Below are 72,089 nucleotides of genomic sequence, written 5' to 3'. Positions count from 1 at the left end.
ACGAATGTGCCGCTCTGGCTTGGGCAAGTGCGCGTGCCTAAGGCATGCACCACTGCCTTACCCACCACCCTGCAATGCTCAGCGTTGCCAGAGCAGCCAGAGAGCAACAGGGCACACAGGCAAGGGGCCGACGGGGCACTGGGTGCCTAGGTTTGGAGCCCTGGTGGGAGGGGAGCCAGTAATGCTATTTTCCACATGACAGAGGCAAAATATTGGGACAGAGCATTTCTGTGACGGCCAGATGTGACGACAGCAAGAGCAGCAACTGTGAGACCCACAGCGCATCTGGACAAGGGAATGTTACATCTTTCTTTTGGCTACTTTTAATATCTTCCAGTTATTAACAATGATCCTGCTGAATGCCCCTTCCAATATGCAAACAGGCTGCTTGACCGCAGGCATGCCAGCGTAGTCCGTCACGTAGCTGGTGACATGCAAGGAGCCCAGCCCGTGGCCCTGTGCGTCTGTGAATACCTCTGTGCCCCTGAGGAGTCCGCTGTATCTCGTACGCCTACCCAGGCGAGTAAAGTGAAGGTTCGTATGGCCACCAGGTCAGAGTGGGGGCATTTTGATTTAACTACGTCTCATATATGGCAAGGGGTATCATTGTATTTTTCAGCTTTGCTTTTTCTAACAGTTTTAGATACCTCATGTGGGGAAAGTAGTATTTTTTAAAGAATACATTCTATATTTGGTAATGATTTGAGGCACAAACGTGTCTGAAGGAGAAAGGCTTTTCAAGCGGCATGCTGCCGGCTCAAAGGTTCCTCAACAAATTCTGCTGGGCTCTGCCTCTGAGCTGTGCTGCCCTCTCACCAGCCCGAGCCTTGAGGGATCCATTCGGGAACTGCTTGAGACTCTATACCATATTCTTCAATGGTCCCTTTCTTCTCTGGAAGAAAGATACAGGGAAATGTCACAGAGAATTAACAACTTAGATGGGCGGGTGGCAAGGCTTGAAAACCGTACAGACATGATTGAGAGGAGCACTGTCCCACAAGGAACTAATACTGCACAGGTGGACTTGGAAAAATTGGTTTTGTTTTCTCTTTTTTAAGTACAGCACAACCTTAAAAAAAAAAAAAAAGTGGAAAACCAGACCTAAATAATCTCCAGTCAGTATCTTGGCAATAGCACTAGTTGACAAAATGTTGGGAATGGCTTCTATTAACATCCAGGCTGAAAAGCTCAAGTTGGCTATAACGCCCAGGGGCCGTAATGATAAGCTTCCTATGCACAAGCGTGTGTGAAATGGTCCAAACCGGAGAGTGTGGGCCAGGCGCCGGCAGGCTCTCTGTGGGCTTTGCAGGATTCCCCACTCGGATGCTGAAGTGCCCGAGAGGACACTGAGTTGTTGATGAATTCAGAGCCGCTCCCACCATTAACGCCTTGAGTTGCTTTTCTGCTGCGTCACTACAGATGCGTGGTGCAGGCACAACCTGGGCTGGTGCTGCTTGGGAGCTGCATTCCTAGCTGGCCTGCTGCTTCCCAGGACGTTAACTGGTGCTGTGTGGCACCAATTTGCAAGTTGTGAAGGCACGTGTATGTGGAAAATCTACAACAGGACAGAAAAACATCTTCCAAAGAACAGAATGGAGCAGTAGCCAAATAATTAGGCTCTTACTCAAAACAGAGGACAAGGAAGAACGTTGTTCCATTTTTCTTCTTTGAGGTGGAAAGACGGTGAAAGGGAGGATGGACTGGGATCCAAAAAATGGGAGCTTAGTGCTTGGTTCTGCCGTGACCTCTGGCCAGGCTCTCGATCCTCCTGCACATCTCATTCATGGCTGTGAAATGGGGATAATTTCTTCCATGATCAACAGAGATTTTCTGAGAACATCCTCAATGGACCGAGTCCTCAGACAGAGGCGCAGAGCAGTATCGGAGGGAGTTCTCTGATTTCTATAATGGGCACCACTGAATTAGATAAGCAACAAGCCAGGATTTCAAACAGTTTTGGAGTTGAACAGTGTTGGTATCCAACAAAGAGCAAATGTTTTATATCGGGAGATAAGGGTATCTTGTTTCTCACAGTGTAAACAGGAAAATATTTGTCTTTGCAGATTAGCTGCAGCAATGAAAACACTTCACATAGTCACTGGTTGGAGTTCTCAGACTCTGTTAATGCATCCCAAACAGTCTGGTACAGACTGGAAGGGGGAGTTGAATTAAATACGAGATACTGGGCAGGTTGAGGCCTTTTCGCTCGGGACACAGGAGGTTGTGTTCTCTGTAAAGTCTCTTCTCTGCTTATAATCATCATACTGATGACCTGCGTATCAATGTGGGCCAACGGTAGACAAACCGATGAGGAAACGGGAGAAAGGAGCATTACCTCACCGTCGTGTCGGCTGCCACTCATTTTTGATGCGCGAGTGGCTGCCTCTCTGACCCCATGGGAAATCATTAACATACTTTAATTCCTATTGATTTCTATGTGACAAAAGTAATATCTAACTCACACTTTTCGCAGAAGCCAAATTGGGGGTCTTTATGCTGACTTTCCCCATGGAAAGCCCAGAGGCATATTACAAAGTTTCATGGATCATTTGGAAACCCCTAAAATTGTTGTTTTTTTTTTTCTGTGGCCTTAGAAATCTGCTTCCCAGCCTGCCTCCTTCATTGTCTGAAAATCACGGGAATAAGGAAACATTTTCTGACTACAGCCCTTCCAACTAGGAGCATTATCGTGAATTACAGAACGTGAGTGTCTGGATCCCAGAAACTCCGAAATCAAGTGCATGTTTAACTTCTAGTCCATGCAGAGTCGTACGGCCCTGGGGTCTTAATTCCTTAGGGAACAGTAAATAAGAGTAAGGCAGCTTTTTCTCCCTCTGGCCTAGGATTACCTTGCAGATTTAATTGACCTGTTTTATTGCAGAGGTTTTTGTTGAATTGTCCTACTACAGGAATTATCATTCATCCAGGAAATAAAATGGCTTCACTGACTAACTTGAGTGTCACATAAAAAAAGATGAGAGTACTGCCAAATTTCTAAGTTTTATGATACTGTTCTCTTATACTGTTAAAATGAAAGTCAATTTGTTAAATATTTACTTACTTGACAAACATGCTGTTCTAACTTCCTCTCTATATCCTTAAGTAATGAATGACAGAGCACAAAAAGAAGGCTACTTGTCTAATTTATTTTAGATTAGTGCAGGAAAAAGACAGACTGACAAGTATAACGTACTGAAGAGCATGGGTATTTATTTTCCCATAAAATTGCAAAATGTAACTAGTTTAGAAGACTGTAACTTGATTTTATTGCTCCAAGCCTTGGAGATTCCTATTGCTGTGCCAGGTCATTATTATGACAAAAAAGATTAAAAAAATTTAAAAGTTCATTAAAAATATCTCAGGCTAACCCTACACACAGGTAGCAGCAAGAATAATAACGCCACACACATCCCTTTGTCACCCTATGACAAGAATGGGCACCTCTGTTTTTCTTGGAGTTAACCTTTTGGGGAAGAAGAGGGGAATAGCAGGATTTGGCTGCTGAATTCTTCCATGCTCTCTCCTTCCCCTGTGTGGGGTACGAAGGACTGTGAATCAGAGCACTGCTAGACACGGCTACAGGCATCCAAGGCAGCCTAGGTGCATTGATTGCCTCAGCACCTGCGAGCAAGGTTGCTGAGCCCGAGAGCCAAGTTTCCTTGCTACACAACACGAAGAAGAATAAAAAGTTCCTGGATGATATTTTTAGAGACGTGAATGTGCCTAGCAAAGGAGGGTCTGAAGCGTACAGCGCAGAAGAGAGGTGTAGATGAAAGATGAATTACTGTGATAGGACGTAAAAAGGCAGGCAGTCGTCCAGAGGGGGTTGCGAATGCTGGAGTACCAGAGTTTGCCCCGGGTGTGTGACTGACAGGTGACGAACATGCAACTCTGGGGTGAAGTAAACAAACCTTGTCGAATGCAAAGCTATGAGCGGGGAGGAAATGTGACCGAGAGCGGCACTACAGTGGGTCAGTGTCGTGAAGACGGGGTGTTTATTGGTACGTTGTGCAGTACCCGGTCTGAACCCTCTCTCGCTTTCAGTTTTCCTTCGGCATCCAAGCGAGATGCCAAGACGCGTGGCACTGGCGTGCGTGTCTCCTGCAGACCAGCAGAGCCGAGGGCCCCCCGCTGCACCAGCAAGGGACAACAGTGCCGAGAAGCCCGACTTACTCCTTCCTCCAGCTGCGACTTCTGCATGGATACCCCACCTCTATTACGGAAAAATCAGGAAAGTCGATAGGCCTAAGACGTGTATCCCTCACCAAACTTCTGAGAATGGTTAGGCCCTTGGACATCAGTGATGTGACAGGTTAGAAAGTGGGATGAAAAGCTTTTTAACAGCACTGGCTCTTGCTAAATTAACAAGACCAAAGTCCTAGCTGCCAGGGCATGAATTTTTTCTCCAGTCTCCAGGGTTCGAGAACGTGAAGATGCTGTTTTCTCTTTGTCTAGTGTGCTGCATGCGGATCACAGAGACTCTGGTGAGAATATCCCGTGGGGTCTTTAAGAACACATTCTGGTCCCTCCTTTCATCTTGAGTTTCAGCTGATCAGGTTTGTATGAAAAAAAAAAATCTTTTCTTCCCTAGAGTCAAAGGGCAAACATTGAGTATGTCATCTTCAGAGCTGGACAGCAAAGGAACAGAAATCCAGCATAAACCAGTAGTCCCGTGAGCTACAGATCTGATGGGGCTCGGTCTCCTTTGGGCGATCTCGTTTGGAGTCTCCTAGGTCTACGTAGCTGGAAGCTCCGACTGCAGCTTTTCCTGTGGGTGAGTATTCAGAACATCTTTCATCTTTGCAGCTTTCTTGGTGTTTAAGAAGGGTTTAACTCAAGCCACAGTGGGTCTCTCTTCTTTTACTTAGCAGCCTGTTTTCATGAAACGTATAGGAATGTAACATTTTTAGCTTTTTATTGCTCTGTCAGATAAGGTTAAAATTGGCTACTGTTTGTTCTTGTTCCCTCTTTCTCTTGCACAATGTGCAAGTATGTACCTGCACATACGTGTGCACACATGCGCACACACACGGAGATTTATTATACACATGAAGAGACAATGATCTCAAAACCCTTTTAATTTCTGTACGAATTCCAAGCTATAAAAAAAAGTACTGTAATGCTTTTTCTTTGGGAGAGGAAAAGGAGGATGAACTAGTTCTTTTTTCTACGCAGCAGACAGAATATTCAGTTACCACTCTGTTTAAACATAACATGTGTTGCTGAAAATCTGGCACTACTATTGTAAAGTAAAAGATGTAGTGGGATCCTTGTCCTGGAACTGCACACTCGTGCTTATGCACGGCACGCATGCTTTGCCTCCAGTGCCTGAGTGCTCCTGCTGAGACTGGAGGAATGCGTAGGGAATGTAGGCTTGCCGTTGAGATCCTGTCTCCATTACATCTTTTGGAGTTTTGCCACAGAAAGGAAGGCATTTTACCCTTCATTTGTAAGTAATTAAGACGATAGTGGAGTTTCTGAGTTTTCCAACTTTGTGAAAACAAACTAATAGCAATGTTCCACTTCAATAATTCAGATTCCACTTCAATAATTCAGATATTAATTGACACGAGAGAGAGAAACAATACATTAAAAATAATTAACTTTCGTTAATTAATTTTTAGAAATAGGAAGGACACCTGCAGCAAGTGCAGATGTTTGCAAGTCTCATTAGACTGGGAAGGCTGTGCAGTAATTCTGAAATGAAAACAGGTCAAAAGGACCAAGAGTGATCTGCAGCATGGTCTGAGAAGTAGCGTGAACTATGTGATTGCTAGTGCGCTGCAAAAAAGGTGATGAAGATGTACATTTTTAAAAGATGTCTATAGAAGCCAGAGGTTAATTAGCAGTTAAAAAATGTCTATTGGCGTTTTATGTCAGCACCATCAGTGTGTTAATTATTGTCATTTTCAAGCCTCAAATGTGCCTTTTTCAGACAAGCTGAAATAGATTGATGATTCTTTTACTGAGGCATTTCTTAGATAATTTTTAATTAGTATCTTTTTTTTCCCTGAAAACAGTTTTTTCTATGACCAGAACTGGAATTTCAAATCCCAATCAGCTTTTTCTTCCTTGGTATTTGTGATGCAACTCCACTTGTCTGTGGTATTGCAGGAAAGTAAGGTGAACATATCTGTTACCATGGTCTTGTCCAAATTTTAAATTTTGACTTCTCTGCAACGTAGACACAGAAAAACCTGAAATGAACCCTAGAACTTTCCACCTCCTCTTTCAAAGTTAGTAAGTAGAAAGGCACAAACCTAATTTGTTCTGTTGCTCTTAATGCTTATGACTACTTTAATGAAATTATGCTTGTAGGAAAAACCACAGAGGCTTTATATGCCACTGTGGACATGCCAGAACTCTGTTCAACAACTGGGGTTCCTCACGGGGAAGCAAGAGCAGATCAGGCACCTCGGGGGCATCCGAGCCAGCCAGTCTAGAGATGGCGTGGGCTGCGTGCAGTCCCCTAGTGCCAGCTAAAACAAAATGCTGAGAGCCGCTGCGAGGTCAGGTCGTTCCTGTATCAGACGCCTCCCAGGGAGGGTTCTCCTGCCATACATGGCCCCCAGCCCTCTTCTGGAAGCCGCTGCCCACAACTCCTCTTTCAAAGATCCTGTCACGGATTGCTGTGGGTTTTTTTTTTTTTAAGAAACAAAAACAACTCCCTCACCTAAAGATATGGAAGAGCTTGGAACCGTTACCCAGGTTTATGGATCTCCTTTACGTACAAAAATGGACACTCACTTGATCCCTCTCTGTTCAGACCACCTTAACCCTCTGCCGTTAGGCTGCTGGAATCGGGGCTGCTCACCAACAACCCCGAGACTTGCCCGAGCGAGCACGGGATGCGGTTTGGACTGCAGCCCCAGACTTCCTTCTCCTAGAGGGAGCCACAGAGTCCTGCTCGCTCTTGCTCTGGGAATGGGAATTCAGACTGAGATTCCTAAAAAATGTTACTTCATCCCTCTAAAAATATTTCCTTTCAGAGTACATAACTCCTGCTATTAAGTTTTCAATTTGTCAGTAAACATATGTGCATGTACATAATTTGCCAGTCTCCTTCATTTCCACAATGGCCTACTTTTCTATATCAGTACTATTAAAAGTAAAATGCCAAATTGGGAGAAAAAACAGGATTACGCTAGACAAGAAGTACATAACACCACACTTTTTTTTCTTACAGGTGAATCTATCTATGTATCTATCTATCTATTTCCATTCCGATTTTGTGACGGGCTATGGAGAAGGATCCTTAGATGCCATACTACTGATTCTGCAGTCATGGTTATGGACTTCTCCCTCTGAACAATTTTTCTAACCTTACCTGAAGGATCTATGATTTTTTTTCAATTATTTCTATAATTAAATTGTATCTGTTGTTATGACCTCGAAGGGTAGGAATTAAGCATAAACAAACAGGATAATGATGGGGCTCAAAGGCAGTAACTTTTAGGAAGCTTGAAAAAGGAGAGATGTATTTCTCATTTCAGCGAGGTGAAATGAAGAAGTTGTCTACAGTGATTTACCTGCTAAGGGGCAAGTTTTCAGCTATGTACCTATCTGCTCTTTCCTGCCACCTCTCTGCAAACGGGAGCGAGATTAGATGAATTTGTTTCCTCTTTGTAAGAAACAAATTTTGATAACGAAAAAAGTTCTTACTTAGGTGGAATAAGCTGCCAATTGAATAAAAACCACCCAAATTTACAGAGGAGATATAACTAATATACTCTTTATTTATTTGTGTACACAACTAGAAACAAGACAATACAATTAATGGGAAAAAACACCTCATGCAAGTACATTGAAATTCTTCTGTCTTAGTCACATAGTTTAACACAAGAAAGAAAAAACAGCAGAATTAGTTTTCTCTAACATGTTATTAAGGGCAGAGCCTGTTTACCAGTCAAATATTAGATGTCCCCATGGAATTTGACAATTTGCAAAATATACAAAAATATATCACCCAGGGAGAGTTGCAGCTTAACAAACGAGGAAGAATTTCTGACTAAAAGGGAACATGACTTATTTTGTCCTAATTGCTTAAAAAAATTCATAAATACAATGACTACGCCAGAAACAATGTTCCAGAGGACTGTCCTCACACATTGGCATGCGTAGAGCTTGGACAGACTTTCTGTTGGCCCCATTCTTTGAAGATCTGTCATCTGTGTTGGCAAAGAGTCACAGCCTTTAGATTTGTGCACAGACTGGGTAGTTAGGCTACTTATTCACAGGTTCTTCCTCTTACTGTGGCTAGGTTGCATGTCTCAGACCTCCAATCAAGCACAGAAAGTGTCTGGAGCTGGCGCGTCCCTGCTGTGAATGCTGTGCTGTCCATTAGTTTGCCAGGCCTTTCTTTATCCCATCAACAGCTTCCACTGGACATGAGCAAATCAGTGGAATCAAATGTCTCCTGCTAACAGCTGGATCCAGGTACCAAAGATTTCTCTTTCACCTCTCTTTAATGGAGTTGTTTCAGGCAGCAACTAGTATTTTTGGAATTGCTTTCCCATTTAAAACAGAAAAATTGCCCTTCTAAAATCCAAATTCACTTTTAACAAATATTATTTGTCTTTTATATGGTTACACTTGGATACCATCACACTTGTGCAGTGGACTATACAAATGCATTGATATTTCAGATGCTCTCGAGTACTGTTTGTGCTCCTCCAGAGGCTAGAAATCCTGCGCTACTGACAGGCACTTTACACAAACATAGCCAAAAGCAAGTTCCTGTGCAGTCTAGCAAGCTTGACAGCCTGAATTTATCTACTTGCTGCTGCTGAAGGGAGTCCTACCTCTCCTCATCTGCTCCCACCCGTGGAGGCCTGTCCCCCACTCTAGTCTGACTCAATTTAGCTTGCAACGTGGGGAGCAGTATTTTTGCAGGGCTTGTTTTCTGGCAGTTGTGTAAGTTGATTAAATTATGGCGAGGTCAATGAGCTATTAGGTAGGCTCAGCTGCTTCTGGTCAAACCACACCTACTGCTCAGGCCTGCTCCCACCTTGCAAAATTTGTGCTCTCATAGCCACTCATCTCAGGATAGGGAGGTGCTTTCTGGGGGATGACGACACGATCCCAGCCAACGCCTTTCTCTGACCACTGCTTCTTCCCTGCCGATATTATGCCAAGCAAGGAATCATTTCTCTGTTGATTTCTAAGAGGATGGACTCAAGTCATGCAACGATCTCCAACTACCACGTGCTAACTTAAGAAACCTCACAAGTCAACCTCTCAGTCCTTCCTGCAGCCCTATGTAAAGATCTCCCAGTATTCTTAAGCAAATGGGCCCATACGTGACGCAGAAATTAAGAGTGCGATGTTAGGACTAGTAGCTAGATTCTTTCTCCTGTTTGCTAAGACTTAAATAAATTGGAAGGGAAGGCCGAAATTCAGAATGAAGTTGAATTCTAGTGAGTTTAATAGGTCTGACTCAGAACCTTGTAATTTATCTTGGTTTTTGTAGTACCAAGTAAACGTTTGGCACTTAGAAACCAAAACATATGGCCCTCCAGATTCTACTGAAATTTTAAACAGATGATTAAAGCAAAGGAAAGTACCTCAAATTCAAAAGGATACCTCCTCTGAATTGTTATTTTTTGTGTCCTAGTTACTTTTTCAGGCATGAGATTTACAGATAATTCTGCTTGTTGCCCCTTCAGTAAAAGCTGTGTTTTAAGGTAGCTTGTTGAATTGAATCTGATTTTTCAATGTCATTTTAAACCCAGCTCTATTAAAGCGATCCGAGTCTGATTTTTTCCCCGTGGTACAGAACACACCACAGCAGAATGCGTTCCTGCCCGTCTTGTCCAGTTGCATTCTAGGCTTCAGCATGGCAAAACCACCACTTTACAGAGGAACAGAGTAACACGGATGTGAAAACCGAACTGGACCACATACCAACGACCCTTAAATAATACGTTCCTTTAAATAAATGCAGGGTCACCAATAGAAGGGGCTACCAAAGACAGAAAGTTTCAAAGGAGTATACAGACAGAAAAGACATTTCCAAATATAGCCGGCACTGTACTGGATGGAAGATGTGTTAGGTGGTGCAGCACTTCCTTCTGAACCTGTACTGAGCTGATACTCTCACAGAGACTGCGCTCCAAGACTTAAACCAATGCAATATAAGTTACAGTGGCCAAATGCAGCATTGAGCTTACAACTGAGCTACAGGACAGGTGTTAGTTTTAGCGTTCTTTCCAATTTGCATCTTATTTGATCTTTCAAAACCTTCCCTGGAGTGTCATCAGAAGCTGGCAGGCATCACTTCCTCTCCTGAACTCTACTGCTGCTTACTGCAAAGACTGCATCTCAGTTCTGAAATAGCTGCATTTTGGTATCTGGTGGAGGTATTCTCATTATATACAGACCAGCGCTGCTTTCTCTGCACCTACATAGCTCAAATTACAACACACCATTTTCAGCAAATGGATTGAGAATTCATCCCAGGACCTGCAGTTTACCACAAGCGGCCTAGAAGCAGGAGGCAAGGCTCTTTAATAACAAACTGGTCATGGTTAGTTTATTCAGATCACATACTGATACAGTACATCTGGTGGGCAATCTCAAGAAAGAGGAAACAATGGCTCCTCTAATTGGGCATGTAGCTCAAACTCTGTGGGGATACCGGCACAGTGCTAACTCAGCAGAAAGACCACCACCTAACAGAACTTCCATCCAGTACGGATACAATAATCTCCCCGATACATCTAGGATTTTTCTAGTGAACGTCTTGATGCTAGTATATTGAAAAGCAAAAAGCTACAAATAATGTCTTTCCTCATTTCCTTTTTTCCTTGAATTTTTTTTGCTTCTCATGTGTTCTTAATCTCCACTGGGAAGTGGTAAATAAAAACACTTTATTTTTATTACCAATCAGTTTCTACGTAACATTTCTGAGTCTCTTCTTTACACCCCTTTTTCATAATAGCATACCATTTTCGCAACTTTCTTGTAATTTATCTTATTTTTTAATAGTCTATTAATATTCTATTATGTTTCGCTTCTTTTTTATTTGAATGGAATATTATCATCACAGTGACCCCCTAATTTTAGGTACTTGACTAGAAAAAGTTGGTCCTTGACTAATATGAAGCCTATTTACATCTGAGTTTTATTACACTGAGAAACCCCTTAATATATAAAAACAATCCCATTATTATTTCAAGTCATTCTGTCCTAAAGCATTGCAGTTATGTCCCAAGCCTGCAATCAGATCCATACAGGTACATTACTCCATTGACAACATTTCACTGAAGTCATACAGCTCTCAGCGTACATCCAATTGTAGAAGACAGACCAACATTCATGTTTAGTTAAAGTCCTAAACAACATAATCTTCCTAAAGCAAAGTGCCACCGATAATGTTTAGCAATACCCTGCTAATTAGCAAGGGCCGGTTTTTAGTATCATTCCCACCTTCCCAGCGTATGAACAGGAATTACTTCTCTTACAGATCAATCTTTAAATTAACCTCTTCCTAGGTTATCGGAAGTCCAAAGTCACCTGTAATAGTTCTGGTTCCAGGATGACAGGTTATCATCCATTTCACCAACAACTTCTAATATTGCAAAACAAATTGCAGATTTTTATACCAGCTGTAGAAGACTATTTTTTAGGTAGTACAATAATCTTGTGGATCATGTAATCTTACATTTTCATTTTTCTTCTAAAATTTGCTTATGTATATATACTGACTCTAACTTTTACTGGCTAAAAATTATTTCTGATAATATTATATTATTGTGTCAAAATAAATGTGACTTCTGTTCTTAGTTACAACTTTTGCTTCTCAGGTTGTTATTACAATAAAAATAATGAATTGAAAAAAAAGCTGCTTCTCTTCTATCAATATGTTATTTAACTTGTCAACAACTAATTCTGAAGTAGAATCACAAGAGGCTATGTAAACAAATACAGACATTTTAAAAACAGAAGTGGGGTTTGTTTTTTTTTACTACCCTGGAAAAAATTAATTGTGACGAACAGCTTTGGGATTAATTTACAATTTACTATTAAAAGTCACCTGAAGGGACTTTCAACATACCAGCAAAAGTAAATGGGCTTAAAATGAGACTATACATCACACAGTAAGAGCAACTGTCCGCTGACAGGGAAGATACTACAGTCTTCCTCCATCATAACTTCCTGATACTAAATTCACATTTTCTCAGTGCATTTTTTCCTGTTCTGTAACAGTTTCTAGGCTAAGCCTGGGCAGTTACTGCAAGGTCACAATGCTGGACTGATTAAAAAGCACTGTTTATTCTCTGCTCAGAGAGGCTGTTGAAAATCCCGACTGTATTTCTGGGTTTCCTACTTACTAGCTTCTCCATGGGTTTATCTGGCTGGCCTGTGGCTTCAAATACTCCGCACAACTATAGACATATGACACTATGCTCACTGTAGCTCCTAGGTAATTCTCAGTGATAATTACATTAAATATTGTAACAGGAAAGTAGGTTTGAGTTCTTCAATCCAATGCTTTTCAGCCTCATTCACAGACTCCCTGGAACACCACATGAAAGGTAACTAAGGAAAATTCATTCATCGGTGGACTTTACAAGCTAAGGGTCAAAATCACTGTCTCAGCCTACGCACTGTCCTATCATCCTGCACGTGCGTTAGGACGTGAGGAAAGGCCAAGCTGAAGTTGTTCCCCTTTACAGGAACCCTTCTCAAGCTACACAGCGCAGCAGGGAAACAGGCCCCACCAATAATCATTTCTGTATCATCATATACTTATATAATGCTTTAAACATATTTCCTGCCTTAGTTTAGCAATCCGAGCGCTCCCGATTTCCTTTGTGTTGCGTAACATGAAGGACAGAGCAGCAAACTGCTGCTGAGATCTTATTAATTCCCCTTAATATGACTAAAACAAAATCTGCTGGCACAAATACTCCGTTTGTGCTAAGGCTTGGCTCCCTAGCTCAGAGCAGAGCACGTTGTTACCGCCGACACTCCTGTTGGAAGGATGCGTCGCGGTAAAATCTTACTCGCGGCCTTATCCTCGATGGGTTTTATTTTACAGAAGAGGCAAAGGAGCTGTTTAGATTTAGCCCGCCCGGGCCGGCCAGGTGCGAGCCCGCCGCGGCCAGCAAGCTTATGCAACGGCCCGCGGGTCGCCATTGAGGTGTGGCTCCCGGAGCCGCGCCGCCGCCAGCCCGAGGCCGGCGCTGACCGGGATCCCCGTCCCGCAGGAGGGGGCGGCCTGCCCTGCTGGCTCCGGCACCGGCGCGGGGCAGCCGCCAGGCAGGGCCTGCCCGGGCGGGCCGGCTCCCCTGGGGACGGCGCGCCGACATCTTAGCGCCAGCGGGGACAAAGCGCGGCGGCAGCAGCGGCAGCGCTGGCTGCTGGCAGGGCGCAGCTCGGCCGCCGCCCCGGAGCCGCGGCTGTCGCCAGCCGTGAGTGACACCCCCGCCAGGGAGATTTCAAACGAGCGCGGCTCCAGCCCGGCGCCTCCCGGGCACACGCGCACCGCGCCGCCTGCGCGGCGGGGGAACGGGGCGGGGGGGGGGGGGGGGGCGAAGAACGCTGCCGCCGCCGCCGCGCAGCTGTGCCTCTGCGCTGACCCCTGCGGCGCGGGCGGGCGGCCAGGTCCCGCGGGCCGCGTCGTCCCGGCGCGGCGGCAGGGGAGCGCGGCGGCCGGGCCGCCTCCCCGTGGCGCGGGGGCCGCGCGGGCCCGGGCCGGAGCAGGCCGCGGGCTCTCGGCGGGTCCCGCTCATTGTTCCTCGCACAAGCCCTGGCAAACAGGAAGCCGCCTCGGCATGGGGCGCACCCCCCGCCCCTGGCGGGTGACTGGCAGGCCGGGCTGCCAGTGCGAGCGGCGGCGGCGGCGAGGCGCAGCCAATGAGCGCGCGCGCACGGGCGTAGGCGGGAGTTCCGGGCTGGCAGGCGGGCGGGCGGGCGGCGGTGTCGGCCGGGCCCCCTCTCCCGCTGCAAGCCCCACCTTTCGGCTTTCCCGCACCGTCAATCAAAATAGGAAAAAAAACCCCGGAGTAGGCTCGGGCCGCCGCCGCCGCTTCAGCCCGTGAGCACAATAAGCATGTCCCCGGCGGCAGCCGCCTAGCCCCAGCCAGCAGGGCCTGTGTGCGAGCCAGCCAGCCTGCCTGCCTGCCTCCCGCCCAGCCAGCCAGCCAGCCGGCCGCTCGCACTCACACCATGACCGGTACGTACGCACCGACCGAGCCGCCCCGCGGGGCTCCCTGCTCCTGCTCCGGCCCTGCGCTTCCCCGCTCCGGCCCCGGAGCGTCCGTGTGCGAGCGAGGCGAGAGCGGCACTGAGAGCAGCAGCAGGAGGAGCAGGGGGAGGAGGGAGAAGAGGGGCAGGGGCAGCAGCACGGGGAGGAGGAGGAGGAGGAGGAGGAGGGCTCCGTGCGGGAGGGCGGGGGGAGCGCTGGGGTTAGGGGGGGGGAGAGGGAGGGAGAGGGAGGGAGGGAGGGGGGTGATCGCTCCCGTCAGTGACTCTCCCCTCCCCCTCCCCGCTGTGCCCGCAGCTCCCGAGAAGCCCGTGAAACAAGAGGAAATGGCTGCCTTAGACGTGGACAGCAGCAGCCACAGCGAGTATCTCCAGCACGGCAACGGCGCCGCCTCGGCCTCCGCCGGGGCGGCCGCCCCCCAGGTAAGCGCAGGCCCGGCCGGGCCCCTTCCCCCCCTCCCCCGGGTGACACGTTGTGAGCGGGTGCGGGAGCCGGTGCCGCCGCCGCCGCTTCCTGTGTGCGCGTCTGCGAGGAGCCCGGTCGCTGTCCCGCACTAACCGCCACCCACTTTCTCTCCCTGAACCCGCCCATTGTGGGTAGGACGCTCAGCCGTCACCGCTCGCTCTGCTGGCGGCCACCTGCAGCAAGATCGGCCCGCCGTCGCCGGAGGAGGATGAGGCCGCCGCCGCCGCCGCTGCCTCTCACTCTGCCGGAGCGGTGAGTGCCCGCCCCGCCGCTCTCGCACGGCCTGCCGGGGGGAGAGACAGCACAGCCAGCCAGCCCGCCCGCCCGGGGGGAGGGACGGGACACACGGCACTGCCCGCCCGGGGGGAGGGACGATAGCAGGGCCGACCTGCCAGGAGAGGGGTCCCCGGGCTCCCCTGCCTCTCCAGGAGGAGCCGGGCTCCCGGGAGGAGGAGGGAGCCTAGCACCCCCCTCCCCCGCCATTGTGAGCGGCGCCTTCATTTACTTTCAAAAACGGGGGGAGGCGGGGGAAATCTCCCTCCCCCGGCCCTGGCACCGGAGCGGCTCGCTCGGCACCCGGTGAGGCTGGGAGGCATCTCACCTCCACCTGAGCGCACCCCCGGTGTCCTGTCCTTAGCTGTCAGCCTGGAACCGCGCGCCCAGGCAGGCACACAAAATGAAGGCTGGCTGTAGGGAAGGATGTAGTTAGAAGTAAAATGGCTGTTTAGAAGCGAACGCGGTGGTGGAAAGCTGCTTCCTGTATCGACGCTGTTCTTTCTAGGTGCAGTTATCATGCAGTCCCTCGTATTGCAGACTGAATTTCTGTCCTTATCTCTCATGCGCTGTCGGCTCTGAAAGGAGCCTTGATGACCTTGGGACCTTGTGTGATGAGATGGATCTTGCAGACTAGAAATGTATTCTTGTTGAAGCTAGTTTAATCATCTCCATAACAAAAGCCTAATGGAAACTCGTATATTCCTTAATTGATCTAGCTAAACTCTCTTGTTGACATATGCTCATAAAATTTAAAGAGATGGGGCATTTCTAAATAACTGATACCTAAAATCTTGGTATATTAAAAGGGAGTTCTAAAAGACCTTTTAAAATGGCATGATGAAGTATTTTTTGGCCTTAGTCCTTGGGAAATCGCATATATTACCTCTGATTTTTTTTTTTTTACAAAAAGGGTTTTAAAACAAGCAAAACCCCCTCCTTTTTTGCTTTTAAAGCAAGTCTTGTTTTTTGGACTTGCTGTACAACAGCCTTGTATGTTTTTAGGATTCTGCAAATAGGAAAAAAAACTGCAAAGCGTTGTACTGGTGGATGAAGTGGCTTTGGCAAGCTTTTAACAAATGTCAAAATGTTAATGATAATGTTATGTTTACTAAATACTTGAATGCTATACTTTAAAACACTTTTCATCTGTACATTTCGGCTTACTTTACATGAAGGGAAGCTGCAGCAAAAGAGTTGTCTGAGGTCATGCAGCAAGTTGTAGACTAATGACAGAGCTCAAAAATATATTAAGACTCTGACCCCCTTTCAAGTGGCCTTTCTGGTGAACCTATTTATTTTCTTAAGCAGTACACTTTTAAAAATCCTTCTAGACATTGTTAAGTGCCTGATACCTCTAAAATTGTTTCATAATACCAGGTGCATACAGTGCTGAAAAGTAGAATGTTGGATCTGTCTCTTGCATAAACATACACATTGAAAAATGAGTGGTGCTTAAATGATAGTTTACTTTCCTATATGCACCTTAAGGTTGTTCTCATTTTAAAGCTGGAGTTGTGCATCTCGAGGATGGGTTGATCGCTTAGCATGAGCAGTGTTAGGTCTGACAAGGTACTAGAGTGCTAGTACAGGACAAATGGTTCCCAATGGTTCAAAATGGGCAAAGCGGTTTTGAAATAGTACTTCTTTATGCCTGTTAAATTCATCTGTTGTTATGTTTATGTATAAGGGGCTTTTCAGGGCAAGGCGGAAGCAATTCAAGAGAAGCCAAAATCTTAGTTAAAACTAAATATGAATATAAACTCACTCACTACTTTTCATACGTGCAGATAGGCCCCTCCTACATATCTTCTGTGAGTTAGGTTATAGCATTCTGGTAATTTTTACACTCCTACAACATAGCTCTTGAATGATTCGGAATATTTTGGGTGGAAACTAAATATAAACTGGAGGAGATACCTACAGTAGCTGAAATAGACACTGGAGTTAATTCAGACGACCTTAATAAAGGAGGGGAGGGACTAAAGTCCCTGAAATATATTCCTTGTGAAAAACAGAATGCCGAAAGGGATTTAGTGCAATAAAGTTTTTTTTTTTTTCCTGGTCCCCTGAGTGTATCTTATTGGGGGGTGGAAGAAGGAGGGAGGAGCTAAAAAGGCTTAAATTGTAGGTACCTCATAACTCATATGGAAAATGAAATCTATATGCATGGACACAGACATATTGTCTTCCTGGGGTTTGTGATGCTCATCCCTTTCCCAGGAGTATAGATGAATCAGTTTGGTATGTGTGTATGAGTGATGGAGCCTAATGAGGAGGCAGTCCTTTCCCAATATCTTCTATACCTGGACTGCAGTTCTGATGGCTGAACGTCTGGTAGAACTCTCAAGTCGTATAAATGGATGATAGAAGTTAAACTAGGCATTTCCTTTTAGAAGCATTTGAAGAGCTTGCATGTATAAGAAGAGCGGTGCTGTGTTTTTGAGGTTATTTTGTTAATGCTTTACTGACATTCGCTTGGTAGGAGCTGGCAGGGCTGGAGCCAGTATGCTAGGCTAGCCAGTTACTGCACACCGCTTTCCTGGCTGGAATAGTATGCTGCAGCTGCTCCCCAAGAGACCAGGAGTATGATTTAAAAGCAACAGCAACAAAAAAACTCCCATAGGAACGCAGGGAATATTGTGTGTCTGGGATTTGGGGAAGAGCTGGAGCAAATGCGATTGTGTTTGCTGTGATCTAGTTGGCCCCACTTTGAGCCCAGGGGTTGGACCAGGTGACCTTCAGAAGTCCTTTCCAACTGAAATTATGCTGTGATTCTATGTTGGTATCTGAATGCAAGCCTGCTGTTTGAGTGGATGCAGCTTTTATGCCACTGAAAGGATTAGTGTGGAAATAAAAACACTAATGAACATGGCAACTGCTTGGTATGGAAAGCAAGTGAAGACGACAGTTGACAGAACTAAACACAAGCCTCTTCTCCCTTCCATCCTGTCAATGAGCTGGGCAGGCTGTCTCTAGTCCACAAGGTTTTCAGCTCGGCCCAGGATTCTAGTTAGAGCTATATTTACTTTTGGATGACAAAATACTAGCAGGCATTACTGCTGATCTCGTCTTTGTGCATTGATGGAGATTGCAGTCTTTCAGCTTAGGCTTTGACACCGTGATTTATTCTGCCTACGATCATCTGACACCAGCGCGTTTGTGTTTTGCCTGCTGGTGTTTGGTTTTAATGTAGATAGCCTTGAGTTTGGCTTGCTTACATGAGAATCTTTTCCTTGGTTGCCATACTGCTGCACCCATGGTTGGTTCAAATGCTTGCCATGGAGACTTCCCCTTGAATATTGCTGCCTGCTGGTATGTATGAAAGCCTTGCTGGGATGTTATGCGCTAGCGCCTGACCTAGAATGACAGCTCGTATGTTTTGACCTCTCTGGATGTCTTTGCCTCTCTTGGGAATTTAAAGTCTGAGAAGTTTTAGTTTGGGTCTTGCTTTTTTACTGTTTGTCGTTGACTAATAATTCTACTTTAAACTTTCATATTTAGGATTCTTTTTCATTTAGGTACAAATACTCTAAGTTTCATTCCAGTTTAAACATCTGCAAAGATTTTAGCATTAGGTGAAAAGGAGAAGCAAAGCAGAAGGTGGCACAGCCATGCATAGAGGAGAAAACAAAAGAGGAAACAAATGCTAAAATTTAGGTCCAACAAAGTCTTTATGGTCAGTTGTATGGTTGTGACATGATCAGATGATTGCTTAAGAAGCTACAAAGTTGAGATGATAACCAGTTGTTTATGTTCTCTTACTTCATTGCACCGCACAGCTGAAGACACTCTCTTGAACTATGATGCTCCCAAGGGCCATTCTTATGGTTGTGCTGGGCATGACTGGGATAGGTGAGGATACAGTGCAAGACTGATGGGAGTGTGGGGTGGGAGGACTGGAAGGCGGGTGAATTGAAAAGAGTGGCAGGCTGGTTGAGAAAACTGCTGGCTCTGACAGCCGCCAAAGAATGGGAGCTGTCAGAGATGACTGCCCCAATTGTGGTATGTAGTTGCATCTAGTGTGCTGCAGGCTGCACTGATTCTGTAGTCTTTAAAAAAAAAAAAAAAAAAGCAGGGGGGAATGATTTATTTGTGTTGTTGCTTACCAACAATATGTGGAAAACATTTGGAGAGGTTAGTAATTAGCAATGTGAGGAAGATGAGTATCGTTTCTCTGCTGTAGACAAAGCATTTTTTTGGTATCTTTTACAAATGAGAGTTGGAGTGTTATAAGACTGCTTTGGCATATCTTGAGCTTTAGAATTGAGTATCAATGCTTCCCAGAACTTAATGAAAATCTGGAATTCCAGTTTGTTTATGCCTCAGAACATTACTTAAACCATCTGAGATGCAATTAGCTTAACCTCAGTTTAGGTGGAAATAGTAATAGTGCTGATAGGATAGGGAAATATGAAGGCATTTTAAATTTCATGTTTTCGACTAGGCAAAAATATGGATGAATGCCATGTGTCAGAATTATCCATACTTCTCAGTTCTTTGGCCTGTATGACAGTTTTGAGGAAGCTCAAAGTTATTCTGACATCCATTTTCTCCTTTATGGGTGATAATATAGCTTCCTGATGCACCAGATGCACCAGAATCTGTTCAGCCACCGTAGAAAAGTCTGCATGGGATTGTCTTGCTTCTTTCTGTTTTATACTTTTGGAAAACAGTGAAGTTTCGGGTAGAATGTACTGCGTAACAGTATGTTTCCCCTGCTGCTGTCCAGAAGCTCATCTTTTAAATTGTTCTTTGATTTTCGCATTCCAGTTATGTCTTCCTAGTGCTGGATCAGAACCAAGTGTAGAAGTTCTTTTACAGGTGCTTTAAGGATGTTCTTAAAAAATTTTGTTTTATTTCTCTTTACAGTTTTAGAGAAAGTAAGAAAATATATGTTTTAAAGCATTTCCATATTTAAAGACAGCATAAAACAAGAAGTTCTCTCTCTGATATTTAAACATTAGTAAGAAGTGTAAGATTTCATAGAACAATTGAGGCTGGTAAGGATCTCTGGAGATTGTCTGGTCCAATCCTCTTGCTCAAAGCATGGTCAACGAGAGCAGGTTGCTCAGGACTGTGTCCAGTAGGTTTTGAATATCTCCAAGGATGGAGACTCCACAACCTCTCTGGGCAGCCTGTGCCAGTATTTGATCACCCTTACAGTAAAAAAAAAAAAAAAAAAAAGTTTTTTCTTATGTTATGGGGGACAGAATCAAAGAATCAAAAGCCTGACTGAAGTAGTGATAAATAATATCCCCTGCCCAACCCCATCTACCAAGCCAGTCGTCTCATCATAGAAGGTTGTCAGGTTAGTTAATTAAGGATCATTTCCCCTTCCTAAGTCTAGGCTGACTATTTTTGATCGCCTTCTTTCCCCCCCCCCCAAGGTTATTTGAAGGTTATTTTTTTTGGTCAAGGTTATTTTCAAGGTTATTTACTCCATTGCCTTCCCAAGATCAAGTTGAGGCTGACTGGCCCCAGGTCCTCTTTCTTGCCTTTCTTGATGATTTGGTAGAGCCTTCAGCACCTGAGTTGAAGGCACGAGGAAAACGATCCATTTCACACAAACTTCTATGCAAAATTCTAGTTTGGCATGCAGTTATATAGAAATTAATACACATATATAGATTAATAATTAATAAATGAATCATACAATCTAGTTAAAAATGCCTCTTTGTTGCCATGTCATTCCTTAATACTGCAGCTTTCTTGTTTCTACTAATGTCAGGGGCGTTGTATTGTCTTAATTTAGACAGGTTCTGAACTTCTGATGATTAAAAACAAGCTATTGAAGTTTTGAGTCCAGTTGTCCAAAAAGATGTAGACGTTCCTTAAATGAGACACAATTAAATGTCAGATATGTTTCACCAGATTGGAATTGTCTTTCAAAATAACATTTTAAGCAGCCCCAGATAATACTTTTTCCCTGAAACATTCTTTAATTCTCTAAACTTTTGATTTGGGCAAATGTATTTCTCTGAATTGAGTGGCTTCATTGGCAGAGGGCTGAAACATGCAACAGAATTAATTTGCCTTAACAAGCAGCTTTGTGTCAGGTAAACCACAGTTGAACATGTTTTTAACCTATGGCAAATACAAGATAGAATGTATTAGCTCATACCTTAATGAAAGAGTTGAAGCAAGTGCATTTTATCTTATATTTGTAATGACCTAAGAATGCGCAGATAGTTTACTGTAGCTTGGTAAACACATGGTATTAAACTAATGCATTAGAGCCCTAAAACAACAATTTGGATGAGGCAGTGGCCAATCTTCTTCATTAGGTATGTGATTTTTAAACGTTTAGGAGCTCGTGACTCACTATCTGTCCACCTCTGCTCGTTTTGCTGATGCTTTTGCTCCAGGACTAAATGGGGCAAAAGTGACTCTCTGAAAAGTGCAGTAAAAAGCAGTCCACAATAGACCGGCATAGATAAACGTTTGGTAGTTCTTTAGCAATAAAATACTGATGGCTAATGGCATGTGTCCAGTTGATCACATTTGACATGTTGAAATGCAGGTGCCTACAACATCTACCAGTTCTTACAGGGATGTTTCTCCCCTTTCCAATTTTACTTTGGTGAAGGTTGTTTTATTTTTTTTCAACCCAAGTCCCATCCCTCAACATGGTTTAGATCACTTTTTAAAGGTATTTTATCTTCTGTATGTGTTTCTCTTGTCTCCTTCCACATTTGACTTAATGTTGCTTTAATTTTCTCTAAACAAATTGAACAAGACAATTATGAGATTTTTATTTATCATGACCCCTCATTCTTCAGGGATGAGAATTTTGGCTGAGAGAGATCTCTTTATTTTACCCGCTGGAAATTATACAATGCTTGTTAAAGAATCAAAAGACAGGCTGAACAGCGGTTGTTGCTTCCGCTCTTTGGTGGTACTTGACCTTTCTTCAGGTGGACGTATCATTTGATTTTAATTCTTCCCGTGCCTTGTGCCAGCTACTCTCTTTGCTCTGTTCCTGTCTCTTTCTCTTGTTTCCTGATACTGCTTCCAGTGAACTCCCTGTTGCTTCCTGTTCTCTCCTCCTTGGCTAAGTAGTGCTAATGCTGAACTTTCCTCAGATCTTTGTCCCTTCCTCTTGACACAGAGCCTTTGGATTGCAACCATACAGCCTTCTCTTAAAGGAGCAGCTTCCAAATAACTGCTGTCTGAGTATCAGTTGATAAGGAAAAGAACTGTTGCTTTACCTCTGCCCTCTAAGTATTTTTCACAGATGGCTGAGAGACAGCAAACAAACTCGATTAGGTCTATTAGGACTGCGCTGTAAAGATCAGTAAGCAAGTGGGCTGTAGATGTTGCTGCTCATACATCAGTGGTAGAACTTTGAATTACTACAACAATGCTTAATTGCTTGAGGATGCAGTGAAAGATTACTACTCTTTAGTAGGAAAAGGAGTCCAAGAAATGTCCTACTAGCTCAGCAGACTTTGAGAAACGGTATAACAGTCAAGCTTGTTATGACATGTTGATGACCAGTTGAGGTTAGACATCATCCTAAAATACTCTTTACCATACGGGGTTTTTTCATGCTTTAATACTAGTAATTTTGATAGCTGCCAGATAGCTTCTTGAAAGCCTCACCCTCTTTTTGCCCCTCCCTCCTCATGATTCATCTGGTAGTGTCTGATATAGCCAGCTTTAAGAGCAACATGTGAATAACAGGCATTTCATGTGCAGTGTGTATGGCTACCCTGAACTTCTCCAGGGACTGACAAGTGCATCTGCTAAAAGAGTGGCTCTGTTGAGCTAAAACCCTTACAGAGCAGGATTTGAGGGAAGATTTCACTAGATCATGAAAAGGTGAGGAGAGATGTGTGCCCAACATGAAAAGGGCAAAGGCCATTGAATGGCGATACGGAAATCGACATATATTTGGGGAGGAGAAGAATAACCATATCACAAAGGAGACAGGTTCCCTTTGAACTATTTCTGTGGAGGATACTCATATGTATTACGTATGAGTAGACATAGACATACTATTGCATATTAGGTCAGTGCAGTTATAGCCTAAACATTCAACATTTGCTTGTACATAGTCTTAAATTAGTGAGAAATTATATCAGACTTGTAATGGTTCCCTTTACTTCTTCTTTCTCTCTTGTTCTAACAGATACCATCAGCACATTATATTATACGCTTATTTTATAATGACACACATTAAACATATAAATCATATTTTTGCTTTTCATGTCTTTTGATACTTTATAAAACCTTCAGTTAGTAAGTATTTATATACTAGTGAATTGAGTAGTTACAAACTTTCTTAGCAGCATTTCAGCAGCTGGTACCTATGTGTAAACAATATTAAACAGAAGAGTATAAAGCTAATGTGGTAGCACAGGAAAATGGAATTCTTTGCCTTTTTCTAGATAAGATGGTGTGATACGGAATATTGCATAATTTTTTTTCAGCTTGATAAAATTATAAGCTTGAAAGACTAAAGGATTTAAATATGTTCTTTAAATGAAAGGCTAATCAGTGTAAGAGGAAAAGAAAATAATAAAATGGAATTACCATTACTCCTTTTTCTCGTTCTGGTCCTTCAAGCATTAAGGCCATAAAATTAGTTTTGTTCTGGTGATGCTGTATCTATTTACTAATAAACTACCTGAAAGATTGTATATATCTCTGAGGGCAAAAGAAGGCTAGCATTCTTTTTTTATTCGCAATTATTATTTGTACAGCTCTTGAGAGGAATTTAGAACCAAGATGTGTGTTTCCATATTGGAAATGAAGCTTGCCAAGCCCAGTAGAACTATTTTTTTAATAAGTACTCAGACTTAAATAGAGTATTTTTCTTGTACATGTAAACATTTTAGTGTCACAGCTCAGAATAGGATAAGAAAATGAAACTAGCAAAGTCCCAGCCTACACTGTGGACTAAATTTGCTCGGATGCATGCCACAGGATTCATTCAGGCTGGCTAATGCCATGTTAGAGAAGAGTAAGCTGTGTGCTGTATTTTGCATATCCAGGTTTTATTCTAAAGGAAGTCAAGAGTGCAGCATCAGAAGGAAGCTGCGATACGCTCTGGTAACTTCCGTACCAGGAGTGATCACAGGATCAGTGCAGAAGGACAACTACAGCTTTTCTTTCTATGTCCTGTGGACTCTGCCAAAGAGACAAAATTTGTTTCACAGAGCTCAATGAGTTGTAAGACAAGTTAGTTACTTGTTGCTAAATATTAAATTATTCCATTGGTTTACTGTAGTGCCATAAAACAGATAAGTAGAAACTTAACTACATCTATTTTAGATTGATGGTTATTTACAATACCAAGTTGGTTGACTACACAAATCTGTGCTAAGCATTGCAGGATGTTAAATCTAATTCTTAATACTCTATTCTGAAAACGCTTGCTTTGGTAAAGAAAGGTAAGTGCAATTTACCTTTTCTTTACTGAATAAGAAATAAAAGCATACTATATCAGTCCTTAGGTTCTTTAATGTTTAACCATCTGGGGGTCTGTTCTGAAACACTGGCCTTTTCTATTGTTCCAACTTAATGAAGATAGATTTCCCGCCCCCCCCCAACGGATACATATGACTAATCCAAAGTGATTTCAGTGTAAAAGTCCTTAGTTTAGAGGCTTTCTTCCCTAGTGAAACAGTAACTCATACAAGCTTATAAATACTAGGACTTTGTATTATGTGTAACTTAAACTGAGGCTATCCAATCTTTCCAATCGTGTGACTAAGTCACCTCTTAACACTCTCCATACTGCTGAGGGTTACAACATGCACATCTGTACCGTATATAACATAGAGTCAAAAGGCAGTGGAGCTCCAGGAGAGACAGGTGACACTGGCTTCACGGCGATTCCTCCACTTCTGTGTGATAGGTGCCGGGCTAGGTAAAGAGCGTAGCTGAGTTGCAGGGTAACCTGGTGATGACAGCTCCAGCAGCCCCTGCCAGCTCCCTTCTTCCCACAGCCAGGGATTTGGATTACCCAGCAGCCCCCACACCAGAATAACCCTGCTGCTGGTCACCTGACGTAGCCATGGCACAGGAGCTGCATTTGACCTGCTCGCGAGCAACATGCAGCTCACGACCCACAGGTTGGTTACCCTGACTTAGGCATTAGCTCACTTAAAAACCCTCTATTTCATAGTTCTAATCCAGTTGCTGTTGTTCATATGGGCTGCATTGCATGTTTTCCAGTAGTGTATCAATCTCTAGTGTTGAATTGCATGACTGTTCTAGCATATAGTCTGTACGTCTCTTGTTTTAATTTTGTCTTTTCTTTTTTTCTTTTTATTCAGACAGGGGATTTGGCTTCTGTGCAATTAACAGGAACTCCAAATAGATGGGAGGTCTTGTCTGCGGCTCCTGCCACTATAAAGGATGAAGCTGGTAATATAGTACAGATTCCAGGTGCTGCCACAGTAACTTCAAGTGGGCAGTATGTCCTTCCTATTCAGAGTTTGCAAAATCAACAAATCTTTTCTGTTGCACCAGGATCAGATTCGTCGAATGGTACAGTGTCTAACGTACAATACCAAGTAATACCCCAGATCCAGACAGCGGATGGTCAGCAGGTTCAACTTGGCTTTGCAGCCTCTTCTGATAATAGCAGTATAAATCAAGAAACTGGTCAAATTCAGATCATTCCTGGCTCTAATCAAACCATCATTGCCTCTGGAACACCTTCAGCTAATATTCAGAATATCTTATCACAGTCTGGTCAAGTCCAGGTTCAGGGAGTTGCAATTGGTGGTTCGTCTTTCCCTGGCCAAGCACAAGTAGTTGCTAACGTCCCTCTTGGACTGCCAGGAAATATTACTTTTGTACCCATCAATAGTGTTGATCTAGATTCTCTGGGACTTGGCAGTGGTTCTCAAACCATGACAGCAGGCATTAATGCAGATGGGCACTTGATAAATGCTGGACAGGCCATGGATAGTTCAGATACTTCTGAAAGGACTGGTGAGCAAGTTTCTCCTGAAATTACAGAAACCGCCACTGATAATGACTTATTTGTGCCAACATCATCTTCATCACAATTGCCCGTTACCATAGACAGTTCAAGTATATTGGAACAAAATGCAAACAACTTGACCACAACTAGTGGTCAAGTTCATAGTTCTGATCTTCAGGGAAATTACATCCAGACATCAGTCTCCGATGACACGCAGGCTCAGAATATTCAGGTCTCCACAGCACAGCCAATTGTACAACACATACAGCTTCAAGAGTCTCAGCAGCCAACCAGTCAAGCCCAGATTGTACAAGGTATTGCGCAACAGACAATCCACGGTGTGCAAGCAAGTCAAAGTATATCTCAACAGGCTCTTCAAAATCTTCAACTGCAGCTGAATCCTGGAACTTTTTTAATTCAGGCACAAACAGTGACCCCTTCTGGGCAGATAACCTGGCAGACATTTCAAGTGCAAGGAGTTCAGAACTTGCAGAACTTGCAAATTCAGAATGCACCTGGTCAACAAATAACTCTAACCCCTGTGCAGACTCTCACTCTTGGTCAAGTTGCAGCAGGTGGGGCGTTGACATCAACTCCAGTTAGTCTAAGCACTGCTCAATTGCCAAATCTACAGACAGTTACAGTAAACTCTATAGATTCTGCTGGTATTCAGCTGCATCAAGGAGAAAATGCTGGCAGTCCTGCAGGTATTTATTTTACTCTTTTTGTAGAAAATTGTTTTTTATTATTGCATGTGGTTGGTTTAAATGGTAATAATTGTAACATTATTGTCTTGCTGAGGAAGCCTACAAAATACAGTGGGTTAAACAGTGATGATACATTTTATTTGAAACTACTGTTCCATTAGAAACCGCTGTAATGGTAGAATACAGTCCCACCTCACTTCTTTTAGTATAAGCTCCTGTAACTCTCAACTGGTCGTAATAGTTAACAGCACTTCTAATACAATGTTTATCGGTGCTTCTAAGTATGCAGAAGATCTGCATGCTAAATTGAGAAGAGGGAAATCTGACTATCAACTTACCACTCTTCTGAGGCAGCAGTGTCATTAGCACACCCCATTCTTCCCAGCGCTGAATAGATGACATTTTAATGGAAAATCCAAATATTTCTGTTGATACAATTTTTTTCCCCTGAAAATTTTCAGACCCCCTGAGGTGCTATTATTCATCCGCTGTTTTGTTAAATTTGTTTCCTACTGATTTAATATCAGTGTAACTATGATGTACAAAACTCATGTAAGCAGAAGTGAAACAAGCATGTAAATATCAAAATGGAGGCTGTGCTTAAGAACATATGTGAATTTCCAGTACTACTTATTTGCATTATGTTTCAGAATGTACAATTGTTAATGATAAACTTCACAGTGTGTTTTATCTCTGTAAGCAGAGAAGAAAGGCTATTTTCTTAAAATAGGTGTTTCTTAATGTGAGAAAAAATAAACATGCGTGTTTATTTTTGGTAAAATTGATACAATACATTCCAAATTTCAGGGCATAGCTACCTAAAAGAAAGAATAAGAGATGACTGAGGTTCAAGACATTTTGCTGTACCAGAAGCCATTTAATCTCATTATTGCAGGGTTGTGCCCAGGCTAGGTATGAGGGGCAGAGTGAGCAGTAGAGGTAATTTGGGAGGGAACTTGTTGCACAAAGTAGCTTGGGAATTGCTGTTTTACTATAATCATGTAATCCAAGGCTCTGGTTCATTAAGATACTGAAGCGTAAATGTTTAAGTAAAACAAAAATGTTTTGTATTGTATGCCTATTTAAGCATGTGAGAAAAATGCAATGTTAAGTGAAAAATGCCTAGAGGAGCTGCTGAAGTGGATTTGTTTCAAAGCCTACTGATTATAATACTTATATGGTTACTGATATTGGTATATTCTATGTCAGGAAGCTTGCTTTCTCTTGGGAATCTAAAATTTGAATTTAAAATAATAAGCTGGGATGGTGTCGTAGTTCATTTTGTTTTGGAAGTGACTTCTGTATTATGGAGTTATGAAGGCAAAGTTACCCAGACCTAGATAAGCCTGCTCTTCATCGGCTTGTAGGCAACAGCACCAAACAGATGAGTGTGCTGCTCACAGCATTTGCTCTGCTGGGTAATCTTGATTCTTAAATTTTCTATTTCCTGTGACCACAGAAAGTCTTGGTTTGTCTCCATCACACCTTGTTACCTATAAGGACATAGGGCATAGACATCAGTAACAAAAAGCATGTATAGTGCATGATAATACAGCTAAACTCAGATGTCAGAATCTAACTCTTGGAAAAAGGGCCCTGTGGCTAATATGAAATACAAGGAGGATGAGAACTTCTTTATTTCTGAGACTTGTATTTCTATAGGATCATGTAGCTAATGTTATTGCTTGTGGAGTAACATAGCAGAAACTTGAGAAGAAAGATAGAAAGGAAAAAGAGAGAGGAACCAAAAGGAAAGACACATGAAAAAGAAGTTGAGCCTGCTGTGTGTATTAGTTTGTCTATTGATGGTCCTTGAGAGTGTTTTAATGGTGGTTCATAATAAAATGCAAGGGAGTTCCATCAAGCATTCCTTAACTGTATTTTCCTGTGAGGAATTTCACATGGGAAGGGAAGAGAATAAATGGGAGATATGAAATGTGATTAAATAGGCAGAAGCAGTAGATGAATAGCAGAAACTATTGCCTGAAGTGAATAGCTATAAACACCTGGTTATATTAAAGATAGGGTGGAGATTTATAGTGACATTTTTCCTACTTGTCTAGGAATAGTAAATGGACTGGAAGGTATTAAAACTGCCATCCCTTAAATTTGGGGAGAATTTAATTGGTCCCTCCTTTATGTTACAAGAAACTCACTTTTCCAAAGTAACGATCAATGTGAAACTGCTTCTAACTAACAGAATCAGACTGAATTGTCTTGATTGACCTTCAGTGTCTTTTCCATGTGCATCTGGTATTTTGCCTATATCGAAGTTGTCTGAGATAATCCTTTTCAGTATGTTCCTCCCCTTCTTATTTATAACCCCTTACAATATGGTATGGCACCCTTTCTTCAGGTTGAAGTGTAAATATGCAATTAAAAGCAGATAGCGAAATTATAAAAAAAAATTTTCAGTCAAAAATATATTGCTTTTCTGATCTACAAATGAGGAAAAACAGTTTAGTTTTAAACTAAAAGAAAGAGGAAGGTATGTGGAAGGGACAGCAGAATGAGGGAAGTTAAAGCTAAAAGGTAAGAGGCTACTTGATTCCTCTTTTCTGCAAGCTACCAACAAGCTTTGAAGCAAGATAAGAAGGGTTTCCCTATATTTTCTCCTCCCAGCCCGGATAATCCACTTCCTTCCATAACAAATACAGTCGATCTGTATTTTCTGTTTTCATTTAGCAAAACTTTTCTACCTGAGGCAAAAATAAAAAGAACATATTCCTAGTCTTGGCTCAGAGATGGTTGGTAATTATCTGAAGTCCAGATAACATAGATTGCTCTGCTAGTGGTGTAGCTGTGAAAACTGTGGGTTAGGTTTTAGATTTTGGTAGCTACAGCCCATTGTGTGAGAGGTGTTCTTCCAAGCCTCGCTTCCCAGGTAATCAGCAGAGGACATCTTTACTGTTCTCAGGAGTGTGTGAGAGGAAAAAATGTCTTTACCTAGGTCCTACGTTTTGTTTACATAATGGAAAGTCATCACAACCCTAATACAAAGCTAATAGCTTTGTCCAGTAAATGTACAGTTTCCTTTAAAAAAACGTCCAGTAATTATGCTTCTACCAAAATGTCCACTTTACCAGGCGTACATATGCAGAGACTTCCATTGCACTGAATTTGTTCTGAAAAGTCTTGGCTGAGCTTGTTTTATCTTAGAATGTTTATTAGAGCTCATATTCCTCCTCATTGTACTTAGTGTGGTCTTGCGGTGGAGAAGGGAAGGGTATTGGTTGGTCAAAGCTGAAACTTTCTTCAGCATTGCTTTTCAAAACAAAAAGCTATATCAAATAGTATCTACGTGTTAAACACTGGCAAAGAGATATCTTTCTCAGCTGTGTTCCGCTTCAGTCTTCTGGTCTTGAGAGGAAGTTAAACCTGAGAAAGCTCTCTAGTAGTCTATGCCTTTTGTTGGCAGTTTGTAATAAAATACTGCATTGTGTGTAACAAAAAGAGCCAGTACGAGCACAGTTCACATTACTCTTTAGCAACTTACCTGTTCAAGAAAGGTATTTATTTTTATTAGCATGTTTATAGATTTCTTCTTCAAACATTTCCTATAAAGTAGCATTCCTTTTGGAAAAATACAGGGTACTGAAATGTATCAACTTGGTTTTCGTGTTTCTGATCCTGTAAGTTTTGTCAATTTGAAAGAATTTTTAAGTTACTGGATTTTTTTTTCCCCTAAAGCCATTGTCCAGACAAAGGAGACTTAACAGTGTTAATCAAAATCTAGTTGTAATAGTGTCTCAGCTAATTTCTTAATGTACTGAATCACAGCTTTGGATTGGTTATTTCCTAAAAAAAGGCGATTTTACCAGATCTTATCTAGGTTGCTTTTATAAGATGCTGGATGCATTTTTTTTGATACTTCTTTTGACTATTCCAGTAGCATCTGAAGAAACTAGCAAGTGACCTGAAAGAAAGTAGCTTTGGCTTGAGAAGGGATTTTGCTGCTTATCAACCCAGACACACTCAGCTGGAAGATTCATTTATTTAAAAATAAAAAAAAAATACAAACAGTTTTCCAGGTTGGTCTACAGTTGGAATAAAGTCAAAGGGATTCCTTTCAAGAGTTGACTCAAAGTGCCACTGCAAAACTGAGGTCTGCATTTCTACGTCTTTCTTCCCAGCTCCTCCTCTGCAGGAGTATACACAGCTACTTAACGGACTCATCTGCCTGCTGCCATTGAAGCTTACAGTCATGCCTATTGATCAACTTATACCAGTTGATAGAGAGTGGGAGTGGTTGGCTATTTGTGGTGGGGACTTCATTCTATTCCTGCCAGAACCTGAAGTCTTTATCATGCTGAAGTAATTTAGCTGTTCTAAAGTTGGCCAAAAAATCGGCTGACAATTTTCAAGGTAAATAGTTGCTCAAGTGACAACTTATCTTTCATCTGCTGATATCTTGTGAGGCTTTGGTCTAACATCTGTTGGGTAAAACAGTCTAAACCCCCAAACAAACAAAAGTAAAAAGGAAGTATTTACAGTTTTACTTGCAGGGATGGTTGTTTCAATGTTTTAATGCTTCTGGTGAAGTACTGCAGAATGCTGCTTAAACCATAGCTTTCTTCTGGCATCTAGAACTTTATAAAAAGTTTTGGCTGGTTTTCAGTATTACACTGAAAGTTTTTTCTCTTTCTTTTTAAGTTCCAGTTTTTAACCTTATTAATTTTACTTTCAGTTATATAGTTTTTCCTTCTAAGGCATTCTTTATACCAAGCTTTTGAGAGAAGGGCATGGTGTTATTATGAAATTGAATCTGATTATTAAAAAAAGTCTTATGAAATGCATGAAGTAACCTGAAACAATGATGTTAAGTATTTTCATCTGACAACATCTGTTTTGGGCTATCCCATTTACATTTGAGGCATTTAGTTTGCATGTTGTAAAATCAAAATAGTTAAAAACAATTCCCCCACTGTTTTATTTTTGATATGAAAATTCAATTGGATACTTGACAAATTTAAGTTATGCAGGAATTAGAGCTATTTATGTACCAATCTTGTGTAAATAGTTTGCTTTCATTATGCTTAAATTACATTCCTTATTTTCTCATCATTTTCAAAGGAAATTAATAAATTGTGGAAGAATTAGATGATCATGCTTGTATGTGTTCCACAAGCTTGCTTTTAACAGCATATAGTAAATTATCTCACTTCAAGTGTAAGAAAGTTTGCATAACTTTAGTTAATCTGATTATTTTTTTAATTCAGTATCTACTGCAGTGGAATAGAATTGCGTTTTTTCTTCAAATTCTTGAAAAGATTGAATTGTCGCATCCTTCCTCTTGTCTGTACTTCATGTGCTTTTCCGCTCTGTGTTCCAAAACAGCTCAGAATCTAATTCATTTTCTTACAGCCCATGGTGGTGAGGTGAAATTTTGTTGTATGTTACTCTGAAGTGAATATTCTGTCATGTACGCTGAGTGTCTGGTAATGCAACTTAGATTCTCAAGGTTAAGGAGGTTAGCCTGAGTTATCTTAGGCTCAGATATCCTCAGGATGTTCACAGAAGAATATATTACCCAGTTTCAGGTACTCGTTCCTTTTTCATTTTTCAAATACTCTTTTTACAAGATACTCCTGAAGCAAAAGGAAAACTCTCTTACACCTGTGGGGATGTATGGCAAGTATCCATGAAGTGAAAGAGGCAAGGGATTTTATTTCCAGTACTGCTTCAACTTAAAAAGAAGGCTGGAAACTCGTCTTCTGTCTTTTTGCAGTCTCAGCACTTTAGGTCCATTGTTTCAGGTTCTGTGCAGTTTATCTTGCCTTTTGAACCTCCTGGCAGGATCACGTACTTTGGTTCTGATCTCTCAAGCTAACTTGTCAGTGCATCTGGCTCATAAAAAGTATCTGAAGTTTCTACCAAGGACAACGGCAGTCTTTTTATAATGCCAGGAATGCTCACCAGGATCCTAGTTGTGGTTGCCCTCTTGAAGATAAGGGTAGGTTGTAGATGGGTTGTCTTTCACTGCTTGTAGAAGACACGTGTTCAAAAGGTAGTAATTTTTAAGGACAAAAGGGGAAAAAATACACATTGTCAGTGACATGTCCTCATTATTTATCATATAGAAATGATAGTTCTCAATCTGCATTTAACCTTCATGCCAGTTTTTAATCGATGTATTCCACATACGTTTTGTACTCCATTTTTCTTAATCAAACTTTTTTACTGTATCCTAGTAAGTCACTTGCTGTGCAGAACTCTCAAGTATATTATATCAACAATGGTGTCATCATTGATTTAAAAAAAAAATTACTTTTGAATCTAATTGTTCCCATAATCCCATTTTGAGTGGCATTAATTCTTTCCCTACTTCCTTAAGTCTTTGTTTACCCTTTCTCAGTATTATCACAGTGCTAGCTTTTTTCTAACCCACTGGAGCATTCACATGGTCAAATCCTTGCAGCATTAAAACTGCAGAGAGCTCTTCAGCCTTCTCTTAAAATTACTGAATGAAAATTATCCTAATCTGTTGATTTATTAAGTGTTTATTTTAGTAGCCGTTTTTACCTCTTTTCATTCTCATCTAGTGATAGGACCATTACTTGGCTTTTACCTTAAAACAGAAGGTTTTAAGGTAACAGAAATACTTACTGATCAGTTCTGCCTTCCTGAATTACTGCTGACAGTCCTGTTGTTTGACCCTAGCAGCAGTCGAATACTCTTTTATGTAGGAGTACTTAACCCCACTGGTCACAGAATTCTCTGTGTCCTCCTGTTTTCCTTACCTATTTCTGCAGTTCTTGGCTTCTATATCGAGCATGATCAACTCTTCTTCCCCCTTTCTAGTTATCCCCTCTTCTATTTTCAACTGTGGGAAAAAAGGAAAAAATAAGGGCATGCTGCAGCAGGTATTACTGTCCATAAGAATCCAAAATCTTGAGAATCTGTAGACAACACATCTCAAAGAACTGCAGTTACTGTAGGGTAAGTAACTGTTCTTTGATACATAATATGTGTTGTGGTAGCACTGGCTTACGTACTTTAGTGATTCAAATTTTTAAATAATCGGCTTAGAATAACGCATAGGATCACTTGGAAATACAGTATGTGGCATTTCTTGCAAGAAAAAAATCTGTAACTCTATTTTTAATCATTTTGCTGATACTGCTTAAATATTCAGTACTGTGAGGTCCTGCTCTTAGACTTGTACACAACAGATGTTTTCCTCAGAAACTTAAAATCTGATTTAGCGCTATTGAAACTAGATGACAATCTTTCTTCTGAGTTGAGGTTCACACGTATTTCAAGATGACATTCTGTTGTGTATCTTCTGTTGCAGTTTATTACATAATAAAAATGCCTAAATTCACACTTAAGTTTTGGGGGGCAAATCAGAGTAGAAATCATTAACCTTGTTGAGTTTCCTGTCTGAAAGACTTGCACAGGTGGCCAACTAGTAGGGAAGTTTAATTTAGATAGTTTAGTTTAGGAAGTTTAGTTTAGATGGGAATGAACAAGGACAGTGTCTAAGAAATTTGAACATCTTTACTAAAGCTTCCTCACATCCAGAGATTAAGGCAAGATGAATCAAGATACTGAGGGAATGTGGGTTGCACTATAGAGAAAAATGAAAACAAAATTAAAAGAGAAGATGGAAAGGAGATGGGAATTCACATCTGTTTTCTTGGGAGGGCTGGGAAGGGAAGCATCTATTTGGAAAAATAAATGAATAGGCATGACTGATTACAAGATGTTGAAACTGCACACAGTCAATTTGTGATGCTGTGAGGAAATTGGTGTGAAGGTATGTGCGGTGCTGCTGCAAATCTGTTTTCAGTTGAAAGACTATATTTCTGCTGCTGAGATTAGGAACATGTAAAGCTTGGCTGAGTAAAAAGGCAGCATGGCTTTCAGTATCTAGGAAAAGCAGCTAAACTAGAAGCCCGCAGTTTGGAGGCAGTTACAGGTAATGCTGAGAGTGCCTTTATGTGACATTCTGCAGAGGCAGATATATCAAAAAATTAAAGTAGTCCTCAAACGAAGCATTTTTGCACTGCATTCTCCTCCCTTCTCAGTTTAAACCTGTTTCTATGGCTGTTGGCTTAACTATTAACTTTTCTCATAGATGAAGAAAACAGCATTTTCTTAAAGTCCTCATTGAAACAGACCAAGATAGAACATGAAGCTTAACTGATGCATTCATCTGATACATGGTGAAGTAGGTAAATGACCTACTGTATGGCTGTATCAGTGGGCAGCAGTAATTCTGTCCACACTAGATTATAGTTGAAATATACTTAAGAATAGTTTAAGCTGGATTTAGATCTGCATAGTTTCATCCTATCAGTTTAGTTATTCTTCTCTGAAGCACTTTAAACAAATCTCTTAGTTATTGTTTTTATTTGCCAAATATACTTAAACTTGCTCCATATTGTAGCCAGCTCTGGGCTTTCTGTGACTATGAAATACTACCTTTGGAATAGAATTGTACACCAAGATCCCAATTTCCATCCTTTAGAGGAAGGCAAAACCTAAAACAAATCTAGCTCACTGGATGCCAAGAAGAACTTGAACAGAACTGTAGGCAGTTTGAAACAGTATCTTTGTTTGAATTTTCCCTTCATACTTACTTAGCACTAGGTCTTGAACTTAATTAAGAAGTAAGCGCATGTAGAAATTTGAAAGCATGGAAATAAAACAGTAGTAAAGAAAATGTAGCCTTCATATAGCCTGTGTTTAATTGGTAGAAAACAAAAGTTGCCTCAAATTTACCATCAACTTGTCATGACTTTAGGGATTATGTAAATTTTTTTAGGCCCAATTTTTTGCAGAGTTGGTGTAAAACCTAGTATTCTGTCAGTTGAGATTGAATTAGAACAGAGCACGTCCAGAGGAACACCAAGGGAGAAATGCAGGGTCGTTGCTATCTATATGAATTTACATAATCTCCAGTTCCATTGCATTGGAGAAGACTTTTATCTTTTGCTCTTCTCCATGGTTTGCCCCTTCTATTCCTTCATTTTCTTACTGTTGTCTAGATTACAGTGGCACACACACGCACACACACACACCCCCCCACACACACCACACCCCCCAAAATAGCAATGGAATTTTCCCTTATCTCTTGCAATAATGTAAAACCTACTTGGAGGGCAACAGACTTACTGGTTCTAAGGACCTTGTTAAGGCAATCAGATTCACTTCGGGATTTGATACAATCCACTCTCTGCTATACTACATCCTGGAGAGGCTAGATAAACACTTCATCTTTTGATATTTCTTCTAATTTTGTTTTATTTAAAGTATAATCTACATAATTAAGTATTAAAAAGTCCTGTCCTGTCTGTACATTGCCAGTTTACATTGTACTTTTCTATGTGCCTGGAGTAGAAGGTGGTCCTTCTGAGGAATACCTAAAGCAATAGCTACACTTTCTGCCTGACCAAGATAACCAGGAAACACAGCACAAAATTGCAAACACATTACTTTGACTTCACTTCAGTTTTGCAGTTTTTTAAATAACACTATAAACTATTTTATGTCTATGCAAATTGTTATTTTCTCCAGTATCCTCAACTCTTAGGAGTGTTTTGTCTGTCCCTCTTTTTTTGTCCAAACAATTTTCTCATTTATGCCTCCACAATTATAAAACTATTATGAGCCTTTGTGCTGGTGATGGTGGTGGTGGTTGGGAGGGACTGGGAATAGAGAGATACTGATGAAAAAAGTGGAAGGAACTCATGATGAAAGTTTGCGAAGTGGAACAAACATTGCATGAGCTGAAGGTAGAAAGTCCTGGATACTGGCATGCAGTAATAGACATTCTGGACGTGCTTCTAGTATTAGAGTGTGACTTTGGGGTGTCAGTATAACAGAATAAATCATATCTTATATGGAATGTTTGACTTCAGTAGTGGAGCTGGGTTTTGGGAGCACAGATCCATACCCTAATTTTATCCATTCATCTTTGCTAGGACATGTTGATATCTCTTTTGAAGTATGTGTATGCAGTGCTAACTGGATTCAGCTACTGACTTTACAAACTCACTATGTGCCAGTGTCTAATGTTAGTAAGATCATAATGAAATCAGCTTCTTAATACTTTGTTTTATTTTATTAACATTACTTAAATTCTTATTTTAAATAAAAACAGAATTTATACAATGTACGTTTTGTGGAAGAATTTTGTGTATGGTGCATAACATATCCAGCCCTGAAGAACTGCTTGGAAGCTTGAATTGGCCTGTGCTGGCAGCCTTGCCACTTTGATGTATTTAAATTCCTATAATGTGCCCTGTTGCGTAAGAGTAAATCAGGCTTTTGCCTTTTTCTAAAGTTGCTGTAAATGAATGTTTTAGTATGCTTAATAGTATCCAATTTGAAAGATCAATTCTATAAACTCTTTGTATGTTGTATAGTGTTTTAATCTTTGCCTATGTAAAATGAATTTTATCTATAACGTATATATAAATTATGGCAGATAATAAAATGATTTCATGGGTGAGTCTCAGAAAATGACTTAACTTGGTAGGAAAGATAGTTTGGTGGCTAATGCAGAAGACTAGAAGTCACCACAGAGGTTTTCTGAGTCTTCTCATGAAAGATACTTGTTATGTTGCTGCCTGAGATTGTGAACTTCTTATGGTAACAGTGAAGCTCAGTGCGCAGGTGGCTTTGGACAGGCTTACCACAGTAGTTCTGCTGGATGTTACCACAGGCGTAAACAGTCAGCGAAAGTTAGTGTGCTAGCTCCTGGATTCCCACAGCTCAGAGCCTGTCATATTCATGCAAACTTAATTTCTAGCATTGACTTTTGCAGCCAAACCAAATAAATATTCTAGACTTCCCTGTCTCTGACGTGGAATTCTCTTCCCCATGGAGTGGTTTCCTAGAGAATTATTTTAACTTTAGTTACATCAGTGATGTAGTTTACAGCACAGTCCTGCAAATGGTTATACATGTGCATGTAAAAGGAAGGCAAACTGGTGTTGGGAAAGACTGGACTGAGACTTTATTAGCACCAAGCAAATTTTTGTATGTTAGAGACATCCTTTGTCTCTAAACAGATGAATGCTGGAGATGATTCAGGAGGTAGATCAGGTAACTGTTACTCTTTGCATGTTTTATCATTAATTTCTTTCCTGATCTCTACTGGGACAGGATGCTGTTTATGATCTGACCCAGCACAGTTTTTCTTATGTTGTATCATGCAATCTGTGCAGCTTTGTCTTTATTATACAGATGATGGCTGATGGACTGACTGCCAGAAAGAATTTAGAGTGGCCACAGTGCTCAGTTAAGTTTTCAGTGCTTGAGTGGGGTTTGAGTTAAGGAAAAAAAGTCTAATGATAACTGAGTTTGTTCTGCAGAGAAAGCAGTCTCTTAAGTACATCCAGAAAGACACACAGCTTTTAGTTTGAAGCTTCAACAAAAGAAAAAAAAAAAAAAAAGATGGTTTGCTTATTGGCTTGTGCTAGTGGCTAATCATTTTCACTGAAAAAAAAACCAAGTAAACTACTCTGCTGAACCAAAGGGGCTAGAGTTCAGCTTTCTAAAATGATACACAGAAACTGTCTTTTTTTTAAATCCAGACTTACAGACTTTCAGCTCATTGGGAATCCAGAATAGTGTCTGAGGAGAAAAATGTTCCTATTAAAATGTAAATTTGTTAAAATAGTTGTTTCACAGTGTACTATGATGCTGTAATTAGTTCTTGGATTAGATTGAATGAATACTCTGTAGGGAGAGGGTACACATACTTGCAAATGTCCATCCTATGAGGATAGCTTAAGAGACTTTTTTGTATTCATGAAACTGCAAAGAGCTATTTTGACTACTAGCTCATCAAAATGTTAAAGTGGTTCGTGTGTTGCTTACCTGTCTCTAATGCTGAATAACGTTCTTCCCTAAATGTTTTCTTCTCTATATGTAGTGGAAAAGGCATAAATTTGAGGTGAAAAGGGGAAAATGGAACAAAGGCATGAATTTTTTTTGTTTTCCTTAGATAACTTGGTCTGTCTTAGGTCAAAACCTTTCATTCAATTGATTTCTCATATTACTTTATATATCACTGTGCATACTGAAAACTTCTGAAGATCATTGAGAAAGGCTGTTTCTACTAGATGTCACAGTAATAGAGAAATCCTTTGGAAACATAAATGGCTGCTCAGGATCATTTGAAACATGCGTTTACATTTTTTTCAACCTCTGTCCAACCTCTTGTTCTTCAGTTTTTCCCAAGTTTCAAGCAAGCAAAATCCTCCTGGTGACAGCATTCCCTACCAAGACAGTTCAAACTTAAACTTCAATACTTTGTTATAGCTTGTCTTCAACTTTGAAATGTATAGTGAGATAAACTTTTTAAATACATTACAGGTTACAAGGGCACAGAGGCAATGTCGGTATGCACTGAAGGATGTTGACTTTTGGCTGACATAGTGCTCTCGACAGTAGAAAGATTTGATCATTATGGTTTCCTTCTCTCTGTTTAATGGGCTACTTATGGATCTGTGTTTGTTCTTTTCCTCAGATATTAGGATTAAAGAAGAGGAGCCTGATCCAGAAGAGTGGCAGCTCAGTGGTGATTCTACACTGAATACCAATGATCTAACACATTTGAGAGTACAGGTGGTAGATGAGGAAGGGGACCAACCACATCAAGAAGGAAAAAGACTGCGACGGGTAGCTTGCACGTGTCCCAACTGCAAAGAAGGTGGTGGAAGGTATGTAACGTTCAGTGTCATATAATGCATGTAATGATGAAAACAAATAATGAGTGAGGAAAAAAGGAACCTTAGTTAATAGCAGTTTTCTGCAGTTAGAGAAAACTAGAGACTTATGCAAAAGAGCTCATGCAATAAAGGACTGCCACCTTTATTTCTGGGTTTGCAGATGGACGGGCAGATTATTCCATTCTCTCTGAGTTACTCCATTGAGATTAATTGGAAAAAAATGGAGTTAGATGCCACATAGTACAAGTGAGGGGGATAGAACATTGCCCTAAATAATACGAAAATGAAATATTTTGGAATATGCACATCTGTGATTGGCTTCCTATCATATGTCAAGGACTTGATTAAATCCTGTGTTCCTGCATTTCCTCACTGATTGAGCATTTTTTTTCCACAGTTTGATTGCTTTAGAGTGTTATAAAAATACAGTTATCCTGGTTTTCTTATTCACTGGTTTCCTAAGAAAAACAAGGTTTGTATAATAACTCTAAATACCTAATTTTGAGTTGACTGATTGTTTTCAGTCAAAGTTAGTGGAGATTTGGCTAACAAAGAGGTACCAAGTTCCAATTCTTATAAAACTTCAGGGCTCCGCAGGAAGCCATGTTTTATTATTCTATATCTCATGAAAGTAATCTTCAGCTTTTTGTTATCTTAAAGATTTTATTCTATTCCAAAACACTCCCTTTTAGATATCTCGATTATGGATATAAGAGAAGAAGTGGGGATAATAGGCTGCCTTTTACAAGTGAAAATATTTAGGTGTGTTTGTGCTTGATATAATTGTGCAGGGGCTTCTTTCCAGTACACTAAAATTTGTCCATTTTGATAATAGTTTCTTCTCTAAAATGGAGGTCTTATTTATGTGAGAACTATAGTGTAAATTACTGAGTTCTCTTTAAAGAACCTGTCAGTGTCCTATGGCTCTAAGAGTTCTAAGAGTACTGACTGAATATGTCTATTGTCAAGTCTCTTGTGGATTTTTGCTGTATGTTCTAGATACTTTCTTTGCAAGCACGGAGAGGTAATATCCTAGGCAACCATGCCAAGTAAATATTAAGTGTTTAAGACAAAAACACTTTCATACATTTACATCATGAATGAAGCTCGTGATAATATCTGCTGTTAAGGTTATATAGCATCTTTGTCCATCAGCTTCCTCTTGTTAAATTCCTATGTGTAGTTCACTGAAACCTGGCACAGATATTTCTAAGTTCTTGGTGAACCTTGCTTCTGCCATGAAGATCTGCCCAAACTACACCCTCGGTTGAGATTTGCTTCAGTCTGGGAGAAAACTCTGAAAATGTGATTTGCACTGTCCGTATTCTTAGGAAACATAGAGATTTCACATGTTGCATCTTCCTCGTGCTCTATTCCAAACTACAGTGGCTTTAATTTAGAGACATCTTTACTTTAAAATCTCTTCCTCCTAAGTGGAGTTGCTATAACACCAAATTTTAAAGTTGAAGCCTAAGAGAGAATCTTTTTGAGAGATGGTTTTGATGAAGTCTGCAAAAGGGTGTAGTCTGACTGAAACTCACATATGGGAATTTGGGAAGGAGTTGGGATAAGAGGTAGAAAAGAGTTTGGGTAGGTGAGAATCTGAAATCCACTGTAAAGGAAGGACTGGACACATCAAATGTACAAAGTAAGTAGGAAAAGTAGGACAGGAAGTCAGGATGTGAGAAGAATTAGGACTGGAATAGAAACAGGATAATGATGGAGACAGCGGTGGGGAAACAGAAGAAGAGTGAAAGTGCCTAGAGTTGCGAGAGCAAATTTCCCACCGAAATGTAGAATTCCTTCGGACTCTAGCAAAAAGGAGTAAGCCCACTTGGAGGAATATTTTCCTTTTCCCTCTGATATATGTTGATCATGTTCCATAGCTGCTTCAGTTACTTGTTTATCTCTAGTGCTGTAATGCTGAGTTTTGATTTGTCTTTCAACTCTGCGATGACTCGCAGAGTTTCAGATAACAGGACGTTTGCGTTTATAAAATTCTTCAGATAGCATTCACAATTTTTTAAATTATGTTAAGGTTGCAAAATTGAAAACTTGGAAGTTGGCAAATGCCAAAGTTAAGATATCCTGGGCAACTTTAAATTTAATCCCTTGTGCTTATACATTATCATTTGGTTTCTAATTACATGACTGCATTCTATTTTATTGATATGACCCCAGTGCCATTCGGTGGATGGGATGGGTGATGCACAGGGAGTGAATCAGGGCTGTGTAGTGATTAGCACCTGCTTCACTTATTGCAGAAATTGGAAGGCATTTAGGGAATGAGATACGGGACTGCAGCAACAGGGCTCTGAAGTTTTGGAGGTGTTTGTCTATCCACCCCACCTTTTCCACTGCAGAAGTACTGAGTTCATTTCTGTAAAGATGTCAGTTGAGCTGAATTGTAAACATCTACAGTACTGTAGGAAAATACGCTTCTGCTATATTGAACTTGACACCTCAAGCTGGTGGGTGTTTGACAATTTTGGCCTTAATCTCTTTCTGCCTCATATTTGGATGTATGAAATGATTGTACTAGTTCAAGTTCACTACACAGGAGTGTTGCAAGATGATAAATTCATTAATGTTTGTGAATGGCTTAGACACTGTGAGTGTTGTGAGTGCCCATGATGAAGAAAAAACAACCCTGGGGGAAATGAATAATTCTGTATTTAAGATAGTACTTAAATAATATGTAACTAGTAAGACAAGAAAAGCGCTTTAAATCAGTATGAAAAAGCTGAATAGCATTTCACTCAATGAATACTATCCCTCCTGTGCACTGAATGGGGTAGGAAAAGGTAGTACATGGCTTCACATATGTAGACTTCTTCATAATTTCATCTTTTGTGTAGCCTTAGTTTTGGCATTTCTTGTCTTTTCTGTTTTCTGGATGCAAAGGTGAGTTGAGGGGTTCTTTCTGGTTTTTGTTGTTGGTTTTTGTTGTGTTTTTTAGACTCTCGATACAGAATTAGACTACGTTGCAGTCTTCAAAGGATTTCTATTTGTACCGGTCCTATGAAGTAGGAAGCCACTATTATCTTTACCTTACTTGGCAGGGGGGAAGGTAGGAAAGAAAGAGGATGATGTATTAGATGTGTAAGTTAAAACCCTATCGCCTCAAGCTTATATAGTAAATGGGGGATAAGCAAGTGGAGAGAGAGAGAGAGAGAGATGTACCTCAAAGGATGACTCTGATCCCAAACAGACTGTATTAGGCTTCTAGTTAGGATGTCTGAAGTTAGGTGGAAAGTTCACTCTCCTCTCAGTTACATCTGGAGATTTCACCCTCCCCTCAATTACAACTGGAATTACATTGAGATGTAACTGTACTGTCTGGATCTATAGAGGAACAGTGCTTCTGAATACCACTTCAGGTATGTAACTCTAAAATACGCATTCTTAAAATAACTAGTAAGTGTATGTTTTACCCTTGAAATACTTGATGTTCCTCCTGGAGGTACTGCTGGACTGAAAGTCCAGTCTCTCAGCAGATGAAAGTGTCTTCTGCTGAAACCGTTGCGTTCTGCATGGTTACTGAGAAACATGGTTTCCAATCTTTATAAAGCTAAAATATACTATGAAAATAATTAAGTATTCATTGATTTGGAGACTCCAGTCAAGGAGTAGGCCTGAGTCATATCCTTTTGCTCAGTGATGATGGTTATTGGCCAGTGCAGCAAGAAAGGCCTCTTACCGTGACGTATTAGGGCATAGTGCCAGACTGTCACAGCTGCAAAGCGTCGAGATGGAATTTGGCTCATATCCAGTCAGTTTAGAGCACACATGAAGCAAACATGCAGATGCCTATATTAAGCTGTGTAGAATAAATACACTTAGTTGCTCATTCATAGTAGTCTTGTGGATTTCATTCTGTGAATCCCTAACTTTCCCCTCACTTTGAACTTCAGAGTCTGCTAAGGAATTCTGTCACCAGTTAGGTGAGGTGCTTAGAATTATGTGTACTACACCACCTATGCACAGTAAGCTGACTATGATTTGAACCTTGGTCTCCTTCAGTCTAGACTAAAGGTGCAATTAAGCAACTTCAAATGATTGACTTAGGAATCTTAAAATTATTTTGAGGGAATTTTGGTGTGATTTCATGTCATTTGTGTCACGTTTGTGTACTGTATCATGCAAAGTTACAAAATATTTGCGCTGATTATTGTGGAGGGGAGGACTATAGTATACTTGGAGAAGGTGTAAGGATGAAATACCAAATACAAAAAAATATTCTATATACAGAAATATATTCTCAAATGCACAAATACATTTTGTTATAATAAGCACAGGCTGAGCACTTCTTAGGGTTACATGGAGTTGGAGAGGCAATTAAAGACACAGGATAGCAGGATCCTGTGGAGAACTCTTTCAGTTACCAAGACTGTATAACGGAGAAGAGCCATGGGTATTCCTTTGCCTTGCACCGCAATTGCTGGATGCCTTGAGCCACCAAACAAGAGGACCTGAAGAAGAACTGTCGGGACCTGAATCATTAGATGAAGGTGGATGTAGAGCCTGAAGACTGTGGAACCGGTTGCAGTAAGGCAAAAGGAGGAATACAGAAAATTTCTTCCTTGGAGGCCGGGGAGCTGGGTTTTTGGGCTGATAGATGAATGCCACTGGCACTGTTACAGGTACAGTGAGTTTTGTGTGGTGGCCTAGCTGTCTGCAGAGGCTGAGAAAGTAGAAAAGAAAGTGGGCAAGCTAAAGGCATCTTGTTAAATGCCTTTAAGATTGGCTGAATGTTCAAAACCTGTGAATATTGAGCTTTTGTGTAGGCGGCATAGTACAAAGTCAAACGCCTGACATTACAGTTAATTTTGCTTTTTAATCTTGGCTTGAGGGAAGGCCATGGAAGAGTGTGAACCTGACAGTTCAGATGTAGCAAAGGTTACCAAAAATGGATGTTTCAGCTGAGGTAGGAGATGTAAAAAAGGCAATGTTTGTCCTGGTCCAAAGAAGTGATCTTCTTTTGGGACATTTGAAAAAGGAAAATTAAGTCAAAAGTATTCTTGCCAAGACTAATAATAATGGAAGACCTTAAGATGTTAGGTCAAATGCCAGGGAATTTTTTGCATGAAATTTATAAACAAGTGGGATAAAACAGGCAGGTGAACTTTCTGTGAGGCTAAGGATTGAGGGGTGGCAATAAAACCAAAAAAAATAGATAAATAAGCAGAATCTCTTCTGTCACCATATCCATAGGTTCACATGAGTCTACTGCTACCACAGCAGGGTCAAAAGCCTTCTGGACTCTCTACTTCTACTGCCATTGAATTTGTTCTGAATTCAAAACCTACATTGTCATGACAAATAATTAGTATGTAAAAGTGACAGTTTTTTCTTCTGAGACAAAATGACTAATTAAGCACTATGAATATCGCTCTATATTGAGACTTCTTAGAAGCATTTTCTAGGACTTAATTGGATTTTATCTCCTCACTTTTCTGGACTGTCTGGAATGTTTTAGGTGCATCTGTGCTTAGGTTGGAATTCCCTTTAGATGCTGTGAGTTTTTAGAGTGATTTAATTTCTGTGCCTGTTCAGAAATGCTTGTTCCAAGTGCTAGCTCCTTAAAGTGTATATGCATTTTACCCCGAACCCTCGTTAGATGTAAACCAGAATTGTTCTGAATGCAGGGATGAGAATCTAGGTCTAATAGTTGCTTGGCAAATCCTTCAGCCACTGGACGGTTAAGCAGAAGTTGAGCACCCAATTTAAGGAAAAAAATTGCCCTAGGGAGGCAACTGAAAATTGTATAATCAGTCATGGAGGATGGAGTGCCCAAGACTGTGATTAAGAATCCCCTTAAGCTGTTCTAAGTTAACATTGCTGATGAATAAGGTGGCCTGATGCTTGGCTGCATTTTCCAATCTCCTCCCTTGTACCAGCATTTACCATTCATGTTGCTGCGTTGTCAGCCAGATCTATTCCCTGGAGTGCCCCTTTGAGCAGCAGCAAACACTTAAATTGGCTAAAATCAATCATGATGCCCTGTGCTGGCCAGACTGATCTCTTTCTCTGGGTCTTCAGAGGCTCTTCTCTCTCTTTGGTGATTTTATTTAAAAAAAAAAAGAAGAAAAAAGTTAGGCTTTTGTATTAGGTGCTTCCCCTCAATCACCTACCATTTCAGTGAGGCAGCATCTTAAAACAGGCATCAAGCTCAGTAGTCTGGATTATACTGTCTGTGAATTATGTGTTCATTTTGATGGATTTTTTTTTTTCTAAAATACCAAGGAATTAATTTAAATGTCAGCGAGATCAGCTGTTTCACTGCCACTCCTTTCAGTGGAAATATTCAGGTTAGTATGCTTGTCTTCCAATCCCAAACTGCTTCTCAGGTTTCCCCAAGATGCCAAAAGTCCCATCTGTTCTCTTCCCAGTTGCCAAAATCTCCAGTTTCCGTTTGGGCAATTGCAGTAATTTGTGTTTTTCTTTGCCAAAACTGTCTTTGGTATGGTAAAAACTGAAATTTAAAATACGGCACTTCAGCATCGAAGTAGTACAAACTGCTGTAATGACTGTATTTCCAACTTCATATACATGTATGCTTGCTAAAGATTACATTTCTATCATTTAAATTTAAATAAAACTTATAGTTTGTTGCAGAATCGAGATAGTATTATAGAATTTAGTTCCAGCTTCTTATGGCGTGTACTGGACTCTGATTGTATTTGAAACAAAAATGGGAAGCTGCTCAGGTTTTTTTGCAGATCTATTGGTATATGTAACCCCACTTACATGTATGACCAGTATTTAGGTGGAATGTATTAGAATGAATAACTTCTCTTTTTTTTTTTTTTTTTTTAACAGAGGCTCCAACTTGGGAAAAAAGAAGCAACACATTTGTCACATACCAGGGTGTGGCAAAGTATATGGGAAAACTTCACATTTGAGAGCTCATCTCCGCTGGCATTCTGGAGAGCGTCCGTTTGTTTGTACTTGGATGTTCTGTGGCAAAAGGTTCACTCGCAGCGATGAGCTTCAGCGACATCGAAGAACACACACAGGTTTTCAGTCTTTGATTCTGGTGCATTTAACTAAAGACGTGTCATGGAGAGGGCTTGGATAAATAACTTTTAAGAGGAGACCGGATCTTTGTATTGCATTGATTTTAATGTAGTGTGACTTTTCTAAAATCAGCTAATACTTAGAGCTGTGTATACACTTTGGTTTCTTCAGTAGGTCTGAGGAGGAAAAACAGCTACCTTTTTTGATTCAGAACTGACCTTTAAGCTAATACTTAATATAGCTTAATCAGAATATTTTGATTCAGGTTCAGCAATGCATTTCATTTGTTTGAACCAGATTAGAACTGTTGTTCCAGCTTAAGACTTGAATAATTTCCTCTCATTTTAAAAAAGAAAAATAAAAATAGAAGGCTAGATGTCCAAGAGATTAGATGTCATTCACAAAATCAAGGAAGAGCATGTGATGGTGCATCATTCTACGTCTTCTAGTTTCATGGTTAGACCACCCATTAGGGACTCCAGATTCACATTTCTCCTTTTGTCTAATACAAAGAAAAGAAGTTAGTCTAGATATTCCACCTTCTCAAGGAACAGTTTGTTTTAAATCTATTGTCTGTATTACCTATTTTTCTACAAACTGAACCCATAATTACATTCTATGGGATGCTTACCTTTTAAAATTAGACTAATTGAAAAACCCAATGACAATCGATAAATAATTTATGTGCTTATCAGCATCTACATTGCTTAGAAAACTGTCTTTGGTTTGTACCTAATGTTGTGCTTTTGTTAGACATGTTGGATGCTTGAACCCAAGCTGGGATGTTACGGTCTGTCAGGATGGACAGCCAGATGGGTTTAAAAAAAAGAGGCCAGCTGAATGATCCAGCTTAGAGAGTATGGTTAATGGCTCCTAGTGTACCTGCATACCAATAAAAAGTAGAGAGCTGCAGGGATCTATCCTGTGACGTGTTTTAACATCTTTATCACCTACCTGGAGGAGGCAACAGAGTGCACCTTTTTTAGGTTTGCAGATGACACCAAACTGGGGTGACCAGTCAATGCAGTTGAGGACAGGGCTGCTATTCAGAGGGACTCAGGCTGAAGGAATGGGCTGGCAGGAACCTTATGAAATTTAACAAGGATAAACACAAAATATTGCACCTGGGATGGGATTAACCCTTGCAGCAACACAGGCTAAGCACTGACTAGTTGGGAAGCAGCTCTACTGAAAAGTCAGTCAGACCTGGGAGTCTTGACAGACAACAAGAACATGAGCAAGAGCCAGCAGCAAAGATGGCTGGGGCTGTATAAACAGAAGCCAAGACACTAGTTCTAGGGAAGTGTCCTTCTCAGCACTGGTTAGAGTGCATCTAGAATATTGCATCTGGTTTCCAGCCCTCAATATAAGACAGACATTGATCAACAGGATTGAGTTCACTAAAGGGCGACCAAGATGATCAGGAAGCTGGAGTATTTGCCTTATGAGGAGAGACTGTAGGAACTGGGCTTATTCAGCTGCACAAAGAGAAGAGTAAGGGCAAGGGGGAGCTTAATAGCAACCTTCTAGTACCTGCAAGGCCTCCATTAAGAAGACAAAGACAGACTTTTCATGGTGGTGCATTGGTGGGAGGATGAGAGACAACAGACATAAGCTGAAACAAGAGAGGTTCGGACCAGATATAAATAAAAACTTTTTCATTGTGAGGACAGCCAGGCACTGCAACAGGATGCCCAGAGAGTTTCTGCCATCTCTGTCCTTAAAGGTTTTCAAGACCAACCTGGTTAAATTCCTGAGCAACCAGGTCTGACCTCATAGCTGACCCTGCTTAGAGAGAGATCAGACTAAAGACTTCCAGAGGTGCCTTCAAACCTGAATTACCCTATGATCTTGCCTGTCAGTCTGAAGTGTGGTTCTGCAGGAGCTCATATGGACTTCCCTGTCCATCATTCGGCAGGTTTTGTTCTCCTCTTAGAAGTTATTTATTGGTGGTAATTGCAGTGAAACTTAACCGTCTGAGGACGTGAGATGGCAATATTCTTTAGCTTGCCTTAAAGAATCTCCCCAAACTCAGTGAGACACAGAAAAATAAATCAATTCTTTTACAGGATTTGTATGGGTGTCTAGAAATTTAACACGCAAGTTCATCATGTTGGATCGCTTTTTTCTTCAGTATAGATGTTGTTAGAATTCTGACTCTTAAAGGCAGTTATCTCAGTTTTTGGTGTACATGTGATATTTTTAATGTTCTTGAAAATGCTTTTTTTTTTCTTATCTTCTGTGACAGGTGAGAAGAAATTTGTCTGTCCAGAATGTTCAAAACGCTTTATGAGAAGTGACCACCTTGCCAAACACATTAAAACACATCAGAATAAAAAAGGTATTCACTCTAGCAGTACAGTGCTGGCATCAGTAGAAGCAACACCTGATGATACTTTGATTACTGCAGGAGGAACAACACTTATCCTTGCAAATATTCAACAAGGTTCTGTTTCAGGAATAGGAACTGTTAATACATCTGGCACCAGCAATCAGGATATTCTTACCAACACTGAAATACCTTTACAGCTTGTCACAGTTTCGGGAAACGAGACAATGGAGTAAATATTACACAAGATACCTATTAATTGTGGTTATTTTTATACAGTAGTGAGAAGAATATTGTTCCTAAGTTCTTAGATATCTTTTTATTGATGTGCAAAAATTTTTGGATTGACAGTAACTTGGTTATACATGACACTGAAATGCCTTACTTTGTATGATATTCCATAGTATATTAAAATGGTAAAATTGCATGGGTTTTGTAGGTACTTTTGGAATCTAGAAGAGATGAAATTTTACCAAGTTATATTAAAAAAAAAAAAAGAATTTAACGATGGAAATGGTAGTCTAACCAAATGCATCAATCCTGTGTGGTTTAGTGTAAAAAAATGAGAACATGTTGGTATTTATCTATTGTAAGATAAAAGAAGTTGATGGGTGAAAAGAAATCATGTTATGATAAAAGAAATTTTGTAATTTTCTTGATGACTGGAATTTTTATTATGCATAACTGACAAATCAAGTTTCCAAGCAAATGTTACATAGTGTAGGCTTTACTTAGCTCATCAACTTGTCATTTTGAAGCTAATTATTTTAATTAGGTTAACTATGTACAATATTTTAAGCATTACTCTTGTAAGATTTTGAAAACTACATTTTAACATGGAACTCTAGGGATAGTCACCTTTTAAATCCTGTTGAAAAGCCATGTTTAAGATCTAATTTGCCAAAATGATGTCTTGTTAATATTCTTTCAATAACCAAGGTGGGCAATATAACCAATGTTTAAAAAGCTTAAAATGTTAAAAAAAAAAAGTATGTATAGGTTGAGGCATTTGGGTGGTAAGGCAAATGTTATAGTGAAGTATATCCCTTCTTTTGAACATTGGAGGACCAAAAATAAGGTGTATTGCGTCTCAGCAGTGATTTTAATCAAATCTTTTTCCGAAAAACATCTGTCTGCCAGGGCCTTAAAAGCCATCATGTAAATTACCAGTAAAATATAACATATGCAAATACAATAGAAAAATCACTTCCATATTGACAGTACTCCCAAACATATGGATATAGTCATAGTGAACTAGGGGTTTTATGAGGTTTTTATTTGTTTGTTGTTTAGTTTTTGGTTAGTCAATCTGCATTTAAATATCAGCCATCTTTCCTTTTTTGCTTCTTCCCTTGTATGTATCCAGTACATTTAACTGATAAACATATATGTTTTTTATTATGCTGAATTTTCTTTTTATTTTTTAATTACTGTTTATATTTTCAATTATAGAAAAATGTACAAAATGAAGTTATATAGCCAGTCTGTAAGTGCTATACCATTTTCAAAAAATGTACACCAATAATTACTGCAGTTCACCTATTTACAAACATTTGGAGATCTGTTCATTTGTTATTCTTAAAACCACCTCAAATTTAAAGGCTACCTTATTGTACGTTTAAAGTGTATTATAACAGTGTGGTAGTTAATAAAACACTATTTTTTTTTTCTTTTGACTTGAGTTTACTGTACTTCTTGTTAACTAACAAGGTGTGATTTTATAATACATCTTGATAGCCTGAGATGTTTTATTATTTTGCACTAGATGGTGGGAAGTAGAAATGGTGTTTCCTTTCCTTACAGGCAAGGAGATGGTAACACACCACCTCCTCGTTCTCAAAAAAAAAACCCCATCTGTATGTGCACAGACTGTATATGTGCGTGTGCTGTATACTATGTTGGTGTAGTGGTAACTTTTTTGACCTTATGCTGAGCAGGACACGAAGGAAACATAGGCCCTATCCTATAGAATATGAATATAAAGTTTCATTTAAGGCCCCTGACACTTATATGCCACAACACAGACAGTCTTGATAGGGAACTGTGGCTAAAAGGGGTAATGGCCTTTTGCTTAAAGCATAGGAAGAAATAATTAGTACAAAGGGGAAAAAGCTGTGAGCTTAGAAAATATGACTGGAAGAGTGAGGTGATGGTTTTAGATGGAGTAAGAAAGACCAGTGAGAACTGTGAGATTAGAGAGAGTGATGGTTGTATATGATGCTATAATGAAATCGAAAAGCTTTTATTTGTGATGCCTAAAGTCTTGGAGTATCAAATAGCCAGAGGACAGACCAGGATAATTTAGGATAAACCAGGTAGAATTCAGCCTAGAAAAGAAAGAACTGGAAGAAGTCATGACGGGAAGATTTTCTGCATTTGCAGTTTAATGGGAAAAAAAATTAATGCAAATCTTTTGAGATTCAGAGCAACAGGAATTGACAGGTACAGAGAAAAGGGAGTTAATTCACCATCAGCTTAATCTTCTCTTTAATAAAATGAGAATGTGAAATTGGATGGGAAGTCACAAGGGCAGCAGCCTGGGAGAGAAGACAGCTCTGCTTAGACTTGCACCACTCCATGGATGTTGTCAATATTTTAACATACTCTGAATCCACTTCCTTCAGACAGGTGAATGGGCTTGGTTTCCAAAAGCTGTTTTAGTTCACAGAGCACGTTAGTGTAAATTACTTCTATTTCTAATACTTAACGATCTGTTTCTCATCTCTCTAGCCATTTGTAGCTATATTAGTGCATTATTTAAGAGGGAGGGAATGAAACTGCTTTTCAAACATTCTGTGGAATGAGACTTCCACTGATGTGCATCTGTGGCTGAAGGTGTTTTGGTGCCTCGTTGCTGAAGATGAGATTGCTTTATTTGTCTAAACTTTAGTGCTCAGTACATCAAGTGGGTTACTTCAGTTAATGTTTAGGTGGCACAATTTTTTAAAAGGATATGTTGTTGTTAAGAAGCTTCAGAAGGTAGAAGTTTTGGAAGAAAGTAACTCTGGAAATGTGTAGGTAAAAGTCTGATGGAAAGCCTGCAGTCTAAGGGCCGTCTGCCTGATGGCTCACAGCCATAGTGTTTGTGTTATTTGAGAATGCTGGCACGTGTGTTCACATGTTGCATGGTAGTGATTTTTGAAAGATCTCTGCTCACCTCCAGGGCAAAGGTTCACAAGCCCAAGTATAAGATCTTTGGTATATCTGGGATTGTCGCTACCCTCGTGGCTTGCTTTCGTGGTCACTCTAGCAACTCATATCATACACCAAGACAAAATTGTGCACTCTGTAGAAGGCTTTCTGAGCTGATCTGTGAATCAGTTCTTCATGGGTTCCTGATGATGGTTGCTTGGTGTGCTTCTTGCTTCTTATTGGTACTATCTGTAGTGTTTTACATATTTATTTTCACGTCAGGCTTCCTCACCTGTATGCCATCTTCTTGGTACGGTAGCCTTTAGATCCTTGGATGGTTTGTATCTCTTGCAGTCTGATGTAATCGCTAATTAAGACGACCTTAAAACTGGTTCTGCAGGAGAGCATGAGCTTGAGAGCGGCCCATGTTACCAATGTCAGCAGTCAGGGTACTTATTTTCAGTAAGTACAAGGCCTGTACATACACTTGCTATAACCTAAGTATTCTTGGGCTCATTCCTGAATGAACTAATGGTTTGATCCTTGCCGGTTACAAACTACTACCGATTCCTGCAGAGAACGAGGTTTTAATCATTGCTACTTAGCAGGCCAAGAGGCAATATGACTAAGGAGAATGGTACTGAATGAATCACTGAAACACTTGTGAAGAGCAGGATTTCTGGTTTGAAGGTTCAGATTTTCCTCTGGGAAGGGACTCCGCGGAGCTGCTCTTTCGACTTGCCTGAACAAGAAATATCAGGCTTTGGTTTGAGGCATTTTGAGATGCTGGAATCAGTAAGATAAGCCCTCCCAGTGGCTTCAGGAAAGCTCTGATACGTTCTCTAACAAGCTGTTCTGGGTGTCGGGGAATGGAGCTAATAGTCACCTGTCAAATGGTTCTTAGTTCCTTTAAGGAAAGATCTAAGGAGCAGGTGGCTGTCTTTCCTCCAGTTTTCACCAACACCATTACCACCAGAAGTGCGGAGCATGCGCTGTAGAACAGGGCAGAAGAAGCTGCCATGGCTGACTCAGATCTTATCTTGCAGATGATACTTTCTATAAAAAGTCCACCTCCGTTTGATGCTCCAGAATTGCCATTCATTACTACTTCAGTGTATTCTGATACATCTTCCCTGTAATCCGTGTCTGTAGGACGTGTGCTAGAATCTTAGTCAGATGTGTAGGTGCTTTATGCAGTCTCAAGTATTGCTCCAAATGGGATCAGTAATTTATCACAAGAACCTGTGACCGCACCTCTTCCTGGTCTGTGGGAGCCTTCTGCCTCTCTTGTCCACATACCTCGATCCTTCCCAATTCCTGAGATGTCCAAGAGGCCACAGGTGGGGGGAAGAAAAAAAAAAAAGGTAAGAGTAAAAAGCTCTTGAGTGCGATTTTGGGGTTTTGCAGCGGTCCAAAGATGCAGGTTGTCCCTTTGCTTAGAATTGTGCTGCATGCCTTTTTTGCACAGTGTCTCAGCCTTTGTGCTCAGAAAATAACTATTTATAAAATGTGTACATAATTTAATTTTTAGGTATGCAATACATGATGTACTGTGTGGTATATAAGATTTACATATATTTTTCTGTAAGTGTGTGTGTGGGGAGGTAATATGTTACTTGAAGATTCTTAATTTTCACCCAGAAGCCAGAAATGTTGCTGCCAGTGAAAACCTACCCTTCACTTCAGTGGTAAGTCTCCGCTATCTCTGACAGTCACAGCTAGCTGCAAACTATGTATAGTAAATCCCATAGTTTGGTGGTCACTGGGACTTAAAATTGCCCATACAAAGGTTTGCATATTTTGAAATTAAGGAAAACGTAAATCAAAGTCTGCAAGGTAATAATACACAGCTCTTCTCTGATCACCTGGCAGAGAAAGACCCTGTGCTACCCTTAGAGTTTCCACTAGACAGGAATTGCATCCATTTTCCACCCCAGTGGGGTACTGGTGGTTTGCATCAGGTTGTTCTGTCCTCTAGTTTCTGAAAGATTGTATCAAAAAGAAACATTTTATACAAGGGGTTCTACATATGTTTCCTTTCCGTCTCTTGCAAGTAGGAAAAGAAAAGCCGTTTCTGTCTCAAACCGGAGAGTCTCTATGTAACTCCAGAGCTCACTTTCGCATCTTGACACTGGCCGAGCCCCGGTCCGGACAAGTTGGTACACATTCTCAAGCCCTATCATTGCTGAGTTGGCAGAAGAATGCTCTGAAAATTATCTACAAGGTAATAACCTTCCCTGCCCTGCTATGCTTTCTCTTTAGTCGAAAAGTCCAATTGCACAGATTTTGAACTCAACATGAGACACCATCAGGAAAAGATTCCAAAGCAAGACTCAGAACTATTTATTGTTTGTGCACGGCTTTCCTGTTCCTTCTGAAAGCTCAAATCTTGGGCATGCTAGTGGCCTACAGATAGAACAAGATTTACTTCTCTATATATCTTAAAATGCATTTGCATTTTTCACAAAACTACTTGAAGAACAATACCTTTGCAAGGATTATAGGCTGCTAGATCACCATAGCAAGTAATTTTCAAGCACCAATGATTAGTTGATAAGTGGTATCATATAATCCAACACACCTTTCTCCAGGAAGATGTTTCAAATAAGGACCTCTTGGCCCCTGAGAAGAAAAGAACCATCAGAGAGATGGTTGAGCTGGGTTCCAGGCATGGACAAAATATCACTGAGATCTTATATTATCCAAAGGAGTCCCTGACTTTCACGTATGCTGGGCCACCCACCCACCCACATTAAGTTCTCCCTTCTGTTTCTATAGAAATTACTCCCCTGTGCAAGGTTTTCACAGAATTTTATTCACAATTTATGCACAAACCCCATGAATGGCTACTTCATCACAGATGCTTCCTAACTGGATTTTTTTTCCTCCATCAGGTTGTGTTTTGATTTGATAGACAAACAGTTGGGAGAGTAACAGTTTACTCCATTATGTTGCAAGCAACCGTTGCTGCTGTGTTAAGAAATGACACCATAGTAGAGGTTTGCAGGGAAAATCACTGCGATCCTGTGCATGTGTTCACCCCATGGTGGAGACATCACGATGATGTTTCTGATGGGACTGATCTACCTTTACTGGTTAAATTGATTCCTGATTTCCGTCCTCTCTGTCTAGGCCACTGTATGAGTCATTATCAGCACATAGGGAAGGTAGTTAATAAAGTAATCCTATTGCTTCTGCTGGCTGTGGGTTTTGGAGACATTTTTTTTGTATTCTGTGAACCATTCTTGTCCCTGGTACTAGAATCTGGTTCTAGTACTACAAGTGGTACTGCTGGAAGCTTCATTGGTGAAAACGATGGCTCCTGAAAGGTAAGAAGCTATGTCTTGTATTGTTAGCTTGGCTGCGACCTGCTCTGGGACCTTCCACCAGCCCTTCAACTTCTCTGAGCTCCTGCTATTTCTGGTCATGCTCTTTGCCTGTTTCAGGGGTGTTGAGCAGAAGCTAATCTGGCACAGCTGTATCCCTTACTATGTAAGCCTTGGATCACTGTTGGGACCTCTGCTACAGCCTTACATAAACATTTAATGTTCAAGTGTGGTTGGAGCTGATGCAGGGCTGTACGTCAGCACTTTGCCATATTTTTCAAGAGCAGCACTGGGGAGTGGGTAAGAAGAGCTGAGGTAAGTGAGCTGGTAACAAGCAGCCTGGTCGTAGCAGACACTGAACAAGCAGTTAATAAAGGAGTGCTCTTGTGGCACAGCTTATGGGCTGGTAGGACGACTTGTGAACAACAGAACGAAGTGAGGATGGCGGGAAAGAGGTAGGGATAGATGGGTTGGACAGGTGACTTGGAGCAGGGCTGCAGAGGGCTGTGGAGACACATAACAGTGAGAGTTGGTGCAATTTATGGGTCCTAATCCCTGCTGTGTGCCCCACAAAACCTGCTGGGGTCCAGGTTCCGGACAGGTGTGAAGAGGGATAGATCAGACAAGATGCGATAAAGTGAGGAAAGGGGGCTGGAAGGCAAAATTCGAGTGCTGCATAAGGCTTTCCAGCATTTGTGATGCTTTCATAGTAGTCCTTGCTGCCTTTTGGTTCTTTACTGCTTTGTGCACCTCTTTTTTCCTGTCATAATTCTCTTGCCAGGTCGCCAGATACCATAAACCCAGCAAGAGAGCACATGCTAGATGGGGGTTTGCCATAGATAGGCATTATTGCTCGAGGACTACTAAAGGTTGTGTTTGGCAATATGCACTACTGAAGGTGATTTATGATGGAGAAAAACAGATATGCATTACAGATTGAACTGTGGACTGCTGCTTGAGCAGTGTCTTGGCTGAATCCTGTCATTTTAAATACAGGGATACCGTGGTTTAGGAACTGGATCGGAAATTAAGGACGAGAGGGCTTGGTCCTGTGGCAAAATCGAGCTGCTTTGCCTCTTCACCTCCATGGCTCTTTCGCATGTTGGCTTTATTTATTGTCCGAAAAAAAGGTTATTTTGTTTGCCTGCTGTGGTTAGAGCTGGTCTACACCGCTGCCTTGCCATATAAGAATGCTGCAGCCGGCTTGCGATAGCGGCGTAGGGCCAGGCCCCGCGGGGACGCTGGTGCCGGGCAGAGGACCCGCAGATCTCCACACACCCCCACAGCCCTGCGGCTGCCCGGCCGCGGCCCCGCTGCCTCCGCCTCCGCAGGCGTGCGCGCACGCAGGCGCAGAGCACAATTCAAGAAACATTATTGACTTTGGAGGCCAGTCCAAAGGGCTGGCCCGGGTCCTGCCTGCAGCGGGGGATCCACGGCCCGGCGGCAGGGCGGCGCTGCGGCCCCGGGCTCCCCCCCGCCCCTGCACGGTCGTCGGGCGGCACAAGCGGCGCGTGGGGCTGAGGAGGGAACGGGCCAGCAGGGGCTGAGGGTGGCGCGGGCCTGGCGGGGGTGTGGGCCAAGGGTGCAAGCGTGTGGCGTTGGGCTTCGCTTTTAAGGGGCTTTTGGTCAGCATTGGGCTTCATTTTTAAGCGATGTTTGGTCAGCGTGCTGCCAGGCCGCTGGGAAGTGAGGAGGGTCACTGCAGCCGTGAGGGGGTGTCATACGCAGGCCAGGGCCTTATGTTCTTGGTTTAAATCCGTAATTCCGTCCGGGGTTATTTGTGCCAAAGCTGCCGTCTGAGATAACGGGATTTAGTCATAATTTTTCCCTCTACGTTTGTAGATGTTTTTACTAAATGTAATGTGTCCTAAATACATAATTATTTAACAGCTTGAAATGCTTCCAAAGGAGCTATTCAAGTCTTTTCTGTAAATAAGACACCTTTTAAAATTACAGCAATACTTAATGTCATTTTGGGACTTCTTTTACATTTCCTTAAAAAAAATTATGCCCCCAATCAGTATTTACCTGAAAAATTAAAATAGTACCATTTTCAGTTGTGCTAATTAGCTCTTTATATGTTCAATTATGTATTTGCTCATCTGAGATTTGGAGCGGGAGGTGTTTTCTAGCTTCCCTGGAAGTCTTAACAGTCCTCAGAGGAAGGAATAGCTATGAGAAATATTTCAAATGTGAGAGGATTGGAGGATATGGCATATTTTACAGTTTTCCCTCTCGGTATGTGTACGACACCAAACACTAGTGAATGGGAATACAGCGCCAGCGTGGATGAGCTCCGACTTCAGGAGCAGAGTGAGGGAGGTGAACTGTCACCTCCCAGCGTTAATCCTCTCACTGCCTTGATTTCAGCCTTACTTAACACACGCCTCCTCCGCAGCTCTCCAAATTTCTTCGAAGCCCCTTTGCTCCTCCTGCCTCTTCGAGCAAGAGCAACAGATGTTTCCTCTCTGTTGATTTGTGGCAGGCAGAAAGCTTTGGGGCAGAAATGGTCAAAACTCTTCTGTTCTGCCCTCCTTTTGAGAGAGACAGTGTGAAAAAACAAACTGAGGACCCTGCTCTTGAATGTTGAACACGTAAAAAGCGGGCAAGGAGTTAACTGTGGCCCGATGTCACTGCGAGGGACCTTACATCTGTGAATGTTAAGTAAGGTAAAAGAGCTATTTGTGAATGTCTCTTGTCCAGTCATTGCATAGGCTTTAAAATCCGTGCAAGATTGCAAGATTGTATTATCCCATCTATATAATTCCATACAATAAAGCCTATACAATTAGGGAAAAAACCCTCATTCTCACTTTTATAAAAAAATATAATTAAATATACAAATTCATAAATACTTTATTGCTTACAAACAAGTTTTATGCTTTTGTTTTGGTAAGGCTCACATCTACTTTTATGACAAAAGTGAGGGATTGCCACAGTAAAGCTTGGTTCAGTGTTATGCTACAAAAAATGAGTCAAGTGAAACACTATTTTGAGTAAGGGCTATAAATTTTCTCCTAATGTTCATGACTTTTTTCATACTTTAGGAACAGGCGAGTTTTGAAATTCAGCACCAGATGCTGTAAGAAGACTGCAGATTTCAAGACCAGAGCATGTAAACAGCTGTAAAAGATTACAACAAAATTTTTTAAAAAAATTAATAAAGATATGTAAGTTAAAAAAAAACAACACCAAAACCCCCACACATTTGACATGTCAAATATAAACAATTTGCAACCTGAATGTTTAAAGAGTGGTGTGTGCATGCAAAATGTGATTTGTTTTTCAAGTGCACTGTTCAGTACATATTAGTGATCCCTGCAATTTAAAATGACGTTTCTCTTTGAGTATATTTTAACCTGCGCTTAATCTAAGGAACACATGAAGTAGCAATAACTGGAAAAGACCACAGAGGCCAAAAGTTTTCTGCTCTTTTCTTGTTTAGTTTCTATGTTTGGCAGCACAGTTTGTGATCTGTCAATTTAGTGTGTGCATAAGATTTGTGCATAGCAGACTAGTGAAATGTGGTCCTGCAATCCCAAGACTTCAAAAACAGGCTGAGATACAGGTACAGTATTTGATGCTTATCATGTAATGTGGGGCTTCACTGTTTATCAAAGAGATCTTGTATCCATTGATGTATATCCTTTGTATATGTAAACTTACTAAGGCAAAGAAATACTATTGCTTGTTATCTTACATTCCTATTTCTTGGAGCATGAAAATTTTGCACGTTCTGAGGAAGACAAAGGTAGCGAAAGGGTCCAAGACTAGTTACAAGCAAGCATCTGAGCTAGGAGAACATGCTTTCCTGCTTCTCTTCAGCCAGGTAAGCATAAATACTTGCATGAAACTGTTTAACTATTTACTTCCATGCTCTTCTCTCTCATTCTTTTCATTTCAAGAAAGACTACAGAAAGCATTCTAATGGCAGTCTTAAACATCTATCCAGTTATGTGGTTTTATCCCAAAGATTGTGATGGAATCTTGTCCCCCTTGATGTTCAGTGGATGCAAAATTTCATTCAAGGTATTAATTCGAGACAGTTGCTTTAATGGGAAGCATCCGCCACATTTGGCTCAGAAGCAGACTGCGTCTGTCAGTCACCTCTCTGTCTTAACATTGCATTTCTCTATCCCTATTATTTCTCTCCCATTCTTTTTATCTCTCTGGAGTCTTTCCTCTGTCCTCTCTCCCTGTTATAGAAAGTACAAAGTATACCTTCTTAGCCTTTCTGTGCAATTTTTAGTTCTTAGACATAAAAAACGTTGTACAGTAAACTACTGACTTTTGCTAGACTCCTCTTGATACAATTTCTGCTGTACTATCCAGAACTTCACCAAATTCTGGAATAGTTGTCTCTTCCATTTCTAAAGGCTCTTGAACATCAGAATATGACCTGAACATGAGAGCATATTTGAGAATGTCGTGGTTCAAAACTTGTAGTTTACACTACTGAACACCCAAGTATCATCTGTGAGAGAACAGAATCCATCTCAGCCTAAGCTTGGCTCTCCGAGTATTCATTAATGGCCATTAATTTGAATGTTGTGATCATCTGTGAAAAGAGAAATGGCTTTGACTGCCACAAATTTTACGGTTGGAAATTTGTTAAATACATAAAGCTGCATAGAGGACCAGAGGAGTACTGGCTACAAAGGCAGCCCGAAAAAGCAAACTGTGAGCTACCAGTTTAGAAATCTGCTAATTACTGAATGGGACTCTTTCTGAAACCCTGAAAGCACAATTAGAGGTACGGCAAGTAGATTCAGTACTGCTTGTGGAAATAATATATTGCTGAAATGGAGGCTTCTGTACCCACACAGAAGAGAATGAAAATGCACAATGATAGCAAAACTCTTAATTCAGTGTAAAGGAAATCATATAAGAATCCTAGTCTTCCCTGATAGAAAGAAGGAAAAAAAGAATTCTGTACGATTATTAAAAAAGAGAAAGTAAGTTGAAAGGAAGTTCAATAATTTTTAATTCCTTATATAAGAGGTTTTTTGGGTTTTCTTTTTTTTTTTCACGCTGTCTCTATCTTAGATTCAATTATGTTCTGACTTCCTTACACTCGGTTTGGCCTTGCTGGAAAGAGGTTAAATGGCATGGTCAGCCCACGCTTCTATTATGGAGATTCAGTTAGACTGGAGTGGAAACAAATAGCAAAAATCTTCTGACTAAACCTTTTTTATTTTTTAGGATGTATCAGAATAGACTTGAAAGAAAAGGTGGAGCTACCTGAAAAACAGTGTTTCTTCTGAGAATACTGATGGGGGGGAATGCTTATAAAATATAATGAGAGAAAAAATGCAGCATCTTTGTCTCTGGCAGGGAAAATGGGGAAAAGAAGCAGATAGAAACAAATTACTAGATGAAATAAAAAAAATATTTGGCAAAGAAGCAGAGGAACACAGATTCTGAAAGAACCCTCAAGCAGCTTACTATCCTTAGAGGCCAATTAAACCTGAATAAGTCAGGAAAGACAGAAAGAGCCCTCCTCAGGCTTAATGAAAATTTATATCAGGCAAAATAAAGCCCTGAGATTATTGGCATATAAGGCGTTGAATGCTAAGAGAAACAAGCTAGCTTGGCTATTAATGATACCAGGGTGGTATTTACATTTAAAACAAAATATATTTGTAAGGTCTTTGAAGGTTTTCTGTGTCCATCTGTATATTAACAAAAAATCAGCTCCAGCTGACAAAATAATGTATGTAATGAAGCAAATATGCCCCCAGGTTCCAGCTGCCCAAATCACCATTTGAAACCATCTGAGTAAGAAAAAACATTAGAAAATATCTTCAGAAAAATGCCAGCTAGCCCAGAGATCAGGTCTTTTAAATACTCCTAAACACCTTACTTAGCAACTTGTCATAGCAATCACTATGCTTTTAAAGACCGGTCGGCTTTTGCTTTTGGAAGTCGATACATTGCTTTGCAAGAGCTTGCTAAAGCATCTCTCTTAAATGTCATTGTTGTACAGTATATTAGAAGGATATAATCATCACCATAAACCTAGCTTACAGTAAGGGCACCAGTTACTCAAAGCGGTAAAGAGAAGATAGACAAAGTTATGCCTCTTGCCCTGTGTCCCCATACCTTGGACTTCCTGCAGCCATTTTGAGAGTGGGGCAACTGAAGCTATTTTACTAGCATACCAATTTCCATAAAAAGAAGAAGTTTGAGAAGGAAATTCATGTTTTCTGTTTCCCTATAGATCTCCCTAAAGAGTCAAATAGAAAAGTAAATTGGAGAGATTTGTAACTCAGGGTTAAAAACAATACTTCTCAAATTCCCACTTCTCAGACATATAATTTTAGCATCTTCAAACGAAGCATATACCAAAACCCATGTGACTGCCATCTTAGCTTGACTGTCTTGAAAGTCAGTTGTAGTCTAGTTTGATAGACACTACCAGCTCTCTTCTTTCACAAGGTGCTCATATCGTAGTGAAAAGTCTCAAATGGCCTCTGCGTTTAGAAAGCTTAAGAGGCAGGATCTAAAAACCCCAAATTACAAAAGGTAAAAGGAACCAAGGAATAATGTATACTTGATCTAGAAATAAATATCCAAATTAGATTCCATATCTCCTTGATTAGGTTCCTTAAGGGCAGAACATGGGCTTTCTCTAGACATGGGCTCAGTAGAGAAGATGAGTCCTCATCCACAGGATTTTTTTTTTTTGTGGTTTGCATAGGATTTCCCATATTTGCTCATTGTTTCTTTCAGAATTCAACTGCAAAATTTTGAAGCATCTCTGAACCAATTCCTGCATGCTTTAGGGTTATCCATCTTATCCCTGTTTTTCTACATCCATCTGTTGAAGTACTTCCTATGGATATACAATGCTCTAATTACTTTCCATGCTGTACAGTTCCTGATGCCCTTAGAAATAATACGTAATTTAAAAACTATTTTTAAAGATTGAGAATGTAGATATATATCACTGTATACAAGTAAAAAATTCAAAATTTGAATTAATTTTATTTGTTGCTCTATTTCTCTATAGTCAAAAATGCTATTCCAATCCTTTTTCCTTGACTGATAAGGACTCTGAACTACATGAAAGTTCAGATGTAGGCCCAAGAGCGCTTTAGCCTCCTGTTAGTATGTTTGATGATCACCAAAACCTTGTTCCTAATAACTGAGGCTCTTTCTCAAACCGTCTTAAGTCTTTATAGAGAACACTGAATCAGCTTTCTCCTTTTAACAGCTGGCTTGCCATATGTAAATACCTCCAATAAGGTGCAAGTCAATGTTATCACTCACGGATATTTTACTTTCAGCCTCAAGTGCTTCCGAGTGTAGGAATTTGACAGAGTACATTAGTACATTAGTCCTGCAATAAGGTGTATCAGCCAATGACTTTGTAATATGAACTGTGTATGTCCTGTCACAAAACAGACAGAACATATAGAGTATAAATTGACTCTTCATATGTGAACAGCTGGAATGCGAGGAGGGTTTTAAGTGTATGCTACCATGTTATCTTGGTCTCTGCACAGTCATTCTAGACCTCTTACTACTGAGAGGTTTCTTTCAGAAGTGTAAGTATTCTCCCCCCACCATCTCCCAGAACCTCAATTATTTCCCTGCGTTTGACTTATTGACAGATTATACTTGATGTTCTTTCCAACTGAAACAATTACGATGGCTGGCCACACGCAGTGCCAGAGGATGTGAAAATGTATATTGAAAAGCAGCAAAGTAAAGCATCTTCTTGAAGAATTAATGGCAGCAAGAACTTACCCTTCCCCTAATAGGTGGGAACCACAGATGGAGCTGGAGAATAAGTACTCATTCTGTGTGCTATATCTGATTATCAGTATAAACCACAGTGTTTGGGAACAGAAGTGGATGAGAAGACACATAGGAAATTCTCATAATACTTTTTTGTTTAGTTTAGTGAAATCAAAATAAGGCTTTTTTTTCTTTTCATAAAGAAACTGTAGGGTTTTTTCCTTGACTTTGTTCCCATGATGACCAGTAACACATGGCAACAGTACTAAGGCTGTATCTGCTATAATATCATATTATAAATATACTAAGGCAGCAATTTTCCTATAGAACTAGAATAAGGAAGTGTATATCCATATATATATGAAAAGTATATATAGAGTATATATATATAAAACTTGGGTGGCAAGGACTAATTTTGTTTCCTTAGATATGAATTTGAAAGGGCAATGCTGAAGACCTGTTTATCATTTATATTTATGTTCTCATTAGAATTAAAATACCAAGTGGTTGCAAAATACTCAGTTCCAGAACAGATCATTATTTTTATCTTATTCACCCCTCCAGAATTCGCATGCTTGAATTCAAAGGAAGAAGATCCCAGTTTGGGTCTTGGTTGTTTGTTTGGTTGGTTTACTCTGCAATCTGAACGGTTCACCTATCTTTTAGGCCTCATCACAGAGTTGCATAAAGAGTGTGACACGAAGTTGCTTGGGAAAAGGGAAGACGCAGAGGAAGACAGTAAGTACTTCATGAGGGGAGGCACGGGTTAAGGCCTGGGACCACAGAACAGCTGGGATATGTTAGTTTTACAGGAAGGCAGCCCAGAGAGGGAGTGTGAACTGCCAGCAGGTGGCTGGGAATGGCTGAATAACTCAGTGGTGGGACTGGAAGAGAGCTCTGCCTCTTACTGTGATGACTCGACCAATTTCAGCAAAAGCCTGTTTATCTTTGTAACAGCGGACCTTTGTCAAAGCCCATTAAAGTAAATTTAGCATTTCCTTTAAATATAATAGGTTCTGGATCTGGCCCCTGCTTTCTTTTGACACTGGTTTTGTTTGCTGTATCTCTTAAAGGTTTACCTTATTCTTTCTCTGATGAGGGAAAGAGGGCTAGTTGACTGCTAGACAGGCTTCAAAGTGTGAGACGCTTATGTATCCCTTGGAGAGACTGTCAAGCAGACACGGTTTTGTTAAGAGAAGCTGCAAGCAGACAAGTGTGGGAAGAAAGGTCTGCTGGGGTTTCTCTCCCTTCTGCAGTAAGGAGATCTACGCTGAGACAGCTGCTCTTACCACAGCGATGCTTTGCTGTGGTTTGCAGTACTTCTCTAGAAGTCCAAGTCATAAAGTGGGCTTTGCTCTGGGTGGCACTGTACGAACACGTGAGGCTGTCCCTGGCCCAAAGACCTTGCAGCATAGGTGTCAAATGAGAGATGACAGCAGGTGGACATGGAGACAGGGAAGCAGAAGGACCCAATGACAGTGCGGGTCTAGGAGCGGAGCACAGCAGTTTTCTCAGCACTTAATTGGCACGGTGGTAAAAGAGATTTTGAAGGAAGGATTTGAAGATAACAGGATCCTGCACAGGTATTTCTGAAAAGCTCCTCCCAAGTGTGAAGGGCAGCATAGGACAAAATGTATGTGTTCTTATTCGACAATCTAACAAGGTAGCATTTGGCAGGATTGCAAGATTGGCAGATATTAGAAGTAAAAGAAAATGTTAAACCTCAAGTCAAGAAAGAACAGGGCATCGAGAAGAGTGTTGCTGACTGTTGAGGCCAACTGAGTGAGTCAGGAGCTGGCGTACCTCAGAAAAATTTCAGACAGAAAAGATAAAAACAACTTTAGAAAGTACATACCAACATCATATGAAGGTGAACATACTGAGGGTTGGTGGTAGTTAGGGAAATGTTCAACAGAGATTATGAGGAGGTTTTTTAAAGATAGAAGATCTTAAAATTTGAAGGAACAAGCTGCAGCCAGAAATCCAATTCCCTCGTAACTGAAATACTGGTGACTAATGTAGTCTTCTGTATTTCTTTACATGGCTATAACATTGTTGTTACATTTCGCTGTGCCTTTGTTACTTTCCCAGAGTAGTATGTAAAATGTTCAGATTTGTGCTAAGACTCAGCATTTATGAATCTTGGTGTTTTGCTAATAATAAACCTACTTTTCTTTCCAGCTTTATGTTCTTGTAAATGTACAAAAGAACCGACATCCGAGAATTTTTAAGAGTGTTTAATAGAAAATACAGTTAAAAAATGATACTTATTTTCCTTACAACTAGCCAAAATGTTTGTTCCCAGACACATTCCATTGAAACTATGACACTGTACTCCAATCAAACTATACTAACCCAGTAGATGCATTGGCTATCTAATATTTTAAGAAAAGATTCAGTACAGATTTCTTTCTAAGAAAAAACTCAGTGACCTATTACAAAATAATTTTGGCGAATGCAAAATGATAAGTTGCTTGGCATTTCTGATCAAGCAAAATACTGCTTTAAACTCATTTATAGATAATGCACTGGCAGTCTGCAAAGGAGCTTTCATGACAGTAAGATAATAAACACTGACATGGATAAATTGTCATGAGTTCAACAAAAAAAACCCTGTCAAATTATCATTTTGATGAGGATGGTGCATTTGGTTATAATGAAAACAAATGTGCTGGTGGCTCCTTGCAGCAGTAATTTTGCTGTCCAGGATGACAGAGTTAGTTCTGAGAAACTTTTTAATTGTTTTATCCACATAATGGCATACTGATCACTTTTATGTCACTGCGCAAGGAAATAATCTTAACAACAAAAGCTAGATTTCATACCAGAGGTACCACTTTTATCTTTAATTCTTTATTTGTGGCAGCACAAATGAAAATAATTGTATAGCATGATGACTGGCACAGTGGGATCCATATTGCCCATGTGTTTGAGCTGGATAGGAGCCAATACAGAGAATATGTACATATACATGACTTGGGTTTAATATGACAATGTTTGCAGGAGCCCTGATAGTGTGGCTATCTAAAATATTTCCCCTGAATGGTTCAGAGGGGCTGCAAAAGATAACTGGTTTCACTGTAATTCACCAGGATTCCCCCCCAATGTCTCAGCAGATGCTTGTTGCATTATTAAATGCCACCTATCTCCCTGAGCACTATGGATGCAGTTGTATGAGTCAGAGCTTCATTCCCAAATTTATCAATCTCCCAGAGTCACTCGGGTGGGCAGTCAAAGTGGCTGGATGATGGAGCCACATCAACATTTTGTGTGTTGTTGGCAACAGAAACAGATCTGCTTGAATCATGACTTGATAGCTTGATTAGATCTTCTTAGATCTTTACTTTAGGGTTTCACTGGGCATCCATAAACTCAGTGCATGAAACTTGAAAAGGGACGGAGTCTGTTTATCTCAGGTTTTTGTGAGCAGCACTATATCCAATAAAAAGCAGTGACTTGAAGTGTGTAGCCTATTGATCACACACCTGAACTGAATCTGTCACGTTTTTATCATAGTTAAAAAGTTGAAAGTTACAGATGGTCATACAGATCATAAAAATAATAAGAATCAAATTACCCTAGTTTCAAAAACTTATCTTAAAAATTAAGGAAGCTAAGAGGTATGTTTTTTTTTATACAGTGTATACTCATTTGGAAAACACAGGAAAGTATTTTGGATTATATCTGAAGAGAATGTATAAATATTTCAGATGTTTTTCTCAAAACCACAGATGAATATATTTATTTGGTTTAATTTAGAAAAATGTGTTTTGTTTATGTCATACCTGTCTTTGGTTTTAGTAATATCAGAAGCTGAAGAGACCAACCAATTTCTTTGTCTTTTTAAAATGTTACATTGCTACTGAAACTTTCCAACACTGAACATTTCATTGATCCCCTTTTCTCTGCCATCTGTCTGATCTGGCCTCTTTCCAAATAATACTGCTTTCCCAATGGATATGGTTGTCCTGGTACAAGAGTTTTCAGTCAGGGTAAGCAAAATTCACATTATGTTCAGTTGTTTCTTTGATAGTGCATATAAATATTGAATGGCCATGTACAGTTACAGTTTGTAGATTCTAAGATGCACATCAAAAAACCTCTGTTTGTCAGAAACTCTGACTTGTGTTCTGCTTTGTTGAAAACCTGACGCTCACTGTTAAAAATATTTGTGTTTTCTGTCATTATGTTCTGTGTTAGTTTGCTGGTTCCAGGTTATACACAGCATTGCAGAAGTGTTAATTCAACATTTTGGAAATAGTTGTCTTACCTTAGAAGTTCAACATGAAATGTCTTAGGAAAGATAGCGTATTTTAGAAGCTGAGCACTTACACCATTTAATGAACTGTCAAGTTGGGCACAAAATCACTAATCTCTTCTTGACCAATATCTTAAGAATTTTAGATTTATTTAAATTATACATTGTGGTCATATATTGCTTTAGGTATTGCATCATATCTAGGGACATCAACAGAGAAATTACATCCCATAGATCTAAGAAAATGCAATGCATCATTAAAAATGCGTATGAAAAAGCATTGTATTTTTACGTGCACAAGTGCATTAACTGTTGAAAAGGTGGAGAGGTCTCATTTCCCCTTCTTCCTTTATGCTAGAATCACTTTCATGCTAGTAATTAAATAGTGCGTTTTATAGTGAGCAATTGTAATAAAAACTCATCAGACACTGACAACTTCCTTTAAGAGGAGCATATTACATTATACTCTGAACTATGCAGATCATCTCTGAACAGTGATAGAATTTCGTGTCGAACAATTAACTCTGTGTATGCCAGAATATCTCACACACAATCTTTCTCTCTTTCTTTTTTTTTTTTTTTTTTTTTGCTACTGTATGCACCCTCACATTTGAGAACAGTACTCTTTTTTTCTTTAAGAGAGATGAATGTTTTAGGTTATCTGTAGTCCTCATTTCAAGAAGCAATTTTCATCCATTCAACTGAAAGAGTGAACATCTGGCTCTCAGGATCAATCGCTGTGTCAGAGTCACTTCCAAATTCCTGACTAGGAGCTTGAAACAACTGACTTCTCAGGCAGCCAGCTCCACGGTTAACTCTGAATCCTGTGCGTGCTGGGACAAGACATCGGGAGTTCAGTCAATGGTTTGTGGATACACATGGATGGTAACTCAAAGGTGTCAGCACTATTTAAGTCTTCCCTAGGCCATAACTTGAAGACTTGCATTTCATTTACACAAAGGCCCTTTTCCAGTGCCCTGGCAGTACAAATGTTGCATTTGCTTAGCCTGTTCTGAACTGGAATTGTGGGAGTAGTGCGTGTAAGCCCGTGTTCATCTTTTGACCTGTGCTGATACGCTGAAAGAATGGTTGGTAAGTGGCAAAAGGAGAGCCAGGAGTGGCTGAAATCAAGGCAGCTGAGGACAACAATTTCACTCCAAAGGCAGATATGATCGATAAAACTCATATGTTAAACAGCTTCCTACTGAGTCTCTACCTTGATAATTTAAAGAGGTCTCCCGGGAGAAATAGAAAATACCATTCATTTACTGCTTCTCAGCTAGAATTCCAGAAGGTGTATTTCCTGCACCAGTGTAAGTTTCTATAACAAGGAAGTTCTTCCTCCTCTTTTGGTGGTGCATGTGTTCAGTACAAAAAGCATTTTACAGTTTATTATTTCTTCCAATGTTGCTGCAAGTTATTAATACACTATCTGAAAGATCTTTTTTTTTTCCCCAGTGATGGGCATTCAGTATAACCTGCTGGAATTGTATCTGGATTCCATTTTGTGCAATTATGATATTGGTTTACTATATTTTCTTTACTAAACAGACACTCAGCACCTAACTCATACTGCAGGGTGTAGCTTTACAACCAGATGATATTTATTACTCTGGAAAGCCATTTGGAAAAAAAAAAAACAGACTCTAACTTGCATGAAAATGAACATATTCTCATGTAAATTCCTCAAGAGGAAGCTGGCAGAATTAACAAGTATGAAAACAGGGAGTCTGCTCACTTCACCAAAGTTTGCCCAAAGGCTGAGAAGCAGCTGAATTACTGGGTAATATTAATATCTTGTTTTTACTGTGAAATAGATGTATGCTGCCAGATCTTTTTCCTGTGGCAAAAAAAAAAAAAAAAACAAAATCAAAAAACTTAGCATGTTATATATGTTAGATATAAATAGAGTGTGATCAGTTCCAAACTGCAGCTAGCAACTTTGCCATCAATTCCTGTGAGATGAGAATCAGGTCTTGTATTTAATGAGAGATTCACTGTTATTTAATTACATGAATGTGGTCAGAAAACAATCTTACTACCAGAATGTGGGAATAGAATAGGATTGTGATGTTAAGTATATTGTTTTGTTGCAAGCAGTGTTTTTTGGATTAGCACTGTTGACCCTGAGCCCTGTTCTTGTAGACACATAACTTTTAGTTGCTAAAAATAGGCTTATGCATGGAATCTATTTAAAAATGTTTTGGTCTTTTTTTGGGAAATTTGGATAGAGATATTTGGAGAGGGGGAAATCTGGTTCACAGTACTTGTAACAAATGCAAAATGTTTACCAATGCTAGTTGCTTTTGTAGACTTTTAGTTTCCAAATTAATCTGAGAAGTGATTAGTCTGTAGCATTGGATTTATCTCATTGTTCTGTGGTTTCTGGCAGTGCTTAGACCATCATCATGCCAAATCTCAAGGGGAAGTGGTGGCTGGAGGACAATTACTGCCAGCAATTCCTGTCTTACTGCCTCTGCAAACCTGGGTGAATATGCTTGCTCCGTGAAGAGTCTGTGTGTGAGGAACTACCCTCTGCAAGTAGGGTGTTCTTGGTAGAAGATATGCTGCATGGCAGCTATAATAATAGCCTCAAAACTGTCGTCTGAATGGCCTTGTTTCCCTGTTCTTTTCCTTCCCATGCCAACATCACTGCTGTTGAAGCTCCGTGGAGCACAGCTGCAGCATGACCCACAGCGTCTCTGCCTCCTGTGTGGGTTGTTGCCCCTCCACGGCAGAGCTCAGACCCAGTTAATCAGTCTGAGGTGCCTGGCGTACCTCCTAAAATCTGACCGTACGACTGAGCCCATGCCAAGTACTGTACCTTTCGCATATGAATGGCCCCTTCAAAGTCAGCAGGACCACTCAGAGAGGCTAAAGCTCAGCATATGGGTCAGCATTTTTAGTATATGTCTTCCCCTTTTGAAAATGGCTCTGCTGACCTGTGTTTTGAAACGCTGTGAAAGAGAAGCCCCTCCCACAGCCAGAGCCACCCGCAAAAATATTCTGAATAGCAAGGGCAGCAGAACATGTCAGTCATGCTACCCTTGTGCTACCCAGACATCTGTGAAAATTTCATGCTTCTGTGAGCAGATTCTCCAAAGGGCTGAATTTGGCTGTAAGTCCGTCAGGGAATACTTCAGTTTTCCCTTCTTGTGCCTTTCTGTTGTGTGTTTTCAGTTGTCCTTAGTACAAAAAAAAAAGGCACAAATTAAATAAAATGCATAAACAACAGGAGGGGGCAGGCTTAAACTGACAAAAAGCAAGAAAATGAGACTAGCTGTAAACCTGGAAACGCTGTTCTCAACTCCTAGCGCCTGCAGGAAATGCAGCACATATGGCACAGGGAGTCACCTGGAGCTAGGCCTCTTTCTTGCACCTTGGCACGGGAGAGCAGGAACAAAGCAGAGATGCAGATTTTAACCCTCGGTTGTCTGGTGTCTGGTAAGGATCAGCTTAAGCCTATTCTTATACCTGGCTTCCAGATCACAAATATAAGATGTTAAAAATAGAATCATGACTGAATGATCTCTTCTGTATTTAAACATAGATAGCAGTGCATTTTTGTTGATTAAAAACTTTTGATATCATTCTTTCTAGTGTTCAAGAAATACATATGAATGTAATTGTACCTTTTCTTATAGAAAAGTTGAATTTTATTATAACGACACTTCATTTATGATGCTCTTTGCAAAAGCTGTTTCTGATATTATGCTTTTAAGTGAGCCTCTCAGTGTGCCTTACAATCATTAATGAATCAGACTTTAGATAAAGACAGTGTAGGTATGGCAGCATATCATTATACAGGGGAGTAGAGTGAAGCATGAAGATGTAAATATTTACTACACCTTGCACGATGTTGAGGAAAAGATAGCTCTAAGGGTAGGATGATGTTTTTTACTGTTCATAGTGTACTCATCATAAAAAGGATCTTTGAAAAATTCAAACCATTCCTAACTTTTGCTCAACGTTGGCAAACATTCTTGTCAGGAAAAAATGAAAGCAAATTTTAAAAAAAGCTTGAACATCTGATATTGAGTATTTGGCCACATTTTTTTTTTTTAAAGCTGAATTGCTCTGTTTTGAGAAATTAAAACCAAAAAGGTTTCTGCCTTTTTTTTTTTTTTTTTGGCATGACATTTTTCATTTATTTGGACAAAGAAAAAGGATAAAAATCTTCAGAATGAAAGAAAATACTTTCAGGTTGATGCCAATCCGTGGGTTTTTTTTATACAAGAGATCCTCCTCAAAGCTCCAAATGCTGCTGCTTCTGCCTCCCTTCCTGGTCTAGAAAATTGTTTCACTTATTCAGCTTAATCTACCACAGATCTCCTTGATACCACTAAGTATCTGCCCTGACTGTCATAGTAATGCATGTGCATCTCTGGCCAGTTTTTCTGTCAAAATTTATATGTTTTTCTGTATTTCATGCACTTATAGAACAAAACGGGTATTAATTATTATATATCAAGCTCTGAAGAGCAAAACAATTTTTAGTTGTTTATTTTACAGGGTTATCATCACTATCACAGGCTGATATTGCACAGCTGTATGATTAACTGGAATCTTATATTTTGAAATATAGAAGTGTAAGATTTCAAACTTATGGGAACAATTATATGTATTTTTAGAAATCGAAATGAGCTTATGCAGAGATTTTCAAAATAGACCTAGAAGAAGGAATTGAAAATATCCAAAAAAGTGTATGCATTCAGAAGTTTTAAGAACGCTTTTTATACTTAAAAGACGACAATTCCTTAGAGCCCTAGAAAAGGGGGAAGCTGTAAAACAGTGGGACTTTGCTTCCGCACTGGTATTTTCTCAGTTTAATGACATTTTTGAAATGTTGCTGTATTTAATATTTAATCTGTATACAAAATTAAATACAATTTCACGTCTTATATTTAAAAAAAAGCAGTGGGCTAAGAACATAGTGCAGCCTATGCTGCATGAATTGTCAGAAAAACAATATGTATGTTCAGTTGAGACAAGGAAAGCC

General features: G+C 40.4%; 1 protein-coding gene across 2 annotated transcripts; it reads left to right on the top strand.

Moving 5' to 3' along the window:
• Positions 1-13,884: 13,884 nt before the first annotated feature.
• Positions 13,885-50,307, top strand: SP3 (Sp3 transcription factor). Of its 2 annotated transcripts, XM_075153261.1 has the most exons (8): positions 13,885-14,179; positions 14,507-14,631; positions 14,810-14,926; positions 25,234-25,324; positions 25,430-26,596; positions 39,081-39,273; positions 46,105-46,301; positions 48,551-50,307. In XM_075153261.1, exons 1-8 carry the CDS (start codon positions 14,173-14,175, stop codon positions 48,865-48,867), a joined length of 2,214 nt encoding a protein of 737 aa, XP_075009362.1. In that variant the 5' UTR covers positions 13,885-14,172; the 3' UTR covers positions 48,868-50,307. The 2 variants fall into 2 exon arrangements, with proteins under 2 accessions (XP_075009362.1, XP_075009361.1); XM_075153260.1 differs by having other exon boundaries at positions 25,234-26,596.
• The last annotated feature ends 21,782 nt before the right edge of the window (positions 50,308-72,089 follow it).

The sequence above is a fragment of the Calonectris borealis genome, chromosome 6, assembly GCF_964195595.1.
Source record: "Calonectris borealis chromosome 6, bCalBor7.hap1.2, whole genome shotgun sequence".
NCBI classification, from domain to species: Eukaryota; Metazoa; Chordata; class Aves; order Procellariiformes; family Procellariidae; genus Calonectris; species Calonectris borealis.
Note: the sequence above shows the minus strand (reverse complement) of the source record. Positions and strands in the feature narration are given on the sequence as shown.

What these genes read in the sequence shown, in the direction of transcription:
- SP3 (XM_075153260.1), top strand. An exon ending in AAATGCTGGCAGTCCTGCAG is followed by an intron (nt 26,597 to 39,080) that starts GTATTTATTTTA and finishes TCTTTTCCTCAG; the next exon opens with ATATTAGGATTAAAGAAGAG. An exon ending in TGCAAAGAAGGTGGTGGAAG is followed by an intron (nt 39,274 to 46,104) that starts GTATGTAACGTT and finishes TTTTTTTAACAG; the next exon opens with AGGCTCCAACTTGGGAAAAA.